Raw genomic sequence first — 53477 nt, 5'->3', positions numbered from 1 at the left:
CAGCAAGATTTCTGCCTGTAACAGCTTTTTGCAGGGTGGATGAATTTATTCCTCGAGAGAAGTGCAATAGACAGGGAGGTCACACAGATGGATGACAGTGTGCAGCTCTCTGCTTATTCTCCATCCTATCATTTGGCCAGTCACAGATGGAAATGGGCTTTTAGGACATACACTGACATTCAAAAGTGCAAAAGGAGACAAGGCTGTGTACTGACAATTGGAATGCAGATGCCCTTGAGAGTAGAGGATGGTGTAGTGAAGGCAAGTTGACAGCTTTTCTGGAGTCACACAGCCCCACCTTCGTTCCACCTCTTGCATGCAGAAAGTGGGTTGTGATCGAAATATCAATACAGCATTTCAGAGCAGCAATATCCATCAGAGAATCTTTATTTGCAATTTTATATTTTCACAAGAACCAAAAAGTCCTACTTTAAATTTCTTCAGCCATCCATGAAATGATTGGGCAGAAAAAGCCAACTGAGCAGTTACCTTCAAAAATAAATACAAGTGAAATCTGAACCAAAGAGCTAGGGAATTTGGAAACCACACAGCAGCAAGCTGAGCTGCACTCCCTGTTCAGTGTCAGTGAACTAGTACAGGTACAAAAAAGAAGCTATGGTTACATTTGATCAGACATTTATGTTCAACAGCCATGGAATTGCACTTTTATGAATATGTCAGAGCCAAGTCCACTGGGTGTACGTGCAGCTGTTTCAGTGTTGCTGCATCTCCTTCATTCTGTTCAGGGCACTGCCAGCGTGGAACCATTCTATTTGTGTCTCATTGAAGGTGTGGTTCAGCAGGATCGTTTCCTGATTCCCATTGGGATGCTTGATGATGCATTTCAGGGGCTATAGAGGGGAGAGGAGGGAAGCAAAAGAGTGGAGTTTACGTTTTCTCCTTTCATGGAACAACGTTTGTAAGAGACAATGCAGGATGCTCACCAGAAAGTCTTTCACCCTACCCAGTTAACAGGAATCACTTAAAGGAGCACACTGAGCCCCTGATGTAGAGGAGTGAGTGACCCCTTCTGTTTAACACAATTTCTAATCCAGGGGTCCTTGAACTCAAGTGCCCTATAGACACTGCCTCGTCCTCTGCAATCAGGAAGCTCGATTCTCCCATTCGCAATTCCTTAACACTCCAGTGGCAGCTACAGCAATCTGTTACAGGGAATAGCAATAACTGAAGTAATTTATTTTTACCTCATCTTCAATGGAGAGAGGCAGCAGGAATTGAGGCCAACACCATGCAGTGAGTCAGGTCTCTGAACCATCAGCAAGTCTAGAATACTGGACTAGACTACATGGGACCATTCAGATCTGGTTGGCAATTCCTATGTTTGTAAGTACTCCATTCAGAACACTAGGCCTGGCTTCCATCACTCCCTTTAAAGACAGGGGTTCTCAAACTTCATTGCACATGACCCCCTTCTGACAACAATTACTACACAACCCCAAGATGGGGGACAGAAGCCTGAGCCCACCTGAGCCCCTCCACCCCAGGAGTGAGGTCCTGTAACCTGAGCCCCATCACTCAGGGCTGAAGCAAAAACCCAAGGGTTTCAGCCCTGGTAATGGGGCTTGGGCCCCCACAAGCCTAAGTCAGCCCTGGCAACCCCATTAAAATGGGGCTGTTACCCACTTCGGAGTCGCAATCCACAGTTTGAGAACTGCTGCTCTAGGAGCAGAGTTAGTCATAACCCTCCCTCTCCCTAGAAATCTCTCTGATCCCTGGGAGTGAGCCCAGTGGAAGCAAAATGCAGCTTATTGCTGCAATAGGAAATCCAACCAGTTACCTTTCCAGGTGCAAAATCTGCCAGACCCACAATGCTCAGCTTGTCCACAGGATGAATCTTGTTGTAGTCAGCTGGGTCAGCAAACGTTAGAGGCAGCAGGCCTTGCTTCTTGAGGTTGGTTTCTGTAAATAAAACAGCAAGGGTTCACCACCCACCACAAGGGGTATAGGACAGTTTAGTGAGCCTGGCATGGGGGATAAACAACACACCACATTTAATAGGTACTGCAGCATAATATACTGACAATGCAATGGCTGTATCTCAGACAATGGTAGCTCCGTAGCTAGTGCTCATTTTATCCAGCAGCTCTCACCTTTGAGCAATGAAACGAAGGATAGTAGTCTGCTGACAAGCATCAGGAAGGTATCTTCCTCATTTCCTCCTTCCACCCAACAGTGTTGGCAAGTAGACAAGGAGGAGCATTGTTAGTTGGAAGGGAAGTTTGCTAGGAATGTGATGGATAAGCTCAGAATCACAGAGGTATAAGAACATCCACCATACTGTTTGGTATTTGAATATCAAATCAGCAGCTGTCGTGTTTCTACAGTGCCTTGCACAATGCGGCTGGAGCCCCTAGGCGCAACAACAGTATAAATAAATATTGGTACTAAGTATATAAGGACTTTCAGATCTTGTGAGTAATGAGATTTTGCAGATGTTTCCACCACAACATAAAGTTGTTTGACCATGGAATGCCTGGTTCACATTTGGAGGCCTTGGTGTATCTATTACAGCTGATGAAACAGGACATCGATCCTTCTGTAATTTTGCCCCAAACTATGCTTAACTTTTCTAGGGGCAGTATAGTAACATTTTATCTGGTCTTTCAGAGTACTGTCACAGATCTGAGATCCAGCACACACTGAACTTTCAAACATGGCTGAAGTGTAAAGAAGCTGGGGAGGGAAGAATCCAGACACACACCCAACTCTGTTCCATTGCAGATCCTACTGAAAAAGCTGAGACTGTTTAAGGCACATTTTCAAAACACAGATGGAAACCACAGACACAGGTGGAGTTTCAATGGTACACAACTTTCTGAAAGATTGCATTATATCTACCACTACTGGCTTAGTAACTCCCACTCCTCAGACAGACAATTGCAAAAGATCTAAAAGTCACTGTCTGCTATCCCACCTCACCCCCTGCACACCTTTGTTGCTTTGAGTCTGCAGAGCAGTTAAGCACGTGGCATGTGTTTCTTACATACCACCTCTAAGAAGAGTACTTCTAATGGCTTTTCAGGCATGAAAAATTGATAGGAATGCAATAACTTAGAGACTTTATAGTAAGATGGATGGTTTGTAAGATTTTTGGGGTCATCTTTATCCCTGTTGGGAGTGGACTTCAATGGAGCTTCCCCAGGGAGAAGCTTGTTCCTGTGTATGTAGGGATTCATAGATTAAGGCCAGAAGGGACCATTAAGTCATCTAGTCTGACCTCCTGTATAGCACAAGCCACAGAATTTCACCTAATTACTCCAGGATTGAGCCCCAGGACTTGTATTTGGTCAAAGCACAACTGACAAAAAAGCATCCACTCTTGAAGACATCAACAGATGAAGAATCCGCCACATCCCTTGGTAGTTTGTTCCAGTGGTTAATCCTCACCATTAAAAGTTGTGCCTTTCTTAGTTTGATCAGCTTCCAGCCATTGATTCTTAAGCCTTTCTCTGCTGGATTAGTCTTTTAGTATGTGATATTTTTTCCTCATGAAGGTACTTACACACTTGTCAAATCACTTCAGTCCTTGTTTGAGTAAGCTAAACAGATTGAAAAACACCGTAGGTAAGACAAAGAGCTTAATCTTTCGGTCATAGCTCTTTCAACATCCTCTTAAAAATGGTAACTTCTGGAATAATGCATAAAGCTCTGAAGTGGTCTCAGCAGTGCGGCAAAATAAAGCCTATACAGAGATAAATCACCTCCCTACTCCTACTGCCCTGTTTATACAGCAAGGGTCACATTAGCTCTTTTTGCCCCAGCATGGCACTGGTTGCTCCTGGGACTACTGAAACATTGGAGTGATGAAAAGGAGGTGTTCTGATTTGCCTCTGGATACAGAAATTGGGTTCAAGAATACAACACTCCCTCCAATCAAGTAGATGTTTGGAAAAAACAAGGAGTCTGGTGGCACCTTAAAGACTAACGGATTTATTTGGGCATAAGCTTTTGTGGGCTAGAACCCACTTCATTGGATGCATGGAGTGAAAATTTCAGATGCAGACATTATTATACTGACACATGAAGAGAAGGGAGTTACCTCACAAGTGGAGAACCAGTGCTGACAGGGCCAATTTGATCAGGGTGGATGTAGTCCACTCCCAAGAATAGATGAGGAGGTGTCAATTCCAGGAGAGGCGAAGCTGCTTTTGTAATGAGCCAGCCACTCCCAGTCCCTATTCAGGCCCAAATTAATGGTGTTAAATTTGCAAATGAATTTTAGTTCTGCTGTTTCTCTTGGAAGTCTGTTTCTGAAGTTTTTTTGTTCAAGTATAGCTACTTTTAAAGCTGTTATAGAATGTCCAGGGAGATTGAAGTGTTCTCCTACTGGCTTTTGCGTGTTACCATTCCTGATGTCCGATTTATGTCCATTTATCCTTTTACGTAGGGACTGTCCGGTTTGACCGATGTACATTGCAGCGGGGCATTGCTGGCACAAGATGGCATATATAACATTAGTAGACATGCAGGTGAATGAGCCCCTGATGGCATGGCTGATGTGGTTGGGTCCTCTGACGGTGTCGCTAGAGTAGATATGGGGACAGAGTAGGCAACGAGGTTTGCTACAGGGATTGGTTCCTGGGTTAATGTTTCTGTGGTGTGGTGTGTAGTTGCTGGTGAGTATTTGCTTCAGGCTGGGGGGCTGTCTGTAAGCGAGGAGTGGCCTGTCTCCCAAGGTCTGTGTGCAAGGTTCCCTCGCTTACAGATTGCTTCAGGTTGCGAGGCTAATACCTGGCTTCGGCTTTTAGGCATTACTGGAATAAAATACTGCTACTGCTAATAGAAAAAAGCAACACTAAGCATGTGCTAAGCATCAGGTGTTAACTGCTGGCTGGACACCAGACTAGATGGACAATAGATTTGCTCCAGCAGATCCTGTTCTCTTTCCTGCTCCCAGTGCTGAGCACAGCAAGGAAATGGGTCTTCCAAGCCATAAGGAAACCTCCTTATACACCACACAGTATCCAGGTGCTGGTGGTGATACTCACCATGAATCCTGGCAAAGCTCTTTGTGATGATGGCTCTGCCTCCCAGGTGACGTGGTTCCAATGCTGCATGTTCCCGACTCGATCCCTCACCATAGTTTTCATCCCCAACAACCACCCATTTGATGCCATTTTTCTGTGACCAAAAGCAATGCAAATAATTTTATATTACACATAGAAATTATGTTGAGAGCATTCAGGTTGCAAAGCCAAGCACTCAGAAGTTAAGATATGCCAAAATAAAGGTTACTTGTGCGTGGTCACACTCCTTTTCCATTCCTTAGTGCTCTATGGATTAAGAAAATCTGCTGAGGAGTGTCCCCCAGAGGACTCCTCTGACTCCCACATCGATCTCTCCCATCCTATTAAGAGCTATATAAAGAGCTAGGTATTGTCATCCTTTGCCATGGAGGACTGACTGGACAATGGATTTTGGAGACCCTGGACATTGCTCAGCTTCTAGGGTGGAGTTTCAACCACAAGTCTTCCTGACTAGTCCCCCAATGCCATTGGCTATCCTGTGGCAGCCACCTTGCCAGCAGAGGCCACAAAAGGTAGACATGGCACATTCCTGGAACTGCTCCTGAGAGCCATGATTCTTCTGGCAGATGGGAAGTTAACCCATGGGCACTTGTCAAGCTGTGGGGATAGGGTGGTAAGGGCATTTTCTCTAACAGTTTCCCTCATCCTCAAGTTCAGCAAGGAGTTTTCAAAGAATGGAGGGGGCAAAACGTTTGATATTTAGAAAATTATCAGATTGATCACACAGATGGAACACTCTCCAATGAAGAAGTTCCACCATGGCTTGAAGACACAACTGCGCTCATAAGGGCAGCAGGGACTTGAGCAGCATTTCCAGTGTCTCCCTTCAGGATGAGAGCTCTGGGTAGAGAAACTCTGGGGCACTAGGTATTCTCTCCTTCAGGGAGGGAGAAGACAATGGTAGTTACCCCACACAATCTAGCTAGAGTGGATCCCTGGAGTGCCCAAACACTGAGAGGACTAGTAAAGAGCCAATTTAAGTGGTGAGGTATGGTGTGACCTCTACTGCAGAACAGCATGAAGCATAGCACCCTATCTGTAGCTTTTCAAGCCAAACAGCTAGTCAAAGTTTGGGAGCTGGAGATGTTCCCGTTGGGAGCGGAAATTGGGGATAGTCTGGTATTTCTTTGATATAGTTTTGTACAGTCTTTATAGTGTCCCGTGTCTCTGAATGCAGAGGGAATCAAGCAGCAGGAAACACCTTCTTTTGCTCACCACACCAAGAACGCTTGTTCAGCTTGTGCCCCTTACACAAAAGCTTCTCCCTAGGTTTCTTCCAGGGCCAGGGCCAGTGCTTTCAGCTGCTCTTTCCAGTTGGCTGTTTCTGCCCTGACTCTTCTGCCTTCACATGCCTGCACTACTCCTCAAACCCCCTCCACCCACTCAGTCCATAAGCAGTCACCAGTACCTCTCACCAGAACACATCCAAATACCCTCTGACGTTAGGAGAGGTGGATGTAAGGTAGGAACTCTCACCTTGTAGTAGCGGGCTGTGTCTGGGACTGGCCCAAACTCCTGGGTTAATGCATTCCGCACTGAGTTGGCTTTGCCATTCTCAGTATTGATGGCGCCGATCAGCAGGTTGTTGGAGATATTGTCCAGGTGGCCACGGAATTTGAGCCAGGGACCAGCTGCAGAGATGTGGTCGGTAGTACATTTCCCTTTCACCTGGAGTGCAGCAAAAGAAACGAGATGAGAGAAAGTCTTTTCTCACTCAGGGAAGGATGCTGTAAGGACCGACTTTGCATTTCTGGAGCACTTTTCATTCTGAAGGATCCTAAAGCCCTTTAGAAGCCATGTATGTGGGGATGTCACACCTGATATGGAATCACAGCCATCTCTGGGACAAAATGCAGCAATCATTCTGCATCTGCAATGGAGGGGAAGGGAAGAAGAACATCTCTATTTGAAACTGCTGGAAGAATTTTAGAAAGGTAGAATTCCAAATTGGAATTGAGCCATGACACCTGACCCAACCACTTTTTCACACTTCACACAAAAGTGGGTTCATTAGGAACCAAAAAAGCAATCAAGTTCTCGGTGTTACATTTCATCCAAAAGGCAGCACAGTGCCCCTTAACTTCATAGTGGGGCACTGGTTCAGTAAGGAATTAGAAGGAAGAGTGCCCACCTACTGAGTGACCAACCCCACTTTCCACAGCACCTGTTTTTTCTATGAAGGTCTCCAATCCAAGTACTGAAATGGTCCAACCCTTCTTGGCTTGTGAGGATAGAGCTCACAACTCTGAGATAGATTGTTAATATCGCTGCTGGTCTCAAACTGCCAGTGTCAGTCAAAGGAACCCTTCACGATTCAGATTTATAAGGGCTAGCATCAGAAAGCTCTGGGATGATACAAGAACAGCACAACCTGGTGGTAGCACTTTACACCACAACACTGGCCATCAAGGAACCCAACATTCACTTCCTGCACCAATGGGAATTGGGAACATGCTCTAGGAGGAGTGCACAAATCGTAAAGGACTGCATTTCAGAACTCCCCTCGCTAATTGGGGGCATTCACACAGATTTCATTTCTCTCTTCCTTTAGAGAAATCATGAAAAGCTCCATCTGTCACGCCCTATTAAAATATAGGTGCAGTGTTTTGCTATTGTTAAGGGACTTCCACCCATGACATGCAGGACAAGAAAAGCAAAAATACAAATAAAGTGTTTGTGGCGGGGAGGGGAGGAAGTTCCTGAGGCATAAAAACTTCTCCCAGAAAGGAACGACAGGAAAGATGGAATGTGCTACAGAAATGCCCTCCTTAGCTTTCTGCGGCAGGATATTACTGGTGCAAACAGAGGAGAGATTCAGAAGAGGATCAGACACTTCTCTGACTAGTAAATAAAAGTGACACTAGCTGAGGTAGGCTAATAAATCACAAGGCCTGCAAAGCCTTATGCTTCAGGATATGAACTGAGCAGCTACCAGTCAAGAAGACATCTCCACCCCATGGTTATGCAGCTAAATGTATTATGGGCAGTATGACTTCCTCTAAGGTAACCTTACAAAACTATCAGAGGGTTGGGGGAGGGAGAAAGGAAACAACACAAATAAAACAAATCACTCACCCACCCTTTCTGTGATGGAGTGAACACCTGCTTTATACACTTGTCAAAATGGCTAAACCGGGTGGGTCATTAGAACCTTGCACAGCTTCTCTACCCAAGTCAGGTCACCCAAATCCAACAGTTGCTTTATTGATTTCTTCTAGAACTACCTGGAGTCCTTTCAGATCTGAGCCCCAATCTACCTCCCATTTCTGACCTTGATGAGGATCAGCATGTCTTCCAGATCCTTGCCATCCCACTTATCAAATGGCTCAAGCAACTGCAGGCGCTGGCTGGTGAGGCTTACATCTACATGCTGCCCACTGCTATCTTTGGGGGGGTGCTGATAGGTGTCCTGGCCTGGGTCAAACTCCTGTAAGGGAAGAAAGATCGAGAGTTCACTACTATTCTATTCAACCACACTCACAACAGCATTTGAAACAAAAAGAAGCCAAGTTCTTGTATTCACATAAGGCCAGAACTTGTGTTTCAATAATGGGAATAAAGGGGTTGTTTGTATATGAGAGGTCTTCCATGAGCAACACCCAGTTTTCTTCCTCTGTGCCACCCTCTACTCCCACAGCAGCGTGGTCCTCACCCCAGTAACCCCCAAACTACATCTAATCAAGCAGTAATATACATTTTCACTGATGTTACATGCCTCCCTTCATCCCCACTTGCTGGAAAGTCAATCTACAAGACAAATGTTACCAGTGTGGGCAGCTCATCTGCATCAGGTGCTTCTAGTTTAAACTTCTTCCCATCGGCTCCTGTCAGGAAGTCTGTCTCAGGGTTAAATTTCAGGGTGCCAGCAATAGCCAGGGCTGTGACAATCTGAGAAAGTATACAATCCATCTTAAAAGTACGTTTTGCTCACTTAATCTCTCTGATTTTAAAGTCTTACCCCCAACTCTGCCACAAATTAAAGTCTCAGACCCAGATGTCATGGTGCTTCCAAGACTAGCAATAGGGGCGGTGCCTGCAAGGGGATGGGAACTCAAATGTATTTGTCTTGTGTTTCACAGTGAAATGAAATCAGGCCAAGACAAATTAGTTTTGGGGCTACTGAAGAGATTGGAGTTAAGGGACAAACAAGTTTAATTGAACAATGTAGTTATGAGGCAGAGTAGGAAGTTACCACCCTTGAATTACAGCAAGATTTAGAATCTGTTTGGGAATTTTGTAGATGGTCCAAGAATTGATCTTGATAGCTCTTTGGGCAACCAGACTATTGATTTCTCAGTGAGCATTTTATACTGAGAGAATCAAAGGCAAAGTTTACAATGGCCTTCAGGGGCCTCTTCTCACATCCCATAGCATTTGGAACATGGTCAAGTCCAGTCCATATCAGGGCTGCCAATTTCTCTTCCCACCCCCACCCAGAAAGCAGGACCTTCTCTAAGGACAATGTAGGCCCAGGAACTGAATTCCCACAGTCATTCCACTGGTCCAGCTCCCTCCTGCCAGCCAGTGTACTGTACCTCTGGAGAGGTCACAAATGCATGCGTCTCTGGGTTAGCATCATTGCGGCCTGTGAAGTTTCTGTTATAGGATGTAACAATTGTGTTCTTCTCTCCTTTCTTGATGTCTTTCCTACAAAGAAATGCAGAGAAACAAATGTGCTTTGCTAACTCCACCAGATGGTATGTTGCTTCTAGAGATTCTTCTAGAATCAGCAAGATGTTAAAGATCCCCTTAGTCTGGCTTTTGTGGCATCTTCCAGGTGGAAGAGATCACACAGCACTTTGAGAGAGAGATCAGGTCAGTGCTGTGACCTAACATTCCCTCTCAGGAGTATACGTTATAGTGTGCAACACTCAGTGAGCCGTTGCTGAGCAGGGATATTTGATATTTTATGGGAGGTTGAGCTCTCCACATCTCCGTGCTACTGAAATGATAGTCTAGCAGCACACAGTACCCAGAATGCGCCGCAACGCTACTCCAGCCCTTCGGAATGAAGATGTGAACACAAGACTCTCCAAACCCCTGTGCCACTGGCTCTTCCCACCTATACAACACAGGATCCAGGTCAAATGTCACCCTTTGGTTTTAAAAACCAAAAACCCAGCAGACCCTTAACTCTGTCCTCTCACACATACCTTTTCTCTTTATTCACCTCCTCTGCCCCTTCCTAAAATATGGCCACTCTTTGCAAGAGTCTTCCCCACTGCAGTTCCTAGTATCCCCCCCCCCACCTCATGTTAAATCTCAGCTGAAAAGGTCCCTTGCCTGTAACTCTTCCTTTCTCTTCTACTGATCATCTGTGGCCAAAATGCACCAGTTTATTCACTTGGTACTCTTAATATTGACAGCTTCTGCTATGCCAGTCAGTCTTATTGAGCGCTTCAGGGTACCAATTTGTATGAAAAGTGAGATATGAAATAAAGCTGTAGAAGGAATTTCCTTGTGTGCATTCCCCCTTACCTGTCCCACTGCCCAATGCACGGCCCACAGGCATTGGCAAGAACCAGCCCTCCAACATCCCGCAGGATTCCAGCCTGGGGGCAGGAAGGAAGAACAAAGTTACTCAGCAGAAAAAGCATCCCAGTTGTCTACATTCCTGCCTTTCAGTGTGCAGTCACCATGCTTCTGGCAGGAGAGACGTCACTAACTAGGGCACCTCAGCCTGAAGCCATTTATTTGCTTCCCCTTTCAATTTTTGTGTACTTCATTGGAGTCATTTTGAAACAAGGCGAGTTTAATCGAGGAAAGGCTGTAAATTAGTACTGGGGGAGGAGAGGTGGGCACTTGAATTGCTGCTGCCCATCCTGTACTGGTTTTAGAAGGTTTTGCCCACCAGTTCAGTACCTTGCATTAAGTACTAAGTTCACTTGACCAGGAGCCACCCCTTAACTGTCAGTACACTCCCTAGTTTCCAGACACAGGACACCTGGGAGCAAAGCATTTTACAGACACTGGGGGTGGGAAACAAGGGACCAGTTCAAAAGCCAGCGGTTGTGGGCAGAGTCGTTATGCAGAGGATTGGGATGCCCATTAAGAGATTGCAATGGGCAGTGTGAAGACTGAAGCGTTGGGAGAAGTATCAGGTGCGTGGAGTGGGGAGTTTACACATGGGTCTACACATTCAAAAATGAAGGCTGATGTGGCAGATTCACAAGTAGTCCCAGTTTGGATGGGACAGCCTTGGATTTTATTAAGCCGTGGAACTGGTCAGAACATGGGTTGTGCCCTCCCTCCCACCCCCACGCCATATCAGTCCCCCCTGCTCCCCCCAATCACAGCTTGTTCGGATGGAAAGTTTTCAGTCAGCCTTACTAAGCCGTCTTGGGGAGCTTTTATGCTGGGACTCAGGCAGCGGGAAGTGGCCGTGTGTCTGCAGCGTTGCCATCTCTCCTCGGGCAGCTCCAATCCCTGCTGGCTGCTTCAATTTCACACAGTTCCAGCCCTGCTGTTTTCAGCACAGGAGCACCATGCTGAGAGAGTGGGGTAGTGGCAGCTAGCCCATGCCCTAAAGCTAACCCCTGCAGATAGCTGGGAGCAGGAAAGGCAGCCAGCCCACCAGCGGGGCGATAGCAACAAGAGGGCTTCTAGAGATCAGCAAGGAGAGACTTTAAACTGCCTCCAGACCCTCAAATTCTTTGGAAAAAAGTTCTTCCTAGAAAACAGTTCAAAAGACTCATTCCTCTGACGGTTAAGTGCTGAAGGGATGGGGGCATGCATACTCACATAGCCATCTCTTTCAATGGTGGCTCGGATCTGCTCCGAGCCAGGTGTGACGGTGAACTGAGACTTGCATTTCAGCCCACGAGCTAGTGCCTGCTTTGCCACTGCAGCGGCGCGCCCCATATCCTCATAGCTTGAATTGGTGCAGCTGCCAATCAGACCTGTGTGGTTTTGATGGATAAACAGGAAGCAGTTATTTCACTACCAATTATAGGTTCCTTGCCTCCACACCTGCCCATCAGTGCAGAAAACACAGGGACACCAATCTAAAGCCCCAACAACATACAAAAACAAAAGAGCGAGGAGTGGTTTCACCTACCCCAAGTCTCCCAACCAATTTCTCTGGTTTTATAACACTTTAAAAAAGTCAGAGAGTTTAAAGCGAGGAAGGACCTGATCTCCTGTCTACCACGGGCCACAGAATTTTACTGTTACCACGTTACTGAGCCCAATAACTTGCATCTGACTAAAGCATAACTTCATCTCTTCATGGCGTCAAAACTAGAGAATCCGCCATATCCCTTGGGAGTGTGTTTCAAAGGTAATCACCCTCACTGCACCTTATTTCTAGTTTTAATTTGTGTGGCTTTAGCTCCCAGCCATAGGTTTTGTTATGCCTTTCCCCACTAGATTAGCGAGCCCTTTAGTATCCAGTATTTTCTCCCTGTGAAGGAAAGGATACACTAATCAAGTCACCTGTCAATTTTTTTTTTTTTAATATACTGAACAGATTGAGATCTTTAAATCTCACTATAAGGCATTTTCTCCTTGGGTCTTCCTTGATTCTCTTGAATCGTGTTTGTCTCTCTCCTGTTGCTATGTGAGAGAATCACATGAACACAGGAAACAGACTGTTACACCAGAGTGCTGTCAAAAGCACAAAGTAAACAAATTAGGGGAAATTTTCCCAGTCTCTCAATTTTAGATAACACCCCAGATCACTGTAACACTTCTCCAGACTGAAGTGTAATCTTCTGAGGTCCACAGTCTGAGTAACAGAAAAAACATCCAGTGTGTTACGATGTTGAAAATGAGAGTACAAGAATCCAGCTCTGCTTTACAGGCCAGCAGGTGTTAGAAAGCTCATGCTGAGCTGGGGCAATGACCAACTCTTGGAGCTCAGAGGAGAACAGGCTGTGGAAGGGCAAGTTTAAAGGAAAGACATGAAGTGGCTGGGAAAGTCAAGCAGGCCCAGACTGAATGGAGATGGCAAGCCACTTCCTCTTGAGGCAAGAGCAGTCAGTTAGCAAGGAAAAATGCAGACCAGGAAACAGGTTACTCACCAACTCTAATATCCACTGGCCAGCCCTCCTTTTCTGCCACAGTGCCAACATCTGCCACAGGGTGCGCCAGGTCTGGTGTGAAAGGCCCATTGATATGGGGTTTCAGCTTTAAGAAACAATGACAAGTAGCTGAGGAATTACACAAAGGCCAGAAAGGAAATGTTTAGCACATGGGCCCCCAACTCAATAAAATAAAATGTCTGTTTTACCCAATAATCAAAATAATTAATTTACTCTTGACCTGGAGAGTTTTTAAAATGGAGCTCTCCATTATGAGCACCTCAGTAACAGGAAGAGGTCAACAAATTGAAGAGCTCTCGCCTAAATTCCGGCGAAGGGAATACCTGAGGGCACAAGGAACTGAATTTACTAGGCAGACAGCTCTGGAGATTCAGTCAGGAGACAGGCTTTGGAATTTATTTATTTTTGTTTAAGAAAGAAAACTTTATAGCATCACCAAGACGGACACTTGCTTGAATTGAGTCATCACATGAGCATTTTGCTGTTAAGCCTCATCCTTGCTTCATCCACCTCCCCAACTGTCTGTCACCCTTGTTTGTCGGGTCATATCAAGCTCTTTGGGGCAGGCGCTGTGGTGTCTTTTTGTGTCAGCTATGAAGTGCCTATGATTCCGTAGAGCGCTATGAAGTATCCCATGTTAGACTCTTGTTCCTTCTTCATCCAGGGCAAAGTCATGTCTAAATGTTCAAGAAGAACGAGGTAGTGAACTGAGCCTCACCTCGCTGAGGTTAATTTCAACCAGCTGGTCATATTCGCAGCCAGCATCAGGCACCAAGTGTGCCTTGAATTCATCTGCCAAAGCAGCAATTTCTGAAATAAGAAAGGAAAACCGGAAAATGCAGAGGTCAGGAGAGGCTGTACACCTTTTCTCCTAAGGGAGACTGCCCACAGGCTATTCCCAATCCCACCATTAACCAGGTACACTACCTGCTGATCTCCCCTCCCGCACCACATAACCCAAGTGACCACCACTCAGTGAACATATTTGATCTGGCCTTCTACATTGCGCTTACCCTTGAACTCTCCTCATACACCTGGGATGGCGTGCCCACAATGCACCCTCTTACTGTACCAGTTAGCTGCACTTCCACCCAACCCCCATAGCAAGTAGCATGTGAAATAACAGGTTCCAGAAGAGTTTGACAGCAAGAGTCAATGGGGTAATCTGATGGGGGCCAAAAGCTTCTAACACTCCTGAATTCAGTCTTTCTGGGGGTGCTGATGAGGAGCACAAGAGATTTCCCGCTTCCCCCAAGGGTAAGCAAGTGTGCCATCTCTATGGTACTGTCTGCCATAGGCACCATCCCTGTGCAACATGGTAGAGCACCCAAAGCTAGGGTAGATGGGCACCCTGACACCAGCCTTCCCCAAGCCTCTTACCAGCTCGTCCAGTCTTGTTCAAGTATTTCTTCATCCGGTGGTTATATGGGAAAAGGGAGGTGGTGGCACCAATCTCCGCCCCCATGTTACAGATAGTTGCCATTCCTAGAGACGGGCCAGAGGAAAGACCCACAAACTAAGTGACCGAGGATCCAAAGGCATTCAGCTCTTCAAACAAAAGCAAATCTACGGTGGAGACAGCAAGGCCAGGACAAAATGGGGGGAGGTGGGCACAGGAAAATAAGTCCACATCAGCTCAGTCTAAGGTCCATTTGATCCAATATTCCATCTTGTTAATGCCAGATATTTCTGACCTTTTGAATGCACATGACTGTATAGAGCTTTTAGTGTGGCGATCAGGGCTGGGGCGTTCTAGAAGGTAAAATGCAGCCGATAGGAAACAACCGCTTAATATGGTTGTATCTGCTGAAGCCACCAGGCATATTTTGCAGCAGTCTCTTTACTACCTGCACAATACTAGGGGCAGGGTTCAAACTCCTCCCCAGCTGTACAGCATTTCTCTAGCCAGAGGAGCCAGTAGTTGACTGATCTTGTTGACTGAAAAATGACAAAGACTGATTTAAATGGAGTAAAAGTTATTCTTTCACTGACTGAGCATAGAAAGCCAGTATGTTCTTACGCCACTGGGATCAGCCATGAATTTCAAGAGCACAGTGGTGAAGTTTTAGGAGCATTTTAAATCTAGGTAAGAGTTTCATTATGCCAGTGCCACTTTTCACCTCCCCACAGGAAGGCCCAAAGCCTCTGTCTAGGGCTCTAGTCTAGACCAATCACCTTTCATCTCTCCCCCACTCCAGTTATCTTCACCCGCTCTTGTAAGAGGCCTTTCTTCAGCACCAGTGCATACACCAACACTCACTGTCAACCATCAGCTTCCCTTTCCTCCCTCTAGTTACACAGGCCTGATCAGCTTTCAAACCCAAGCACAGGAAGGTCAACCACCACCTGTATCCTGTTAGAACCATGAAGAAATCTCTCTCTCCCCCTCCTCCAAACATAGATGAGGCCCCTGCATCTTGCCAACTGTCCTGACTGGCCATTTAACAAGACTCCCCTGTTGCAGCCAGCCATTCTATGCTCCTGAATTGTAGGAGTCACAATTGAGTGATCACTCCTACCCTGGCGGAAGCTCTGGGCTTGTGCAGCATTCCCTCGCTATGCAGGCTGACAGAGCAAGAGATCAAAACTAGAGTCAGTGTCTCTGGGACACCAGTGCAGCACATTAACTACCAGGCCAGTTTCAGGGGTTGGGTTCTTTTAAAGAACTCCCATCACGTTCCTTTCCCACCCTCAGTCCACCAGCAGTCAATCCCCATGATCACCAGAACAGCAAACAGCATCAGTTTGCCCATTACTGTCCAGAGACCACAGCCTCCAGTAACAATCTACATCGCCAACAAATGAGATTGTGTTGCCTCACCGGTGCAGGAGATTGAGTCCACACCAGGCCCATGATACTCTATGATGGCACCTGTGCCACCTTTCACCGTGAGGATGCCGGCCACTTTCAGGATCACATCTTTAGGAGAGCTCCAGCCTGACAGCTCGCCAGTCAGTTTTATGCCAATAACCTAAGAAGCACCAACAAAAAGAGAAAGCTTGCTAAAATATGGAGATTTTATCTTCTGCTGGCTAAGCCAATGAGCATCTGCATGGATCCCTTTCCTCCTCACTTCCAAGTGACATCAGTGCCCAGAATCAGGGTGTGGGGCAAGGAAGGAAATCCTGAAGTATCAAAGCCATGCTCCAGGAAGCCTATATTGCCAGGAGGCCTGAATCCTTTTGCAAGGCTAATTAATGGGAAATTCCTGCTGATGAATCCTTTGAGGCACAAAAAAAAAAAAAAAAAAAAAAAAAAAAGGAACAATGCAGGGAGCGGAGACTCAGAGTTGTGAGTGAAGCATGGTTTAGTTGCTTCTGGACCAGTCTACTTTCCCAAGGCTATAGTGGCTCAAAGTGCCTCATCTACCTGGGAAATTCAAGCTCCCCTTTAACTTCTCATTATTCAGCCCCTCGCCCATTCAGAATTAACCCTTCCCCCACTGTCTAACCTTTGGGCATTTGAGCTCCCAGGGGATGCCTGCCATGACATCTACTGCATCGGCTCCGCCTACTCCTATGCAGATTCCACCCAGGCCTCCTCCATTGGGGGTGTGGGAATCTGTACCGATGAGCAAAACCCCAGGGTACGCGTAGTTCTCCAGGATGATCTGAAACAAACGTAAGTGGAGAAACAAAGAACAAGATGAAACTTAGTGAAAAGGAGAGCCAGGAGCAGAAGGAGCCTTGGATCAGATCAGTGATTTAATTTGTAGGTCGTGATCTCAAGACAGTCACTAGCTTATTTCAGGTGGCAAGCTCATTGTCATTCCAACTGCATCTCCCATTAAAGCAGATTTGCCCAGTCAACAACAAGTAGCCCTTCACCAGATGCCAGGAAGGGATCTAAACCAGTCCAGGCAGAGAGAGCAGCAGATATGAAACCAGTGATAATACAACATGGGACAGGGTTGTATGGGATCCACATAAAGTCAGAAGCTCTACACAGATAGGTGTCAGAGGCAGAATCTGTTTCATAAAAACCCAGCTAACCCGCTCAGGTGACCCAAATGACAGAAAACAAAGGTTCACGCATTAACCTGAGACCCTCATTCATCAGGCCTGGCAAGGCCTCCTCTCCATCAGGTCCAACAAAGGTTGCCCGGAGTGCACCTCAGTCATTGGGGATAGGGTGGCAAACAGGTCAGGGTTAGAACAAACACAACACCTAAACTACCCCTTTTCCTCCCAGGTTATACTTTCAATGCCTTTGGCACTGGGGTGAGAGGGGCAGACTCGCCTTGATCCCACCCAAGAAACTCTTGAGCTTTATCATCTGATGAATAAGCCAGAGCCCCTGCCCAATGCTACTAAGGAAAAAAAAAAAAATAAAGAACAGCACTCAGCACTGATATCCCCTTATGCCTGAAAACCCCAACCAAAGACAAACCCTACCCCAAGTGATGCTTTTACCCCAAAAGGGAGAAGTGCCAGAAACTCTGTAAAGGCCACTACCGCGATTACACACAAAGTGCTCAGATACTAGTGATGGTAGTAGAAAATACTACCATAGAGAGATGGTCACATGATAAGCGTTACCACATGGTCCCAGAGCAGTGGCAGAAGTGAGTTATTCCCACAGTTTCCTGTGTAGGCTCAGGTGACACTCCCCTTCCTCTTCTAGGCTGGCCCATTATGGGCTGAAGGTAACATATCATCTACAAGATGAGTTGCAAATGAAGAGACCTTTCAGGCACATCTTAAGTGCACTTGTCCCCAGACCGTCCAGTCAACTTCTTAGGTTTTACAATTGCACATTCCTCCCCCATCTCTTCCCTGTTTGTGTGGGACATTCACAAAATAAACAGGGGAAGCCAAGGGGAAGCCACAAAACAAAAGCATGGTCAAATACACAAAACAGACAAACTAAAAGCAACATGGGCTTTTCCCTCCAATCTCCTAATTACACCTATGGTAAGTATTACTTATAAAATAGGTTTAAAAGATTGCAAGAAACATGATTTTTTTAAAGTTGATTGTATTCTGTTAAGGATGCTAATGTGCTAATGGAACATGAGATTCTAGAAACAGTTTTTTGTTTAAAAAAAAAAAAAGGTACTTTCACCCTCAGTGGAGTTTACTTTTTGCATTTCACAAGGTCTGCATAGTGACTCTAGACTGGTTATTGCTTTGCTACTCTCAGGCAATAAGACAGTGCTACTGTGTTTGGGTATCTTCTCCCCCATTCCAACCCCTGTTTTTATTAAAACTAAGATCATAAATATGTCTGGTTTTAGATTTTAAAAATAGACACTCCCCTCCCCTAAAGGCAACTTACAATGGGCCTAAGCTACTTCACAGCATCACTTTAGTGCCCTAGCTAAACCAAATTAAGCTAGCCAATTAACCATTCAGATGAAAGGAGTGAAACTCTGCCCCTTCCCACTACAGTTAGTGCCAACAATAGGCCATCAAGCATCAGATTAGTTTGACCAGTGTAACCTTGGAGAAATGTAGTGGTCTAGGCCAGAGGTGCAAAGAGGTCACCTTGCAGGACAAACACAGCCAGTCTAGATTAAACACAGAGGGAGGGAAGGACGGAGGGAAGGAGAGAGAGGACACACGCCTTTCCTTAGAAGGAGAGATTCTTTTAGTACTTGACAGGTTTCAGAGTAGCAGCCGTGTTAGTCTGTATCCACAAAAAGAAAAGGAGGACTTGTGGCACCTTAGAGACTAACACATTTATTTGAGCATAAGCTTTCGTGAGCTACAGCTCACTTCATCGGATGCATGTAGTGAGCTGTAGCTCAGGAAAGCTTATGCTCAAATAAATTGGTTAGTCTCTAAGGTGCCACAAGTACTCCTGTTCTTTTTAGTACTTGCACTCACATTCTCACCCCACCATAAGGTGGCGAGCCATTTGCCATTCAAACACTGCAGTCAGGCACTCTTTACCTGGTGAATGATTCCTGATCCAGGTTTCCAGAACCCTACTCCATACTTGGCACCTGCTGTTGCTAAGAAGTTGTACACCTCCTGGTTAATGTCCTATTCACAGAGTTAAACAAAGCATTAGTAAGACATTACATTCAATTTGCTCCCCACAGAGCCAGAGTTCAGCCACCCACCAGCCCCATGACCTCCTGGACATTTTGTAGGCAGTGGAGGGGAGAATGAAGTTCAGCATCACTGACTTCCAGAAAATCATTTTAAGGCCAGAAGAGACCACAACCATCATCTAGTCTGATCTCCAGCACAACAGGCCATAGAATTTCACAGTGATCTCAGCACTGAACTCAACAACTTGCGACATCATTTAAGCGTCTCAAGACTGAATTAGAATTACTGTTTAAAGTTATCAAACAAAACCCACACTATTTATAAACCATCCTGCTTCCATTTCATGGACTTCTCTTTTGCTTCCTTGGTTCTTTGTTTTGTTTAGTGCTTTGATAAGCATGTTAGCCCCATTGTACAGATGGGGCAATGGAGTCAGAGAAGCTAAGTGACTAGCCCAAGGCCAGACATAGTTAGCTGTAGAGTGGGAAAGAGAACCCAAGTCTCCCATTCTACCAGCTATACAATGCTGCCTCTCACTGTGACATCACAATCATCTGTAGGATCACAACTATGAAGCCTTCCAGGACAATCACTTATTGTCACAAGCAGAAGACTGTATGATGTCCAGAGATGTTCTTGGCAAAGCAGCTGGAGAGTAGATACGATAAGGAATGGGAGTGGACGATAACTTGGAGACCCTGTTCTCATGCAAACACTTCAGAATAAGGGGGAGGTGAGGGGGGGGGACTATGTGGAGATAGAGGAATTGTCGCTACACAGAACATTTACTGAAGTTTCCCATGAGGCAGCGAGGGCTCTTTGAGCTTTGTTTGCACTGGGAGTCAGGTCACTTCACTCTGTTTATGCAGCTCTCTTCCCAAACGGAGCATGCTGATGTGCCAGGAGCAGATCCAAGCCACTCTCTGCCCTGCCAGCATTCATTCCATGCCAACTGGCAACATCAAGAGCGAAACCCAGTCAGAGGCAGGCAGGACCTTCACTTGCTTTAATCACTGAGCGGATGGGGAGGGAGGGAGTGCCCAGAGCTGAAGCAGAACTGCTATAAAGAATACAATCACACCACAGAAAACATGTTCGGTGCCCAGAGCAAGAGCAGCGGGAGGGCAAGGGGTGAAGGGAAGAAAGGGAACAAAAAGTCTAGTAAGAAGGCTCCAGATTCGGAACCTCTTGCACAACTCTCAAGCTTCCTGAGGCATAAAGCGTGGGACAAATACTCCTAATGAGGGGAAACTTGCTCCTGACCTCAGTTTCATGAGTGGCATAATTCACCTTACTATGATTTCCGGGCAGGCGGGGGGGAAGAAGAAGAAGAGGAGGGATTCACTTACTTGGGCCTGTATCTTGGGCTATACATTAAATTAGATGATTAAGCTACAGCTCATCCCATGTGTACAGGCTAAAACTAGAAAAGGAAAGGAGAGGAAAGGAAAGGTCCTGTAGGATTTCCACCCCAGAGAGCAACAAGGGAGAGCAACCCTTAGTTGATGTTCTGATCTCTGCTAGTTAACGCTTCTCCCCCACTGCTTGATAGACTGCTGTATATGTGGCCAGGCATATTCTGAAGGTTTTCACATCACCATGCTATGACACACCAGGTTTTGATCACTGCTGGAAGAAAATTTCTAGTGCTCTAGATGCATCTATTTTCACGTTTCACCCCTTTAAAATGGCCTCCCTCTTCCCCTACGCCCAGAATACACCTTTTGCCTTGGTTTCCAAAGCAGATTGACTAAGACTGTCTTTTCTCAACATCATGCTTCACCCTTTAAACGGTTTGTGATGAATTTGTCTAGTTCAGATATTAAGCTTCCTGGGGCTTGGACTTGTCACAACTTTGGTTTTGTACTGCACCATGTACATCTATGGTGCTATACAGTACATAATCTGGTGTGATTTCTGTTCCTTTGATTGTTCTCCTGAAAATCTGTTCTCTAGAGTGGACCAAGTGTTCCAAACATAGGAAAGAATTGTCTTATTTCATGGGTCTTGGTGCAATAATGACCTTAGCTCTCCGAAGATCCTTCTCAGACCCTAATTGGGCTTCAATGAGGTGATCACAGTGGATTGTGGAGGGCACTGCCACCCTGGGCAGGCCACTGCTGATGAACTGCAGCATTGCCATCTGAGCAGTCGCATCTTGCATGGCTACGCGGTCTGGCCGCAGGCGTAGATAGGTTTTGCCCCGCTCGATATCTTGTTTCACAGGGTCATCCAGGTGCCCATATACAATCTTCTCAGACAGGGTCAGGGGACGGTCTAGCCTGTGGGGAAGACAACAGGGAGGAATTTTAACAACATCGGCTCATGTTTTTCAACCCTTCTGCCCCATTTAAATGGGGGATCTTAAATGAACAAGGATACTCCTTTACATTTCCACACACATCATCCAGGAGAACCAGACTCCCAAGGCACGTTTTACACTATATACAGAGGGACCACTCACTCCTCCCACAACATTGAAGTGCAGTTACTTCTGACAGCTGGTTAAAAGCACCCAGACATGAAAAAATGCAGAGATCCTGGTTCAGTACTGACTCAGAAGGAAGAGCACTCTTTCAAGAGCCATCAGCACCCCTTCCTGAAGCATCCATATTTTCCCCCAGAAGTTTCCAAATGCACACTTTTGGGTGCAGTACAAGCAACAGTCATCCAACTCTGCTTAGCTTATGAGATCACAGTCCACAGTGGTGCCTAAGAAGTGGTGCAGTTGCAGGAAACTTTAAAAAACAAAACAAAAAACCACACATACACAGAACCCACACAAGTCATCAAATCTACATGTGCCAGGCCTCATCGTGAGTGAGGATCCATCAGCACTAGGAAACAAGTGGGGAGTTCAGGGCCTTTTCAGTCATTGGATTCCTCACAGATAATCTCAACAGAAACACCAATTAATGACAACGGTAATGTTTTCTGCGATGAACCTACTTGGCTACAATGGACTGAATTGAGATAGCCAACTCATTTCACAAAGGACTCAGAATAGCCATCACAAGGGCATGACTTTCAACCACTGCCAAGGTTGAGTCTGGAGTAAAACTGGTGACATTGAGGTCACACTAATCTCAGTGTCAGCAAACTAAGTTCAAAATTATGTATGCAAGGTATCCCTAGGCCTCTTTTTACTCTAGATATCTGGACACATGAATACAGAATGATAATTTCATTATGGAAACAAAGTGCAAAGAAGAGAAGGGACACTTTAAGTGTCTTACTCATACTGATCACTAACCTCATACTGTTTCCCATGAATACAAACAGACTAAGGTGTGATACACCAAGAGTCCCATCAGAAACCTGACATTAAGCAAAAAAAAAAATATGATAATCTCCACTAGCTGGTATGAAATCCAATGCTAATACTTTTACTTCTTCAGCATCTCCTCCACTGCAGTGGCCTGATTGTTTGTATATAAAACACTCCCCCCACTTCTCCTGTACCACACAGGAGCCATCAGCACATAGAATTTTCATTTTTCAATGTAACAGCACAGCCACTTAAAGCTGCTCTTTCCCCACTAGATTCTTCTTGTGCTACCACAACCCCTTGAAGTCTTCCTTTCCTTCCCTCATTGCGGTGGTAGGTTCTCCAAACAACCTCTCACTCTTACCTTTTATGGACGATATTGATGTTTTTCTCAAGCATTTCATAATTTATGTATTCATTAGGCTCAAAGTGGCTCATGGCCACCTTGGCCCTCTGGCACAGGACGGGAGCTACATGGTACCTTCGTACCCCTTTACTCAGGACTTGCTGAAAAAGGAAGAGACAAAGATTATATTAGTTATCTATCAAACATCTGCAGCAAAGTGATTGCCCACAAAAAACGGTAACAACGCGTGTTTTCCAGCTCCGATTTCTAGGACCCTAATTCTAAGAGATGAGCAACAAATGGATTAAACAGTTTTAGAAAATAAAGACCTAGCATGTCCAAATGTGCCCCCCACCCCCACGGCAGCGTTTGGGCTCCCATCCCCCCCGTCAGACCCATTTTGTCACAGTTATTTTAGTAAAAGTCAGGGACAGGTCGCAGGCTTCGTGAATTTTTGTTTATTGCCTGTGCCCTGTCCCTGACTTTTACTAAAAATAACCATGACAAAATCTTAACCTTACTCATGATTAGATGGCCATTGGCTGAGCTTTTCAAAGCTGCATAAGGAATATGGATGTCCAATTTACATGACAATTAATGGGAATTGGGTATCCAAATTTAGGCACCTGTTGTCAGAACTAGAAATCTGGCAACTTTCACCAGCATTGGTATCACGTAAAGAGGAGACAACAGCAAGGGCTGAAGCTGTAATAAACCCTCATCATTGTAATATCTGAGCATTTAATCTTACTCCTGGCATTCCCCTTTATCCTTAATTATTCATTCGTTAGTAGACTTTTTCGGTGAGGGGCAGAGAACTCCAAATCCCACCCCACCACCTTGTTTTTTTCTTCTCTGGTGTGTTCTTCACAAAATAATCTTGACACCAGCCTCTGAAATATTGACTAAAGAATTGTGAGTTAATGAGGTAAGATCATGACAATATTTGGATGCTCTGAATCTTATTTATATTGCCCTCTCAATATCAGATGTATGAAAAAGGTTCGAGAAATCTAGGAAGATTGGGATTGACATTTAAATCGGATGCATAGTCAGTTTTGTAATAGCAGCACTACCAACAACCTAAATTTGTCCTTTTATTAAAAAACATCTGTACTATCAGTTTTGCCATTTGGTGGGGGAGGGGATCCCAATCAAAGCTTCTAGGAACTACTGTAATACAAAAAATAAGTGTCTCAGATCGTTAAAGCACATGCCAGTTAGGAAACACTATAAACGGTACAAATGAGAACACTACTTCTAAAGGTGCAATCACAGAGCTATTCATTAAAATGAATCAGCTCCAACTCTTCTTTTTTGGTTAATAATTCACCACATTTTGGTGGATGTGGTTTAAGATTCAACCACAGACCAAAGCTCAAGTACTAGAGGTGAAACATTTCACTGTACCACTAACTTAGGCCTGGTCTACACTGGGGAGAAATGGCAGGGGGGACGGGGGGGGATTGACCTCAGATACACAACTTCAGCTACAAAAATAGCACAGCTGAAGTCGACGTATCTTAGATTGACTTACTTGCGTCCTTACGGCGTGGGGTCAGCTGCTGCCACTCCCCTGTTAACTCCGCTTGCCGTGGTGGAGTATAGGAGCCGACGGCAGAGTGATTGGGGATCAATTTATCGCGTCTACACTAGATGTGATAAATCGATCCCCAATAGATCGATCACTGCCCACTGATCCGGCGGGTAGCGTAGATGTATCCTAAGATCCCTGCTAACTCATTGTTCAAAGTGTACATGCTGATCTTTGATCAGCCACGTGACTTCCCCCAACTCCTTCAGCCCAGTTCAAGCTCACTTTTGTGTTACTGACTTGTCTGCACCCAAGGTATATCCACCTTATTGTGAAAGCCTCATGCTGTAGAGGAAGGATAAACCTCAAAGATTCCACTATCACTTTCCAAGCCCAAATTAGTAAAGGCATTTTACTATATACTGCAAGAACTCTCACCGTATTCACTGTCTCCACCCCTGTTTCTGGACTTCGGCCCAAGAACTCTTCTCTGAAGTCTTAATTAGTTTAACTCATCTTCATTCTCATGCAACTTGTGACGATTAATTTGGTTATGGGACCCTTGCCCTCCGTGGGACACCACAAACAAGAACTTGAAAAGGCCCTATGAGTTGGTAACAGGGCCTGAGAGGGAAAAAAAAAACAAAATCTCCTCCTACCCTCCTGTAACTTATGTCAAGGCTCCACTTCAACCCATGACAGTAGGTGATGGATCAAGGAGAATTGGGACTAATAGGTACAAGGAAGAATAAGACAAGTTACAGATTGGTGTGGAGGTGCTTTGTTGAGTAAACTCCACCCGCAAAAGCTCTGCTTTGTATTGGTGGAATGGGTCTACATTAGGCATTTTAATCCATTTAGCTCACTGTCTACATAAGGAATTGTCAACAGTGGAACTACAGTAACAGCCGTCATTTTTACACCGTGAACTGGTAACAGACCAAAGAACACTTCCTAAGCAGATTACGCCTGGAAATTAAAACAATGGTAACGTCTCCACAACAGTCTGCTCTTTCTGTTTGAGTGCAGACTTTGGTATGAACAAAATCTGAAGCAGGGCTCCCCTGCCCTCAGGTTTTGGGAAAGGGTCAAGACTGTCTCAGTATGAATCCTAAAAGCTTGGAAGTAAAAGAAACCATTTAAGTTTTTGCTTCAGTAGGATCTTACACTAAATTAACGGCAAAGAGTCCTAGGGAAGGTATAAATATTTGGATGGTAACTAAGGCCATCAATACTAGGCAGTAAAGCCTTACTTGAAGCCTGCCACAACCTCTTAGACTCACCAGTGGGGAGGAGAGAAATGGAAACATTTCAGAGATGAAAGTATTCCAGCCTGGGGAAGGTGCCAGTAAGACAAGGGAGAACAGGCTTCTAAGCCACTTCCATGTGGGCCATTTCTACACTCAGAACACTGTATAGTATGCTGGAATGCCTATATCAGCAAAGCAATCGTAGTGTGGATGCAGTAAATACTGACAAGCACAGCTTTGTTGGTATAGTTTATTCCACTCCCATCCCTAAGCAAAACAAGCTATACCAAGTAAAATTGGTGTTTTGCTACCACAACTGCATCTGCACTGGGGGCTTTTGCCATCAGAGCTGGGCTGGTCATGGATTCAGAACTCTTCACATCCTTAATCAACACAACAATGCTGGCAAAAGCCCCTAGTGTAGATGTAACCTTAGGTTTTAGTAAAGACAAGAGACATACCCAAGAAGAGAAATGTGAACTATTTCATCTTTTCCACAGATGAAGATGATTAACGTGACAGTGCTGATTTTAAATTCACTTCTCCGAAAGTTTCTCCCTACTACTGTTACAACAATTAACAATTAATAAACTCAAAAGAGTGATTTAATAAAATGGTGACAGCTCACCTTAGAAGCGGGGGAACTGAGGCACAGGTTAAGTGACTTGCCCGAGGTTATGCAATGACACAGTAGGGACGAGTACACACATCCTTATCTTCTGGACTATACGCTTCTAACAAGCAACACCTAAGATGAATATTTCTCTAATCTAGCAGTGGTTTTCTCTCCTATTTGCTTACTTTATACACAACTTGTTGTCCAATTCACTATCAGTTTCCTGTTTAGGTGGGTCTTTCACACAGAGGAAAAAAACACCTCACCCAGCCTTTGTACGCTCTTCAGCCTGACAGCCTTCACCTCCTGCAAGCCTCAAAGACCCCAACCCGTCAGAAGCTCACGGGTCCTGCTAAAACCTAATGTGCCCCCCTCAAGGCTCGTGGCCCACCTCCTCCTCCTCCAATAAGCCTTTGGAAGTTTATATAGGGCCCCACTCCCACCTTCACACTCTGGTGGGACTTTGAGGCTTCTGAGCCCCATCTTGAGGGCTTGTGACCTTCCCTGACCCTTAGCATGTCCTTCAGTGCCCTGACAGCTTCCAACCCCACTCCCGCCTTGAGCTACCTTTGACATTCCAAGGTGCAATCTAGACCAGAGAGGGGCTGTGTCACCACTGCCCTGCAACCTGGGTGCTCACAACACTTTGCTGCTTTAGCTCCCAACCTTGGCTCTTTATAAGCAGCCAAACAGCATGCAGGTCACACCCTGAGCATCTGTGTATAACCACAGTGCTCAGAGCAGCCGGACTAGCACAGCAGCCTGTCAGCAAACACCAGCCACACTCTGACTTCCAGACACCTTGGTTACAACTTGTAGGGTGACCCCAATACTTCCAGTCCTGGATTTTCCACCCAAAATGTGTATTCTGCACTGTCCAGCCCCCTCCTGAACAGTCCAGATATATTAGGTGTATTGCCCCTCTAAGGGGATCAGCACACAACAGTCTGCTACCTTAAATGGAGTTATCAAAAACAATTCACAAACACTGGATTAGTTTTAATTAAAGTAAAAAAAATTTTATTTAACTACAAAGAGAGAGATTTTAAGTGAGTAGAAGTAATGAGGCATTTTACTTGGAAATGTTTACAAGATAAAATGCTTTCTAAACTTACACTAGACTTGGTTCAAAGTAAGGTCTCTTATCACATGTTTCCAGAACATAGCTGACCACATTCTTCAGGCTAGAATCTGCTCCCAAAGTCCAACAGCTGTTTCTTTTGTCTTCTTAGGTGAACAGAGAAATGGACAGGGAAAGAACTTGGGGGTGTTTTGCCCCTCACTTGTATTGTTCAGTTACCCTTTGAAATGCATTTTCCAGAGAGTGACACCTAGATAAAAGTTCTTTCCAGCTAATGCAAGGAGACATGAAGTCTTGGGGGGGGGGGGGGGGGGTGAAGAGAGGTCTCATGCTGTAGTTAGCTAAAATGCCAGTCTGTCTGTTCCTGCCCCTTTTGCTTGCCAAAGAATGACCACTTGATAGGTGATGGCCTATCAGCTTTGATGACACTGGGTTAGGGTTGGCTCACGAAAGCTCATGCTCAAATAAATTGGTTAGTCTCTAAGGTGCCACAAGTACTCCTTTTCTTTTTGCGAATACAGACTAACACGGCTGTTCCTCTGAAACTTGTCCTTTGTCTTTGAGAAACAGGTTTACCCACTCCCCAGACTTGTCTGGTAAACACACTTCAGTCATTATTTCAGTTTATATTTATAACTTTTCATATAACGTTGCTACAGACATTTTATCATGATATTATTGACCAGCAAGTTACTAGTTTTTAAATGATACTTTACAAGGCATATTTTGTACACAAAGATTATTACAATAGCATGTAGGGTATGAATACAGGGGTGCATTTTATCACATACCTTCCCACCCCTCCTCCTGATAAGAATTGAGCAGCTTTATCTAGTGATCAGGGAAGGTCTCCCTTGAAATCATACACCCAACAGCCTTAGGAGGGGGTAACCAATGGTCCCTAAACCCAAACCCTGGGAACTTTAGGAGGCTTCACCGCAGTTACCCAAAATAGTAGGCTTGCTAATACCTGAAGAGTTTAAGAGCTTATTTGCATGGGAAAATTGACTGGGATAAAACCTGGCCAACACCTAAAACTTAGGCTGACCTACCTAGATCACTTAGGCCTGTAAAAGACGGTGCACTCTATGCAACGTAGTGATGTAGACCTAGCACCCAAGGAAGATGCAGCCAGGTCTATCAAAGAGTTCTTCCATCAACCCATCTACTGCCTCTAAGAGAGATGAATTAACTACATGGACTGAAAAAAACCCTTTGTCTATGTAGGAAGCATCTACACTACAGCAACATAGCTGTGCTGCAGTAGCATAGACATACTCTATGTACACATGGCATTATTCTGGGATAGCTACAGAACTTTGGATTCACACCCTACCTTATTCACAAATAACATCCCCATGTAGACATTTCTCAAAACTTGTGGGGAATGGGCCCCCAAATGGTTTGCTGAGTCTTCTCCTCTCATGTATTTAATGTTTAGACTCTAAACTTTAGAGCATCAGGACTCACTTTGTCCAGACCTCAGGAGCACAGTGCAATTTCCACTCTAGTTTAGCTCTGGCAAATAGAGTTCCCCCTTGCAGTTTCAATTCTTTACTTCATCCTAAAATTGTTGTACAGAATTGCCATATGCTGTTCTAACGTGGCAGATATTTTGGTGCTGCTGAGGTTGGTGAAGTGATACTTATATACGTCCTTCACTGTCTGTGTAATGCTATATATACATATGCAAAAATTCCTTCTGGTCACCGACAGTGCTTAACCAGAAGCATATCTGATTACTAGGGCTCCATGTGTGTCACAGAGGTCGTAGAAGTCACAGATTCCATGACTTTCTGTGACCTCTGTGACTTCTGCAGGGGCCAGCGTAGCCAACTACGAGGCCAGCTGCTCAGGTGACCCCAAGGACAGCCACATTGGCCAGCCGCTGGCGGGGCCTGCAGTCAGCTGCTGCTCAGGCACACCCAGGCAGCTAGCACCAGGGACCGCCTGAGGGGCGACGGGAGTAGCTGCTTCCCTGAGTGGCCAGTGCAGCCGCTGCCAGTGGCCCCTGGCTGTTGGTGCCATAGCTGGCCACACCCCCACAGCAGCAGCCTCCCTGGGATGCCCTCCCCAGAAGCAGCAGCCACCGCCACCCCTGGAACACACCCCCAGCAGTGACCCCCTTAATATTTAGTCAGGGGTATTTATAGTATAAGTCATGGACAGGTCACGGGCAGTGAATTTTTATTTACTGCCTGTGACCCGTACATGACTATTACTAAAAATAGCCGACTAAATCGTAGCCTTACTGATTACCTTTAGATTTGTTAGTATAATTCATATTCATTATAACTATTCAGCCTTTTTAAAGAAATCTAGTTTAAGCATCAGACTAGATAGCCTCTGGGAAATAGTGAATTCCACAGATCCAATACATTATGTGCTAAGTATTTCCTTGTATTTCTTCTAAACTGACCTGCCATTCATTCCATCAGTTGACTCCTTGTTCTCACATGATGGATCAGTTCCTTATTTTTGTGCTGCCCTATTTTCTACAGTAAGAGCAATTCTTCCAGTTTTATGGAAGTAGTCATGTCCATAGAAGCATTTTAATCAGTTAAATTAGTTATTGCAGTTAAAAAAGGTTACAAAGGTTACTGAAGCAACATTTCAAATAATTTGATATATTATAAATTAAATTGCAGCTAAGACCCTTTACATTTTAAGCATAAAATTAATATACTCTTCTACAGTACCTCCACCGAAGATTAAACACTTACAAATATATAGTGAATTAAGATGACACCACACTTGAGAAATACTATGGGTAAGTTAATACTATTTTACAGATTAGGAAACTGAAGCAAAGTAGTAAAAAAATGTTAGGGAATGTCATAGATAAAGTCTATGGCAAAGCTGGGAACATAATTTAGATCTCCTGACTCCCAGTTCCATGCTTTAAACGAGGAGCATGATTTTCCATGAACATTTTCCTTTTAAAAGAGAAAGCTATACCCATATACATGTCCGCAACTTAATAATGAGAACCTCTAGAGTTCTTCAAGTACAGATTTAGACACAAAAATATGCCTGAAGTACAAGAATCAGACTGTGCTGAAGTTATGTTGCAAGTCCGTATGAGTTTTAGAGATCATTACAGATGGGGCATCTCTTCTAAAGAGTGTAAATTTATTCAAGTTCTAGTTGGCTAGAACTTGGATGGGAAGGTGGATCTCTTTCTCTCCTCACTATGTCTCATTGCAGACCCCCTGTAATTACTGTATTTAGACCTAAGCATGCACATACGCATTTTCCACTCAAAGTCTTGTATGCTAATACTCCAGTGGCAACTGGTGATTTTTGAGAACTGGTAAACAGAAGTGTCAAGAGGTAGAGTCCACTAGAGTTGGTTTACATATACAGTGAAATAAAATACAACTTTTATTGATGTATCTCACAAAATGGGAGAAACAAAGCAACAAAACTTAACCTGAGAAAAAAACATGATCACTTTTATTTCTAACAAGTCAATGCAGGTGCACAGTGGCACCCACCCACCAGCTCTTGGCACAGACTGCAGCACAAATAACCTCCTCATGGCATCCCCAGAGGCCCAGGCCAGAGTGGAGCCCTAGTTAGGATGCGGGGGGGGGGGGGGGGGCTGAAGTTGGTTTAGTCACAGGCGGGAAGTTTAAATTTGACACACAGACTGCAGAGCACCCGGCCCGGTTCTCCCAGGGAGGGGAGAACTGAGGCCAGCACAGACAGGACCTGGCTCGCTAGCAGCAGGTTTGCGAGCTCTGCGGTCAGCCCCCGAGGGGCTCGGCCCGACTCCTGTTCCCTCTGGGCCCCACCTCGCCGTTCACCTTGTCCTCACCTTGAGCAGACGCCACCGCCCGGCGCCCCCCGGCCGTGCGGAGGGAGCTTAGCCGGGGTGTCAGCTCTAGACAGCGGAGCCTGGGGCTGCCCCCACCCTACGGGGACCCCGCTCCCCAGTCACTATGGAAACAGGGCCTGGGCAGGCGCGAGGGACACGCTGACCTACAGGGAGAACGAGGACGGCCCAGCCTCAAACCGACACCCCAAGCCTCCCAGCTGCACTCGGGTCCCCACCGCCACAGGCCGCCCAACAGCAGCCGGCTCGCCACCGCCGCACCCCGCTCGCCGCGAAGCGCTGTCACCTGCAGGCGAGTCGCCAGGACACAGTACGGCGCCATTTTGTTCACTGACAAAGATGATGTCGCATTCCAATTACGTCACGCGCCGCCTTTAAACAGTTTCATAAAGTGGGCGTGGCCTCTATGGCGAAAAGGCGGGGCCAAGCCCTGGAGAGGGCGGGACTTCGGCGACCGACTGAGCGTAGAGAAGGAGAGTGGGTGGGGTTTGCAGGTCCTGGAAGGAAAGTATCCTAAGCAGTGAGGACACGAAATCCGGCCTAACAGAGAGGACTCTGGGGCGGGCTCGGGGGAGCAAGTCGTGGTTGATGGGTGCTTTATGGACGAGGCTGTGCAGTGATTTAGCGTTTGTCATTGGGAAGCTCTGGCAGCTTTGTGGGAGAAGATCACGTGGACCCTGCCAGGACCTGGGGGTGAGAGGTCAAGGGTGAAAGGGCTCAACGTCGCCCGCTCGACACGACTCGTGCGGTGGTGAGAAATGGCCAAACATCATCCGGACTTGATCTTCTGCCGCAAGCAGGCGGGAGTGGGTGAGACCCGGATGCCCTGGTTCCCGCTCTGCCGCGTCCGTGGGGCGGGGGATCCCAAGACTGTCCAGGGTCACCGCGGCCCCCGCGTGGGGAGGGGCGGAGCGCCCCACGCACCCTATCCCAGCAGGGGGGGAGGGGCACTTTGGCGGGCGGGCACGTGAGCAGCGCGGGGCACCAGTGCCGGGGAGAGGGGCCCGGGGCACCAGTTGGGAGTGGGAGGGGCACCCATGCGGGGGGAGGGGCACGTTGGCAGTGTGGTACCAAGATGGGTTTGGGAGTCAGAGGGACCCAAGTCCTGTTTCTGGCTCTGCGACAGACTGGCTGTGTAAGCCTGGGAGGAATGTTTTTTGCTCCCCTCCCCGCTTTATGAAGTGCTTTCCGCCTGGGAGGTGCCCTGTCCGTGCTGGGGGTTGTTACTAACGTTGGGGTGGCTGCCACAAAAACGCATCCAAAACACTTTTCAGAAATAGCCTTGTCCTCCCATTTACCCCAGTCACCTGCCCTTCTCCGGGTAGCCCAGGGCTCTTGGCCTTGTGCCTCACCTGTGTGCTCCTGCATGCATGCTGTGTTCCCATATAACCTAACACCTTGCTGTGTGTGGCTGCCAACTTGTGACCTACAAAGAACATAAGGGTCTATTATTGTAATTCTGTCTTTGTAGATTGCTTTTTACATTTGCTGCCTCTTAAGTGGCCAGATGGAGTTTAAACTGCCCTGTTTGGTTTTAAATACTTTTAATTGCACCTCAGTTACGTACTCAACAGACTAGTTTGTATGCTTAAGCAGTCATAGTTGCTCACTTTAGTGACCAAATATCTTTGCTTTTTACTCCTATTATCCTGGCAGTGCCAAAACAGCCAAGAGAACAAGTGGGAGAGTATTTTGGTTTTCTCATTATGACAACTGCTGATTTCTTTCCAATTGTAGGGCCAAGTTCTGCCCTCAGTTAACTGTGCGGTAGATGTAACTGAGGACAGAAGTTGGTTTGCTAAATCTATATAGTGGTGATGGGGCATGAGAGACAAAGAGACTAGCTTGATTCTTGGATCCAAAGCTGACTGGCTCAGAAAAAAAATAATTTGCTTGCAAGTGCAAATTTGAATTGTTCTCATTGAGACAAGGGAAACATGGAAACCTGGGTGCTGTTTTCAGAGAATCACTTTTCAGAGTAGAACTGTACCTTTATGGTGAGAGACCTAACTCTAGCTGAGACCTACTCTTCCAGCCTGGTGGGTATCTATCTGTTCACTGGTGACTGAGTCTTTGCTGTGGTGGTCACTGGGACATTACAACTCTCTATAGCTTGATACTTACCGTAGTCATCTATTAGTGAGACAAAGTGAGTGAGAGATCTTTTTTTGGACCAAATTCTGTTGGTTAGAGAGAGAAGCTTTTGAGCTTCAGAGCTCCGCTTAAGGAGAAGAGCTCTCACCAACAGAAGTTGGTCCAGTAAAAGACATTACCTCACCCACCTTGTCTCTCTAATATCCTGGGACCAACATGGATACTGTTACAAGAATACTGCATACATTCATCTACGGTATTATTTATTTAATATTGTTTTGAAATCTTATAGACAAATGGTAATACTTTTTTCAGTTAATTCAAATAACATCCTGAACATAACCTGAATATGCTAGTAGCCTTCAGAACCAAACATAGACTTAAACAAAATATTTGAAAATAATTTCCTCTCTCAAAACCTCATCCAGCTCCCACTAATGCAATGGAAAATTTCTGCCATGGCCTGTGTATAGGGCTCTGTTATTTCCTTGCTGTTGCTAATACCTGAAGCAGCGTAGTGAATGGCAGCACTGTGCTGGAAGTGTGAGTGGTGCCATTGAATGCTGCATGGGAAACACTAAACTCTAAACTCTGGTCTTGGCAAATGTATGTCCAGAAGGATGCTTACTGTTTACTATTAAAATGTATGTATTTGCTATGTTAAGGCTGCCGTTGTATTTTGTTAAATTAGTTTAGATTTTAAACAGATTTAAAAAAAAAACATTAATTCATTTTTAAATTGGAGGTCACCTATTTAAAACAAAAGTTTTATTTAAACCAAAAGTCTCTCTGTCAAAAATAATTCTTTTTTCTGCTTTACTTATTGTAGCTATTGGAAGACTGTGTGAAAAATGTAAGTATAATATCTGCATGGGGTGTTTTGTGAGAGCATTGTCATGTGGTTAGAGTACACAGCTGGGATTTAGCCTGGATTTTGTTTCCAGTTGTGCCACTGATTTTTTTTGTGTAAGCTTGGACAAATCACTCTTTGAAATGGGAAAACCCATGTGGGTGTTGTGAGGTTAAGTTGATGAATATGTGGAAAGCACTTTGAGAGGCTTCTGTGGAAGATGCCATACAAGCACAGAGTATTACGGTATGTCTCATGGAAAAGGTACAGGGAGAGGGTCCTACCTGTGGATAAAAAAACAGGTTTGTGGCCAGAGTTTAGGGAACTGGGTTTGTACTGATCAGTTCATCATGATCCACTTGTATTGGAAAAAGATAACTTGGTAATTTAAAAGAGGAAAAAATCCATTTTCCAAAAATGCCTATTGCACAATTTGATAAAGGCTCAAGTCATAATCCTGAGTGTGGGAAATACACAGCAAAAATTATCTGAAACTAGGACATGTGAAGAGACACAGAACTAAATACATTCTTCTACTATAAAAGAGGCAACGTGGGAGAATGAGAGGGTATGATCAGTCCTTTCATGGGCACAGTATAAATGAAATAAGGGTGTTGGCCTGTGTAAGAAAATAGTGGGAAAAGGAGCAGAGGAGGGAGAAATTTAGTCTGACATTAGGGAAGCATTTTAAGAGTATATGGCCGGTGGAATAGATTCCATAGGAAGTAGTTGAAGCCTCATCGCTACAGAGATAAGAATCTTTAGTTGGGGTAGGGATTAGATGACTCAGGCTTCATATACCCTTTTCAGCTCTAGGTCATTGATTTGGGTATAGTCCAGGACACTACAGACTGTCACTGGCATCTGATGGCTATATGGCCTATGTGAAATGAGTTGTTAGGTTTTACTCAATTCTTTGTGAGGTTTCCACATCACAGAAATTGTTGTGGCTGTCTACACAAATTCACCCTCTTTTTGGCCTTCTCAGAAGTCAAGGATCAAATAGGTAATGAAGACTGAACCTCCCCTTTCATCCTTTGGAGGTCATACTTCAGTCTCATGTTTATGTAGTGGTGTGTGAGAAGCTTGCACTGCTGTTGCCCATGTTCTACCTGTCCTGTAGTTAGAGACTGTCTGGTGCTGTCAGTTCAGCAACTTCTCACAAGTGCTAAATTTTGTCAAAAAGTTTTAACGACACAGTGGTGGGATGATGTAATGAAGAGTTTTGTAAAATGTTGGCTGATCAGAGCATTGGCCCTCATCTGATTGCAAAGCAAAAAGAATTGAAAATGAAGTTTTGAAAGATACTGGCTCTTCTACTTGCTCATTCACTTCAGAGAAGTAAAATGGCTTTCATATATCAGCGAGATGGAATTTCCCAGCTCAGTCCCACTATTTTAGGGTGTATAGGGGAGTTGTTTGGGTAGGGAGCTATCCCCTCTCTGTGGGAATGGTGGAGAAGGAAACTCTTTAGCTGAGTACTGTGCTCTATTTGTAGGTGATGGTAAATGCGTGATCTGTGACTCATATGTGCGACCCTGCACACTTGTGCGCATATGTGATGAGTGTAACTATGGGTCGTACCAAGGGCGCTGTGTGATCTGCGGAGGTCCAGGAGTCTCTGATGCCTATTACTGCAAGGAGTGCACCATCCAGGAGAAGGATGTAAGTTGGATGCAGTGCCTCAAGGTTGTCTTTCTGTCTCTTGTTGAACAGATGTGGTCTTTATTTAACAGTCATGCTTATCTTTAAAGGCAGCCGTGGTTTTGTGGAATGAGCATGGAGCTGTGACTTGGCGCACCTGAACTCCAGTACCAATGCTGCCAGTAGCTTGCTATGTCACCACGAGGAAGTCACTTCACCTCTCTTCCATGCATCTGGGGATAGTGGTGCTTACCCACCTTTGTAAAATGCTGTGAGATCTACAAATAAGCCCTGTGATATTTCTCTCGTGCCTTTCATCCCAAAGGATTGGAAAATACCTTACAAACCACACGTATGTGGTTCACTTCATCCACCCATTGCCTGTAGCATTATCACTTAAGATGTTACCTTACTAGGTCTCACAAGCTAAGCTTTATCAGGGTCGGGCCACTAGCTTAGAAATGCTCAGATGCTGCAAAAGCATGGGACTACTCCAGTCAACACTGAATCAATGGTCCTGTGTGCGCGTGGTGCTATAGGACATCCAGTACTGCTGGTGTTTTCCTCTCGGTTAGATGGAAAACAAAAGTCATGGGCCACTTGTAGCCATTAAAATCCCATGGGGGTTTTTATAAGAATATGTGTTATGACTCTGGTGTCCTGATCAAATTCCAACTCAGGTAATTGCACTCTACAGACCTAAAACTCCCTTTCCCATTTTATTTGGATATGAATTTTTCACTGCTGTGGGGTTTTATGTACTGTTGGCGAACATATTCCAACCTAGAAGTGGCCTCTTTCCAGTGGTCCTGTTCTGTTATGTTTCTGTAGCAGGATCCTATAGTGATTAATGACAGTGGAGTGAGAGTGATCTCTGCACAAAGAAACACAGCCACCTTTGAGGTGAAATATGGCAGTATAACCATGTACAGCAGCACTACACGCAGTTAGAGCAGGATGTGAAGAATACCACCTCCAAATGAAACGGCAGGTGGAACTTAAAGAGATGGAATGAAGTGATTTAAAGGTGGACACCCATTTCCTGTGGAAATGTGTCTTGAGAGGGTTTTTTAAATGAACACAAATGATCAGGATCACATTACTGCTTCTACAGACAGAGCTCAGTGTCTGAAGCTTTAACACTCCCTTAGTTTAGTCAGATGAGTTAATCTTGCTTTCCCAAATGCTCTACATTCAGCCCCAGACAGAGTCAGGAGGAACGTATTTCCGTTAGAATGTGAAGCAAGAAAGCAAAAAATGGATGAAATGAGCTGGAGGGAATATCCTCCATGTAAAGGGGCAAAGGTGCCTGGTTTCTGTTTCGTGGGGGACGCTGGTTCCACTCATGCCCCATTTGGGGCTACAGGTCATGCCATGTCATCCTGGAGAGCTGTGGGTTGCAGGGAGGGTTTCTTTCTTGGGGCTAGAGGTATGCGCATGTGCCAAATCCTTTTGAGGGGGTGGAGGAATGAACGGAAGCCTGTAATGAAGCTGCCAGGTTTATCACAGATGCTCTGAATTGTGGGAGGAAAGGTTTGGAAGGGCCCCACCTAGGAGGTTCAAAGTGAAACCACAAGACAAGAGCTAGAGGCTGGTTGGTGTAGGCATATATGTGGGTGTGGTGGGTAGGGAAAGGAGAGACTTATTTAATTTTTTCCCCTCTTCTGTCTCTGCGATCCTGCCCATCTCATCTCTTCAAAACAGCAAGTTTTGGTGCCGCAGCTTGGGTGTGGTCTCTGCAGTGGATGACATCTGCCCAAAGGCTTTCTCATCTAATCCACTCAGGCTTACGCAACAACCAGGGACACATGTTCCAGTGCCCACTGGGCCCCTCAGCACAGCACAGCTGCCAACTCCAGCAATAGGATTTTGCCCTCGAGGCGCACAGATGCCAGGCTGAGTGATCCATGGGCAAACGTTCTCTGGCGTGCACATGTCCATCTCCCATTATTTGTATTTAAATTTTTCCATCTCCCATAACTCACAGCTGCACCCTTGATTTATTCTCCCTAACCTGCTCTTCTCATGTCTGGCTTTCCCTCCAGCTGGTGGACTGGGATATGGAGGCCTTCTCACATACGCTTGCTATGAGTATCCCTGCACCTGCAAAATGACCATGTGACCTTTACAGTGAATCAAGTTCTATTCTGATGTGTCTAAAGTGTGGGGTATCTGGGAGTTGCTTTGGCTGTGGGAACTGAGGGCACAAGGAATACTTGTTGACACCTAATGGAAGTTGGTTCCTCTTGCCTCAGTGTGGGGAAAGGTTGTTCCCCTTGCCCCCATAAGTCATGTGTATCCTAGCTTAGAAGGATCCAGTCTTGGGGCACTGTACATCTCTTTCATTAAACTGATTATGTTATTCAAACTGTTCTTCATGCTCCCCTAAAGAAGAGAAGGCCCTAGTTAGTGTTAGCAAGGCTTCCCTCCTCCCCTCCACTTCCTCAGTTTTGATAGCTGGAGCCAATGGAGTAGAAGGGAAGTTTGCCTGCATGGGTGTTTCCAGGAGGTGTTTTTTGGAGTGGAAGATAGTGGTCACTCTTCATACCCTACTCGGGCCTACATGACTGGACTGTTCTGCTTGCTGTAGCTCTAACTGTGTCCTCTTCTCTCTGTATGTTTCCAGAGGGATGGCTGCCCTAAGATCGTCAATCTGGGCAGTTCCAAGACGGATCTCTTTTACGAGCGCAAGAAGTACGGCTTCAAGAAGAGGTGATCCACCCTTGGTGCTGCTATGCCTGCTGCAGGGTTGGGGAAAGGGTCTTAAAGCATCTCTGGACTTCACTGTTATTGAGAACCAATTAATCTTCTCTAAAGTCTTACAAGTTAAATTATGTGTGAGGGGTGGAAGAAGAAACAAAATTGACTGGGGATTGGAACCTGTTAGCTGAGTATTGCAGATGGCAAAAGTAGGCTACTGATTCTTGCCTTCTCTCAAGCGTGGCTAGTGTCTGCCACACAGCTCTGCAAAATGCCTGGTGGGCAAGCACTTACATTCTAAGGGGATCTGCTCTGCTATCAAGGTGTAGCACTGCTTTTACACGTCTTGTCCCCTTTCTGGAATTGGGGGGTCACCTGCAGTTCTCCTTTCCGTGCACTCCCTCTCCGTTGTTAAGAAGTCTTCTCCCCTGGCCACACCCCCAAAGTCTGAAGAATGGGTTCAGACTGCCGACCCACTGAAACTCTCTATGTATTGTTATGCAGGGAGGCTAGCATGCTCATGGCTGATGCCCTTTTCATATGAGCACAACCATTACATGTCCCTATGTTTTCTTCAACTGATTAACCGAAGGCCCTTTCTGTAACTATCTCTGCAAAATGTACACCAATAAAGTTTTTTTCCTTTTTCTAACAGAAGGGTTTCTCTCTAGTTCACCCCACAAGTAGTCCTCCCGGAGTTTCCTTTTGTCAGGTGATTGGGACACTAAGAACTTAGGAGTTGCCAAACTAGAAATGAACAATGAGCCGTCTGTTCTCTGACAGTGGCCTGTCATGGCTAAACTGACCTCTCTGTGAGATGCTTTGGGGAAGGACCGCTGCTTGCTTTCTCACCCCAGTCATTGATAATTTTATGTCCTGAAGCAGAGTGTGGCTCGCTTTGTGTAACCCTTGCCTTTGCTAATGTGTCTGGATGTTGTTTCACCATGCAAACATCCAATCCCTTTCTAAAAACCTCCTGAAGTGTTTGACTCTATCCCTGCTGCAGGAATTTAGAGCCTTCTGTGCTGTAGCTGGAAACCAGCTATTCTATTCCAGACGAATAGCCATATACTGAAAACTAGAGCCTGCTTGTTTGCTGAACATCAGCAGAGGCTGTGGACTCCCAGCTGCTCAGCACAGATCTGGGGAAGGAAATACAGATCATGTACGCATTGTACACACCTCCTTCCCCTTCCCTACTGACTAGGAGCTTGCAAATCAGGTGTTAACTTTTAAGGAGCTGCTTTTGTGAGCAGGAGGGGCAGCGAGAAACTAAACTGGATTTGGGGTACTGTAGAATTCCCACTTGTGGTCTAGGGTCCCAACAAAGATGCAGTTTGGGATGCAGTATTCATGTCTGAGCCTGTTGGCATAACTAGAAGTATCATCCAGGCAGGGATCGCTATAGAGAGACGAGGAATATCCCTTCCTTTTCCCCCATACAGCTGTGCATGCTGTTTCCTCATCACTCCCAGGCTTGCTACTGCTGTAGGGAATCAAGGGCTTATGGCTTAAGAACTTTGATTACTGGGTATATAGCTCCATGTTCTGGTAGCTGTGAAATAGTTAAACTGCCTTATGTCATGTTTCTCATCCATTGGTTGAGTGGAGGCAGAGGGTTGTTTTTCTCCTTGGCCTTGTCTACACAGGCAACTTGGGAGAAGACTTCTACTGCCACTAGTGTGTAGCCTCGGTCAGCGCCAGTGCCTCTCCTATGCTGCTACCGCAAGGGTGGGAGATTGCCCTAAAACTGCTAGTGTAGATAAGGCCCTTGTGAAGCAGAGGAGAGATACAGTAGGGTAGCACTGCAGTGAAGATTCAGTCTTTTTATGTGGTTACTTGTCTGGTGTTCATTAGTTTCTAATTGGCCAGACACGGACCCTAGAAAAGACGAGCTCTCTGAAACAGAGAGATTCTGTGTGATAAGAACTGTGAGGTTAATTGCAGGGTCTTTAAAAAACAATCGTTAAAACTCATTTAAATGAGTAGAAAGTGCTTGCCTTGACAGCTGTGAAGACCAAAGTCCTTTCTTTAAGCCCAGAACCGGTTCAGCAAGGGCACCGGCAGTATAAGCTTCCCCCACACGCTGCCCTCCTGTTGTGCCGCAGCCCTGCTCTGGAGGGGCCTCTGGCAGAACTTTAGAAAGTAGTTCAGTCTCAAATGGCCTAATTCAGAGGTTCCCAAACTGATCAGTGGGATGGTTGGTGCAGAGAGCAGTGTGGTCTTATAGTGGTTGAACAACTAGGAGGTATGCGGCTAAACTGAATTAAAGGAAGCTAAATATGTATGTCTGGTATTCCTTTCCACATATGTCATTGCTGTAATTACTACAGGGATTCTATGCATCTGTAAATGGAAGAGGAGGTTTCTGCAAGAAAATCCCTGTATTTACAATGTCCACACTAAAAAAAAAACTGGAGAATTCCTGGCCTATTTAATACTTAGCCTCTCTGCTCACAGTGCTAACGAGGTGGTTATAGTGATCTGGGATGCGGACACATACCCTGAGTCCTCTTTTTCCCCCCACTCCGCTCCACGTGCACAATGTCACCTCATTTCATATCAGTTACCAGAAAGATGTTATAACTTTTGGTTACAAATAAGATGGGACAGGGTCACATTGGACAGGTAAATGGCTCTAAAACCCAGCCCCAGTTCCTTGAATCATTCGGTCCCCTGCTTGACGCCCTGAACCTGAAATGTTGCCTTCTTTAAAAATTGGATGTTGGCAAATGTCTGGATTCTATTCCTGTGCTCTGTCTCTGAGTGTTGGCTACAGGGATCAGATCTTACTATCTGAAATTTTACTTATAGGAGCAGCCATGTTTTTGTTCTTTATGGTGCTTGGTGAGAACTTTTTGTTGACATGTTCAAATTAGCAAATGTTTTCATTTCTAAGACAGGAAAGAATTTCTCATTTCCTTTGAGTTAAGTGTCATGTGACTTGAAAGTAAAGAATGTTCCTGTGCAGGGAAGTGCTAATTATGCCCAATTATACCCTGACTGACCTTCCTTGGCATTAAACAACCTAGCAAAACTAGCTTTGTTCTGGCAACCTGGAGATTCCTTCCCTCTTGTGTGTGTGTCTGATTCAGTAGTTCTCCTTTGTCGTAATAGCCAAGTGGTCAAGAACGCATAAATGGATCCTTAGGACAAAATTCCACTCTCTTTCTCTGTGTGTGTGTATTCACCTCTGGATAATTAAAGGGACATAGTCAAGAGAGAAATATTTTAAGAGTCCTTATGTGCTATTATTAACACCTCATTAAAACTAAAACAATTTCAGAAATGTAATTGGCTTTTTTATTAATGATATTGAACCTAGGCTGGTCAGTTTCATTTCCTGATGCATGGCTGACAGGATGATTTTGTTTGAAGCAAAGCAATGGAATGTTTAAATTCTTAATGTGCTCTTTTAATTGACTTGCTCTTAAACTAAAAGTAATGGAGATATTTCTGTTCATTATAGGTTTCATAATTTTCCCAATGGCCACCCATTTTCAACCTCCCCTCTCCCACCACCAAAAAAACAAAACCAAACCACATATGCTCCAGATCTTTTTCGGGGGGGGGAGCGGGGATGAGTAGCCATGCCTACTGCAGTGTGATATCCAACAATGACTGCCACAACAGATTTTCAAGATACTCTTGACTGAGTTCATTCAGTCTTCCTTGACTACAGAGATGGTGGCTGGAGGGAGAGGGTTGAGAGGAAAAAGGGGTGAAGTGTAAAGGATCCATAGAGAGATCCTGGCGAACACAGAGTATCCTCATGAAAGCAGGGTTGGGGATGAATATTTTTTTGCAATAGCCATTGTGGAGAGCAATTTAACCTGAAAGAATTACAACCATTTCAAAAGGATTTTTAGTCTTTTGTAGTCTGAAGCTCTAGGAAGATTCAAAAATAAGTGTAACTCCACAAGTTAAGAGGATCCGATAATGAGGTTACATATGAATCTAATATGCCACCTTTTCTAGGGGATTCTTTAGGATCAAAGGAAAATGTGAACAGAGTCATTGGGCCAGACCCTTGGTCAATCTAGTCAATTACCTTTTCTCTGCCAATGGTGATGCTGGTGGTTAATGATCTAAAAGACTGGTGCATGCTCTTTCTCTCTCTCTCTGTCCCTCTGACTTATCATCTACTTGTGTTCACTCTGAACCCAACTGTCCTGAAGGTGAAGCTTGCAGAAGGTGGAAGCAGGGCATTTTCAGTAGTGGTTCACATTTCTGGAGTTTACTCCTCCAAGAAATGTATCTTACATAGACGTATCTAGAACACTTTGCAAGACATGTTTTTATTCAGATTTTTTCCTGCCTGTGATCTCTGGAATCCTGGGCGCTAAAGGTATGTCTACATTTCAATAAAGTACCCATGACTAGCCTGGGTTAGTTGACTTGGGCTCACGGGACTCGGGCTCCAGGGTTGTAAAATTGCAGTGTAGACATTTGGGCTTGGGCTGAAGCCTAGGTTCTCAGACCCTACACTGCAAGCTCAAATCAGCTGACCCCAGCCAGCTGCGGGTGTTTTATTGTATTGTAGACATACCCTTAGGTAGGCAACTGGCTGTATTTTTTCCTGTTCTCAGTGCTTAAAGTTAGGGGCCTGCAGGAGCTTGTTGTGTATTTGTTCTTGTTATTTGGAATTGAGAACAGTTCCCAGTTTAAAACATTGAAAGTGGGGCCAGTGCAATAGCGATTGGCACCCTATAAATGCATGTAAATAGCACTGCGTCTGAGGAATGCATCAAATCCTCTATAATGTGCCTTATTGTGCAGTGCTGTTGTGGAGAATATACCTGCCTGACCCCAGCTGGTGATTGGCTTCAACCTGGAAGCAGCAGGACCATGAACTCTTAGAATTTTATGTATTTATTTTACTATACTTTTCAGAAAAATATTTCTTTCACTACATGAAGAACAGGCCCTTGTGCTGATGCTTGCTAGTGTCACTGCAGGGCCTCTTCTCAGGGTCTAACCCATTTTGGAAAGGGTAAATACATGGTATGTCGTAGTGCGACTAGTAGATGATAGTTTTACCAAGCTCTGCACTGCCTTCTTCCCTAGGTTGGGACTTGGGCTATGAGCTACAGCGGCTACCACAATCGTAGGTAATCGTTTATCTTGTTTGTGCTTAAGGTGAGCCCTGCCTACTTGACCTAGATAAAACCTTAAAACAATATCTAGCTGTTCATCTCCACAAAGCAGGGCTTGGACACACAAGGCCCCATTGTAAGGCCTCCTAGAACCTTTGAATAGAAAACTACAACTCCCAGCAGCCTCTGCTCCGCGGGTGAGGCGGCCCTGCCCGCACACGCCCCCTTCAGCTGACTGGTTGACGCAACAGACCAATCCGGAGGCTCCGCCTAACCTTGCCAGCCAATGGGGAGGCTGTTGCTAACACGCCGCTGTTATTTTTAGCACAGTCTCTGCTCTTGTACCTTGCGGGCTGCTCGTAGTGTGTCAATGCCTGCGCCCGAACTGGTGATGATGAAGTCAATGCGCAAGCGCGTTGGCGAAAAAATAGTCCCTGAGCTGGGCGTTGCAGCCAGAGGCTGAGAGGAGGGAAATGCGTCCCAGGGGACAGTTAAAGTCACATCCCTGGCTCGCGGGGCCGGGCGGGAGGAGCTGCTGCCCTAGCATGAGGTGTGACGCTGCGCCAATGACGCTGCTGGCTGCAGGCCCTTGCCTCGGTGCGAACAGCGCTGTGAAATGAAGCGAGGGGAAGGGGCGGCGCGTGGCAGACCCACCCTCCCTCGCTCCCGAGCCGAACACGCGCTCGCGCGGGCTACGCGCCCCGGCGAATGCCAGTCAACTCGGGCGCGGTGCGGGGGTCTCCCCTGGGAGGGGGGGCGATGATGATCACACTGGGTCTGGGCGGGAGGGGTGTGCGCACACGCATGCAAAAGCGCGTGGGGCGGTGCTGCTCGTGCAGCCTGCGTTCGTCTTGCCTCGATGTGTCACCCACCGCTCCTACGCCCCCTCCTTATGAGCGGGGGGGCGGCCTCCGCTCGCCCCGTCTGCCTGCCCAAACAGCCGGTGGGCACCCACGCGTGTCCCAGTCCTCAGCGAGCCGGTCAGCAGCCCCGGCACGCGTGGGGAGATCTGCTGCGGCAGGCTCAGGAGGCGACTGGATAATGGGGTTTCTGTGGAGCAGCGTGGGGGAAATCATTGTAACGCATCTATCTTCTCTCCGCTGCTGGGAGAGCTTTGCTTTGCTTTGCTTTTTTGCACAGCAGGAGGCTGTGGAACGATCAGGCTAGGGAATTTCTATCAACGACCTTTGAAAAGAGGGTTGTTTTTTACCCTTTTCACTGAACAGAGTTGATGCTGAGAGTGTATCCTGGGTTTTACTCGTTTCTTTCGGAGTGGGTATGCGTTTCTTCAAAGAGCCTTTCTTCTGCTTTGAGGTCATTTTTGAAGCGGGTCCTCGCTCTCCATCAAAGAGATGGACGTCTACGATGATTAGCCGCCCTTTAAAACACACACAAACCCCAATTGTTCGCTGTAGCTGCTGTTGGGAGACGTCAGATAACGATGCATGTGGGATAAAAGAAAAACCTTATCGGTTTTTCCCTCCCTTTTGATGCTCTTGCTCTGTCCCAAGTCCTGAAGCGATAAGAAGCTTGGGAAAATCTCAGGTCAATCCAGCCTGGCTATTTGATCCCTTTCAAATCCCTCCGTGCCCCTTTCTCCTCTCTCTTAAACCAGTGCATACGCCACAGCGTGACAAACCACTGCACAAGCTGCAAAACCAGCCAGCGCAGCTGCCCCTGGTTTGCAGATCTGTCCTATCGCATAGCTGCCTAGCCATAAGTGATACACCATGAACAGACCACGACAGGGAAAGCGGGGGGGGGAGAAGCTCCAACCTTTAGGGAAGTCACAACCTGGAGCAGGGGAGAGAAAAGGACACACACAGAGACTACAGCCCCGGGGCGATCCGCGCAGAGACTCCCTGCCGGAGAAGGCGGACGGCGGATAAGGGCAGGAGATGAGCATGGACAAAAGGGTTAATTTCCAGCGAGGGTTTGGGGAAGTAGTTCCGGCTCTCCCTTCTCCCCCACCCCCTTGTCCTTTGCAGGACGCGTCACGCTGGGTGTGGAAGAGGAGATCCTTGCGCAGGGTTGCTAAGGGTGAAACTTTTCATTTACTTTGCTCACTTTGGGCCAGGGCGAGGGAGGCTCCGGATCCCAGCCGAGGGAGAGGAGGGGGGGGAAAAAACTAGCCAGGGGGCGCCCCAAACAACCCCTCCCACCCAGGCCATAGCAGGGGGGGGAGTCACCCACCCACCCCAACCGCACCCCGTAAAAAAGAGAGAGGAAAAAAGAAACCTCCCGAGAAACCCTCCAGCAACACCCACCCCTGGCAGGAGAAAGGAGCCGCCCGTCCGCGTTGCAGCCGAGGACGAAGTAAGTGGGGCGGGGGCGCTCCCTGGCGATCAGGGGGTGGGGTGGGGTGGGGTGGGGTGGGGGCACAGAGCGGCGCTGCCTCCCCCCGTACACCTGCTGTTCGACACCCCCCCCCCCCCCCGGCCTGGGACCCGTCTCTTCCCCCAGCCCCGCTGCCTGACTGCGGCTGGCTCGCCTGCCCCCTCGCTGCGCTCAGCCTCCATCGGAGCCGAGAGCCGCGGCTCCCCGAGGAGAACCCCCCCCCCCCCCCCCGCGTCAGTTTCCACCCTGCCCCTTCCCACTCTGCAGCATGCGGGGCGGCTGGGGGAAAATCTGGCCTTGGCTTGGGTGGGGGGGGGGCTCCCCATTTGTAGGACATCAGCTTTGGTGGCCTCCCCCCGTCGTTTTCATCCTTTAAAGCGTTTCTGGTGCTGGTGGCTTCTTGGGGGAGGTGGGAGCTTTATTTGCAATGGGGGGGGGGTGACCGTCCTTCGGGTTGTGACGCCGAGTTCACCATTTTGTTCTGGCTTTTGTTATTCTTCTGACGAGGGGATTTAAAAATGAAAGGTCCAGAGACAGCCCGTAAAGAAAAATGAGCCTGCGGTTTGGGGCTGGGGACAGGGCACCTATTTGATAGCTGAAAAAGAACGGGGGGGGGGGCGGAGGCTGGGTCCGCTCCCCCTTTGTGGAAGCAGCTGCCCTTGGCCAAAAGGGAGCAATGAGGGGGCTGGATGGGGGGAGGGGGCTGCTCCCTGGCGGGGCTCGCTTCCTGCAGCACTGCTGACCACAGGCATTGTGGTCTGGCCAAGCGACGCTGCTGTTTGACGCTCTGTCGCCCCCCTCCCCGGCCTGGGACGGGGTCCTGAAGGCCAACGGAGGGTGGCCTAGCGCAGGAACGGCCCTTCCACCGCGGACCGGGAAGATTACGGGGGAGGGAGAGATAAGACAGAGAAATAAAATCCCAGTGCCCTTAGCGGGTTGAATCATTTCTTTTCCCTTTGAGGAGAATCTGTGGGGGAGGATCCCCTATTGTTGGGGCCGGGGATATCGGGTCCGATCTGTTCCCTCTTTGCCCAACTCTAAGAGGGACTAAGGATGTTTATGCTGCGGGGGGGTCCCAACAAAGGACCAGGCCGAAAGATCTGTACGCTCAGGGCGATGGGGGCTAGTGTCTAGTCTGGAAGGCTGTAACAAAGCCAGGTCTCTGGCCTGGGCCCCCTTCTCCCCGGGAGAACAAGAGGGGTCATTTGCTATATATTTGGCAGAAGTAAAGGTCAGGCGAGGCCTAAGCACCCTTCCCCCAGGGAGGGTTATTAGGGTTTCCCTTCTTGCACGCACCCCGTTCCCGAATACATTTTGAAGCAGAGAAATGGCCTTGCTTCGGGGGGAATCACCCCCTGTCTCTCCTCCTCCCTGCCATCCAGTTGCTAGGCCTCTTCCTGGGGCCTTGTTTGGGATCTATTGATTTGGTGGCTGATCTCTTCCCCCCAACAGCGAGGCAGCTGTGGGTAGTGACCAGATTGCAGGTGTGAAAAATCAGGACACTCTTTTTGCTAGTTAGGGGGGAGGAGAGTGTATAGTTGCCTGTACAAGACAAAACCTCTGATATTAGGACCTCTGGTCACCCTTACTGTGGGACAGGGATACATAAGTAAAGGAGGTGAGGAGACAATGTGGGAAGAAGGGAGTAAGCTGGGTGGCTTTTTTGGGGGTGGGGGTACAGGTGTGGCCTTAAGTCTTTAAAGGCAATTGTCATAATACCATCAAAGAGCTCTCCAGTACCCCACTTCGGAGTCTCACTCCTAGCCCCCAACCAAGGGGATGTTTGCTAATACTTGTGGGGGCCTTCCGGGGTGTGTATGGGATGGTGAAGAGTAAATAGCCCTCCCCCCACCCGAAAGGCAAGAGCTCGCTTAGACCCCTAAAAATACCCAGCAATTCCCGATGACACGGTACATGGGGTGTGTTTCTTGCATTGGGCAATTGGCTGGGAGGGTTGAGAGCACTAAGAGCGCATGTGCCATGGAAAATTTTCTACACTGCTCCTCTGAGCAGGCGCGGGTTCTTTGGCCAGGGTTGGCGAAAGGCATTTTGGGAAATGTAGTTCAGGGACAAAGTAGGTCACTCGCCTCGGCTCAGATGAGGGACTGGAGAAGTGGAGGGTGAAGGACTGCAACTCCCAGGTTCCTGTGTGTTAGATATAGTAAGGTGGGGGAGGTGGACTCCGAGTATTTGTAGAAATTTCCTTGGCTGGGTTATTGGAAATGCATCATCCTCTATAAGCCTTGGCTGCTGTGCATAAAGGGGGGTGGGGGGAGCTGGACTCCCAGCTGAGAGAGGAATGTATATATATTTTGCATACGATGAGGCTTGGGAGGGGCGTGTCCTCTGTTCAACACTCACCACCACCACACACACACAGGACAGTGGTTTTGATACTGTTTATAAGGGGAAGAGGAGATAGCAAAAATCTACTATCTTGGCGTCTAGAATGTGTGTCCATAGGGCCTATTCCTCCCCATGCACGCAGTCTGCAGGGGTGGCTGAGTGTTTAAAAATATTTCTTTCTCTCTTTATTTTGGAGGTTATGTTATGTGCCTTAAAATAGTTTAAAGATAGAAAATAATTGGATTGCCTCTCACAGTCTGTGGGTGGCGGTGAGTGAGGATGGTTAGAGACAAGGCTGTTGTTTTGGTAGGGTGTGGCCTGCAAAGTAACATAGAAGGTTATATACTATCATCCTGGCCTTGATTTTTTTATTTTTTTTTAAGCCCTTTGAAATGTCACTGTGTGCGCTTAATGAGGGGGCAGAATCACAGACCTGTTTTCAGAGGGATAATTGCTCTTTATGGGTTTTAAAAAATAGATCTTGTTTCAGATTGAAACTTGTCTTACAAGGTCACTTCCTAATGTCTTCATAACCGAGAGGAATGGGGATGTTTAAAGTGTGCACTCTCGTCTAATGTGTACAGTCATTTTGCCCATTTTCTTTAAAATCTGTGCTCTGTTAAAACAGAGAGAGAGAGAGGGTTGATCTCCAGAGCTCCTGCATTTCTGCAACGTTATGTGATGAAACATTCATCCTCTTTTCTTTTCTTTTTTCTTGCCCTCCTCCCCCAGTCTTCCTTCCACAATAAAATATTTGTCCAGCAAATATATGCAGATGGGGGAAATATATACATTTTCCTGTGACTGACCTTATTTGCAAAACATGCTATGACACTTTCTACCTTGGTCATCAGCTTCAAGACCTTTGCTTCCCCCCCCCCCCCCCTCCCAAAAGCTCCCTAGGTGTGTAAAAGAAAATATATTTTTTCACTGCAGATGTGCAGATTCAGCTGCAACTATTTTATAGTTTAAAACTAGTAATCAGCTCCGCCATACGGGTTCTTGTATTGGCAATCCTGGGATTAAGGGATCCTAATGGAGTACATTTTATTGTGTTAACAATGTGGGGAATAAATGGTGACTGTTGCTCATTTGGAACCCTCTCTTACATTTGAAGGCAGCTGCCAAGGCCTGTTGTATGTAGCTGTCTTGGTGCCTGCTGTTGTTTGGTTAATTGCTTTTTTTAAATTGAAGCCACAGACGCCACACTCCGAGTATTCTCCATTTTAAAAAAAAGAAAAAGTACTCCATTTTTATAACTCCTCTCCGCAAGCTTGATACTGAAATTGGTTGCTGCATTTTACTCCTCCTCCTTGCCTCCCACGGAAGTACTGTGCTGATTTGTTGGTGAAGATGCAGGACTGCTGAGAAGCACTGAGGCTTTGTGTTGTTTTGGGGATGATAATAAATCAAGTCCCTAGAGTGTTCGGATTTTTTTTCCCTCCCCCCTTACCTTCTTCTAAAACATCTGGTGCTGGTCACTGTCAGAGAAGTAATACTAGACTAAATGGACCACTGATTGATCCCATCTGTCAGTTCCAGTTTGCCTGCGGTTGCTAGGGACCACTAAGGCTGTTGGCAATTTCTGTTAAAGATCACTATATCGATTCTCTTTTCAAGAAAACTCTTTATTACCTCCTGTCCTTGTTCTGTTAAAGGGACCTTTCTTGAGTACAGCTTTTCAGGTTGCTTGTATTTTTATACTGTCATTGTCTCTCTTTTTTGAAACTCTCTTGAATACAACAGTTGTTGAAATTTGAAAACCAAGATTTTCTTATATCACCCCACTTAACTTTTGGTCCCTAATGCACTGATCTGGATCAGAATTGTGACCCAGAGGTGTCATCCCACTAACATCCAATCTTGCTAGGATTCCAGTGAACCAGGCCGGGTGCTTTTTTTTTTTTTTTTTTTTTTTTAGGTCATAGTAACAGAAGTTGGTTTTATGCAGTCTACTTGGCATAACATGGGCTGATTAGGCCTCTGTGATCATTTCAGCATGTATTCTACAGGCCCACTGATTCTCCTTTCCTCTGAAAATCATTTAAAGCCTCCAACCCAAGCTATTGAGTCCCACCTACACACCAGCCTGAGAATGACCTGTCCTCTTTGGCCTTTCAGAAAGCTGCTTTGTTCAGTTCTTCTTGGCATGTTTCTATTTTATTTTAACTTATGTGCGTTCCCAGTGACCTGACAGAACTTCTCATGGTCCAGTAACTCCTGAAATCCAAGCACCAAAGGCTGGCGGTGCCTTTTCGACTCTCAGCAGTCACTCACTGCCTCTACTCACTTACTTCCACGCGAGGCTAAACCTGAAGGGGTTTATTTCTAGAACTTTGTAGTTTCTTCTGCTAGCTGATTTTGAGGTATTTACAGCTCCAGCTGCCTGTTGTTGTACTCCTGGATATAAACCTCCCTGAACATAAGTTACCAATATAATATCTTTTTAATTTAGAATTTGTACTGTCATTTTTGTCATAACTCCGTCTTCATTTAAAAACAAATTGTGCATGTCACCATTAATGCTGCATATTTACTCCCTGCCATCCACTCAACCAAGACAGGTAAACTAGCCCTAATCAGTTTCCCTTTCTGCTTCTCTTGATCTAGACCAGAGTAGTCTGGGTTTCTAGTTCTGCAGGGGAATGCTGGCTTACTTAACTCTGTGCTCCACACCAAAAAAAAGAGAGAAATCCATTTGGCCTGCAACCTAAATGCTTGGGCTGAAGGCTTGAGAGCGCCCCTTAAGCCTATTTTGCCAACGTGGATGAATGTGGTGTGTGCATGTTTGTTTGAGCAGAGCCCAGGGTAGTGGAGAGCTGACTTGCCTCTGACTAAGCTATCAATTAAAAACTGGATGTGCCGCTTCCCTGCTGAATGGAGCAGGAGTTGATAGTGGTATGCTTCTTTTTTAAAAAGTCTGTAAGATTCTCTGTCCTTTCCCTCCCATCTCTTTTCTTTGAGGAAATGACCCAGCTAGAGAGTGTGTTGGTACCTGGAAAAAGACTCTGTTCATTAATCTGTCTACGTTAGAGAGTTAGTGTTGTGGTTTCACACTCTGCTTTCGTGAGTTTTCATGCTTTCAGTAACGACCTCATCAGGGAGGGAAGGAGGATTAGTTCTGTTTTGGCAAGTGAGTTAAGTTGTGTGGGCCTACAATACTCCCCATACACCCTTATTCTGCTGGAATAATAACAGGGCTGGGAACTATGCACGACAGGTGTCCAGCAATGTATGTAGTGTGCACACCCCACACTATTTATTGATCTGGATTAAACTGAGACATGAAGCTTTTTAGCTTGATTTAGCTAGACAAATCCTCTGTCTGGGCAGGTGAGTATCTGAATGTCAGATGAATTGTCCACTTCGAGGAGATAGTAAAACTGGGCAGGCAGTTAGTGCCTCACTATCATCATACCCTCACCTCCACTCTCTCATCCTTGAGCCAGCAGGACCAGAGAGTGCAAATCTCCAAAAACCACCAGCAGCCACTGCCTTCCAACTGAGTGTTGTTGCTGTTCCTCAGCAGAGAGGCTGGTGTTGCCATACAGAGTTAAGGAGTTGATCTCCACTCAAGATGTGGAAAGACTCTCGTGATTCTGCCTTGATGTAATTTTTTTAAATCAGAGGCACATGAGGTGAAAGGAAATAAATAAGAGTTGAAGTAAAAAGAGATGTATTAAAATACATATTAACCACTGTACCAAAAAACCTGTTTGTCTGGATAGTTTGGTATCCTGTCTCCATTGGTGATCAGTGTTGGATAACTTGAGAAAACGGCATCGTGTACACACAGTTCAACGTAGTACTCATTCCATTTAGTAGGGCAGAATTTCTTCCTGACCGCCTCTAGCAATCCATTTATGTCATGTAGCATAAGGATTGATCACATTTATGTAGCTTTTATTCTAGGAAGTGTCATTGCAAATGCTATTTGTAGAAATGTCTAATCCTTTTTAAATATACTAAGCTGTTTGCCGCAACAATATTAAAGTTGCCACGTTCTCTTCATCCATCTGTTTTTCTTCTTTCTTTTCTAGGATTGCTTGGAGCCAAATCTTGTGTATGTTGTTTGTCTCTTTCAATACACTGCCCTGACTTGCTTGCTGTGAAGGGAGTATGCATCTGGAGATCAAAGTTGCTCTGAACTTCATCATCTCGTACCTGTATAACAAGCTTCCCCGGAGGCGGGCAGACCTGTTTGGTGAAGAGCTAGAACGCCTGCTGAAGAAGAAGTATGAGGGCCACTGGTACCCGGAAAAGCCTCTGAAGGGTTCTGGCTATCGCTGCGTCCACATCGGGGAAACGGTGGATCCAGTGGTGGAACTGGCAGCCAAGCGGAGTGGACTGGCCGTAGAGGATGTGCGGGCCAATGTGCCTGAAGAACTGAGCGTCTGGATCGATCCTTCTGAGGTCTCCTACCAGATTGGTGAGAAAGGGTCCGTCAAGGTCCTGTATCTGGATGACAGTGAGGGCTGCAGTGCAGCTGAGCTGGACAAGGAGATCAAGAGCAGCTTCAACCCTGATGCCCAAGTGTTTGTCCCCATTGGTAGCCAGGACAACTCCCTGTCCAACTCACCATCGCCATCCTTTGGCCAGTCACCCAGCCCCACCTTCATCCCCCGCTCTGCCCAGCCCATCACCTTTACCACTGCCACGTTTGCCGCCACAAAGTTTGGTTCTACCAAGATGAAGAAGGGTGGTGGTGGGGGAGCCGGAGCTCAACAGCAGCAGCAAAGAATGGCCAGGTCACCCACCAACAACCTGCTGAAGCACAAGGGCCTCTCCCTCTCTATGCATTCTCTGAACTTCGTCGGGGGGAGTCAAGCTCCTCAGTCGCAGCTCTCCCCCAATGCCAAGGAGTTTGTTTACAATGGCGGATCGTCTGGAGCCAGCGGCCTCTTCTTTGAGGGTGTCACCAATGAGAATCAGGGCGGCAGCATCCCGCCGACCTCCCAGTTCAGCAGTAGCACCAGCGGTGGCAGCGGCTTTGACGTGGCTCAGGTCTTCAGTGGCAGCAGCAACAGCCTCTTTCTGGAGAAGTCTCCCTTTGTGGAAGGACTCAGCTACAACCTGAATGCCATGCAGTATCCCAGCCAGTCGTTCCAGCCAGTCGTCCTGGCCAACTGACCAGGAGGAAGGAGAGTATTTGGGGAAAACAAGAATTAAAAAAAAAAAAGAGAGAGAAGAAAAATGAAAAATAGAAATATACAAAAATTTGAAATCTTATAAATATAGCTTCTTGGAAAGAGAGACACCCCCGGAGTCGTTGTGCTGTGCCGGGCAGCGCTCCTGAAGCACTGAATTGTTTTTTAACTCAATCCCCGTGCTTTTTCCTACCCACTTTTTTACTCCTGTAATGGGTTTGTTTGGTCCAGAAATGGTGG

At 46.3% G+C, this 53477-nt stretch overlaps 3 protein-coding genes across 5 annotated transcripts in view; 2 read left to right on the top strand and 1 right to left on the bottom strand.

The window, feature by feature from the left end:
* Window positions 1-369: 369 nt before the first annotated feature.
* On the bottom strand, window positions 370-31380 carry ACO2 (aconitase 2). The gene is made up of 18 exons (XM_048835161.2): window positions 31310-31380; window positions 22723-22865; window positions 21114-21372; window positions 18986-19078; window positions 16543-16701; window positions 15912-16062; window positions 14471-14575; window positions 13809-13900; window positions 13070-13175; window positions 11790-11947; window positions 10527-10600; window positions 9584-9695; window positions 8814-8936; window positions 8320-8475; window positions 6525-6716; window positions 5010-5142; window positions 1799-1920; window positions 370-851 (listed from the first exon to the last, which is right to left on the bottom strand). Exons 1-18 carry the CDS (start codon window positions 31343-31345, stop codon window positions 714-716), a joined length of 2352 nt encoding a protein of 783 aa, XP_048691118.2. The 5' UTR covers window positions 31346-31380; the 3' UTR covers window positions 370-713.
* A 216-nt stretch (window positions 31381-31596) lies between these two features.
* On the top strand, window positions 31597-38968 carry PHF5A (PHD finger protein 5A). Of its 2 annotated transcripts, none has more exons than XM_075124204.1 (4): window positions 31597-31833; window positions 33947-33970; window positions 35466-35632; window positions 35722-38231. In XM_075124204.1, the coding sequence occupies exons 1-4, from the start codon at window positions 31782-31784 to the stop codon at window positions 35770-35772; spliced, it is 294 nt and encodes a 97-aa protein (XP_074980305.1). In that variant the 5' UTR covers window positions 31597-31781; the 3' UTR covers window positions 35773-38231. The 2 variants fall into 2 exon arrangements, with proteins under 2 accessions (XP_074980305.1, XP_048691109.1); XM_048835152.2 differs by lacking the exon at window positions 35722-38231 and adding an exon at window positions 38238-38968 and having other exon boundaries at window positions 31677-31833.
* A 6410-nt stretch (window positions 38969-45378) lies between these two features.
* Window positions 45379-53477, top strand: part of TOB2 (transducer of ERBB2, 2) — an 11381-nt gene continuing 3282 nt past the window's right edge. Inside the window, exons 1-2 of one of the 2 annotated variants that reach the window (XM_048835143.2) lie at window positions 45379-45447; window positions 52131-53477. The exon at window positions 52131-53477 is cut by the window's right edge and continues 3282 nt beyond it. In XM_048835143.2, the coding sequence (XP_048691100.2) occupies window positions 52210-53220 (1011 nt within the window). In that variant the 5' untranslated portion in view covers window positions 45379-45447; window positions 52131-52209 and the 3' untranslated portion in view covers window positions 53221-53477. Of the gene's footprint in view, window positions 45448-45471; window positions 45724-52130 lie in introns of those variants that run through there. The other variant, XM_048835139.2, reaches the window with a different exon arrangement.

Source organism: Caretta caretta, chromosome 1 (assembly GCF_965140235.1).
Source record: "Caretta caretta isolate rCarCar2 chromosome 1, rCarCar1.hap1, whole genome shotgun sequence".
NCBI classification, from domain to species: Eukaryota; Metazoa; Chordata; order Testudines; family Cheloniidae; genus Caretta; species Caretta caretta.
The sequence above is the reverse complement of the archived record's forward strand: the minus strand, read 5'-3'. Positions and strand labels throughout refer to the sequence as shown.

What these genes read in the sequence shown, in the direction of transcription:
- ACO2 (XM_048835161.2), bottom strand. Translation starts at nt 31,345, where the DNA reads ATGGCGCCGTACTGTGTCCTGGCGACTCGCCTGCAG. An exon ending in GGGAGCTCAAATGCCCAAAG is followed by an intron (nt 16,063 to 16,542) that starts GTTAGACAGTGG and finishes GGTGCTTCTTAG; the next exon opens with GTTATTGGCATAAAACTGAC. An exon ending in GCCAGTGGATATTAGAGTTG is followed by an intron (nt 11,948 to 13,069) that starts GTGAGTAACCTG and finishes AAAACCACACAG; the next exon opens with GTCTGATTGGCAGCTGCACC.
- PHF5A (XM_048835152.2), top strand. Translation starts at nt 31,782, where the DNA reads ATGGCCAAACATCATCCGGACTTGATCTTCTGCCGCAAGCAGGCGGGA. An exon ending in TGGAAGACTGTGTGAAAAAT is followed by an intron (nt 33,971 to 35,465) that starts GTAAGTATAATA and finishes CTCTATTTGTAG; the next exon opens with GTGATGGTAAATGCGTGATC. An exon ending in GCACCATCCAGGAGAAGGAT is followed by an intron (nt 35,633 to 38,237) that starts GTAAGTTGGATG and finishes GTATGTTTCCAG; the next exon opens with AGGGATGGCTGCCCTAAGAT.